This window comes from Triticum urartu, chromosome 7A (genome assembly GCF_056163025.1).
Source record: "Triticum urartu cultivar PI428250 chromosome 7A, HENAU_Tu73, whole genome shotgun sequence".
Lineage (NCBI taxonomy): Eukaryota > Viridiplantae > Streptophyta > Magnoliopsida > Poales > Poaceae > Triticum > Triticum urartu.
Window position 1 is genome coordinate 709,353,595 of NC_141879.1, and position 72,089 is coordinate 709,425,683.

The window sequence follows — 72,089 nt, forward strand, 5'->3', positions numbered from 1 at the left end:
TTTAAAGGGTCCAACCATATCTAGCCCCCAAGTCGCAAATGGCCAAGTTATTGGAATCATCCTCAACTCTTGAGCCGGACTATGAGTGCGGCGCGCAAATTTTTGACAACCATCGCACCTCTTGACTAAATCCTCAACATCAGCATGGGTTGTTAACCAATAGAAACCGTGACGAAAAGATTTAGCCACCAAAGATTTTCAACTGGCATGGTGACCACAATCCCCTTCATGGATTTCTCGCAAAATCTCACAACCCTCTTGAGGTGAGACACAACGCTGAATTGCCCCTGTGACGCTGTAATGATGTAACTCCCCATTGATTATGGTCATTGACTTGGAACGCCGGATTATCTGCCGGGCCAAGGTTTCATCCTCCGGTAACTCGCCCCGGTTCATGTAAACCAGGTACGGGTTTGTCCAATTCGGTATAACATGCAAAGCTGCCACCAATTGGGCCTCCGGGTCAGGAATAGCCAACTCCTCCTCTGTTGGTATTTTAACCGACAGATTGTGTAGGACGTCGAGGAAGACATTTGGCAGGACCGGTTTACGCTGAGAGCCAAGGCGACTTAAAGCGTCCGCCGCTTCATTCTTTCACCGATCTATATGGTCAACTTGATAACCCTTGAAATGACCAGCCACTATGTCCATGTCTCGTCGATATGCAGCCATGAGTGGGTCCTTAGAATCCCAAGTGCGAGATAAATGTTGAGCCACCAGGTGTGATTCGCCGAAGCACTTAACCCGGCTTAAGTTCATCTCTCCTTAGCCATCCGAAGAATGTGGAGTAAGGCCTCGTACTCAGCTGCATTGTTAGTACAAGGGAACATTAAACGGAGGACATAACAAAACTTGTCACCTCGTGGGGAAGTTAATATTACTCCAGCCCCCGAGCCCTCCAACTGTCTGGATCCATCAAAGTTAATAGTCCAATACGTGTTATCTGGCTTTTCCTCTGGTGCCTGCAACTCTGTCCAATCATTGATGAAGTCCACGAGTGCTTGGGATTTAATCGTTGTGCGAGGTGTGTATTTGAGCCCGTGAGGCCCAAGCTCAATAGCCCACTTGGCAATCCGGCCAATTGCTTCTCTGTTTTGAATGATATCTCCCATAGGGGCTCAACTGACCACTGTGATAGGATGACCCTGAAAATAATGTTTGAGCTTCCGGCTTGCCATAAACACTCCATACACCAGCTTCTACCAATGTGGATACCTCTGCTTTGATTCAATAAGCACCTCACTGATATAATAAACCGGTCGTTGAACCGGATTTTCCTTTCCAGCCTCCTTGTGCTCCCAAAATAGCCATGCTAACAACTCTGGCATTAGTAGCCACATACAGCAGTAAAGGCTCTTTATCGATCGGAGCTGCAAGCACAGGCAGTTCAGCTAACTGCCTCTTCAGATCCTCCAACGCTTTATCAGCCGCATCGCTCCAGACAAAGTCATCCGGTTTCTTTAGCATCTGATATAAAGGGATATCTTTCTCCCCGAGATGACTGATAAACCAGATCAAAGCCGCAATCCGGCCGGCCAAACGTTGAACGTCATTGATACATGCCGGTTTAGCCAAAGATGTGATTGCTGAATTTTTTTCCGGATTAGCCTCAATGCCCCTGTTTGACACCAGAAAGCCCAAGAGTTTGCCTGCCGGGACACCAAAGACACATTTGTCTGGATTGAGCATCATCTTGTAAACCCGGAGGTTGTCAAATGTTTCTCTCAGGTCATCTATCAATGTTTCCTCTTTTCTAGACTTTATCACGATATCATCCACATATGCATGAACATTGCGCCCAATCTGCCTATGAAGACAATTCTGAACACAAGTTGATAAGTCGCCTGGGCACTCTTGAGCCCAAAGGGCACGGGGACATAGCAGAAGGCTCCAAAGGGAGTTATAAAAGCTGTCTTCTCCTGGTCCTTAATTGCCATTTTGATTTGATGATAACCAGAATAAGCGTCCAAAAAACACAAGCGGTCACAACCCACCGTAGCATCAATAATATGATCAATATGAGGGAGGGCAAAGGGATCTGCTGGGCAAGCCTTGTTCAAGTCTGTGTAGTCCACACACATACGCCAACTGTCGTTTTTCTTGAGAACCATCACCGGATTAGCCAACCACTCCGGGTGAAAGACCTCCACGATAAATCCTGCGGCCAACAACCGAGCTACCTCTTCACCAATAGCCTTGCGCCTTTCTTCATTGAAGCGGCGGAGAAACTGTCCGATTGGTTTAAAATTAGGATCAATGTTAAGTGTGTGCTCAGCGAGTTCCCTCGGTACACCTGGCATGTCAGAAGGCTTCCATGCAAAGATGTCCCGGTTCTCACGGATGAACTCGATGAGCGCACTTTCCTATTTGGGATCCAGGTTAGCACTGATGCTGAACTGCTTGGATGAATCGCCAGGAACAAAATCAACCATCTTAGTATCTGTGGCCGATTTAAACTTCAACGCCGGTTCATGTTCCGTAGTTGGCTTTTTCAAAGAAGTCATATCTTCTGGATCAACCTTGTCTTTGTAAAACTTCAGCTCTTCCGTGGCACAAACCGACACAGCATAAGATACATCACCTTCCTCACATTCCAAAGCGATCTTCCTGCTCCCATGTACTGTGATGGTCCCCTTATGACCTGGCATCTTAAGATGCAAATAAACATAACACGACCTCGCCATGAACTTGGCATAAGCCGGTCGCCCAAACAGAGCGTGATATGGACTCTTGATTTTCACCACCTCAAAAGTCAATGTTTCTGACCTTGAATCATGGTCATCTCCAAAGGCCACCTCTAGGGCTATCTTTCCCACTCGATATGCAGATTTACTGGGGACCACACCATGAAAAACGGTGTTTGAAGGTTTAAGATTCTTCAATTCCATCCGGGATCTAGTCCAGGTGGGAGACATAGAGATTTGCAAGATACATACGGATCTGAATGTTGCAGACCCGTTGACTAAGCCTCTTCCACGAGCAAAACATGATCAGCACCAAGGCTCCATGGGTGTTAGAATCATTACTGTGTAATCTAGATTATTGACTCTAGTGCAAGTGGGAGACTGAAGGAAATATGCCCGAGAGGCAATAATAAAGTGATTATTTATTTCCTTATATCATGATAAATGTTTATTATTCATGCTAGAATTGTATTAACCGGAAACATAATACGTGTGTGAATACATAGACAAACAGAGTGTCACTAGTATGCCTCTACTTGACTAGCTCGTTAATCAAAGATGGTTATGTTTCCTAACCATAAACTAAAGAGTTGTTATTTGATTAACGAGATCACATCATTAGATGAATGATCTGATTGACATGACCCATTTCATTAGCTTAGCACCCGATCGTTTAGTATGTTGCTATTGCTTTCTTCATGACTTATACATGTTCCTATGACTATGAGATTATGCAACTCCCGTTTGCCGGAGGAACACTTTGTGTGCTACCAAACGTCACAACATAAATGGGTGATTATAAAGGTGCTCTACAGGTGTCTCCAAAGGTAGATGTTGGGTTGGCGTATTTCGAGATTAGGATTTGTCACTCCGATTGTCGGAGAGGTATCTCTGGGCCCTCTCGATAATGCACATCACATAAGCCTTGCAAGCATTGCAACTAATAAGTTAGTTGCGAGATGATGTATTATGGAACGAGTAAAGAGACTTGCCAGTAACGAGATTGAACTAGGTATTGGATACCGACAATCGAATCTCGGGAAAGTAACATACCGATGACAAAGGGAACAACGTATGTTGTTATGCGGTCTGACCGATAAAGATCTTCATAGAATATGTAGGAGCCAATATGGGCATCCAGGTCCCGCTATTGGTTATTGACCGGAGATTTTTCTCAGTCATGTCTGCATTGTTCTCGAACCGTAGGGTCTGCACGCTTAACGTTACGATGACAGTTATTATGAGTTTATGCATTTTGATGTACCAAAGGTTGTTCGGAGTCCCGGATGTGATCACGGACATGACGAGGAGTCTTGAAATGGTCGAGACATAAAGATTGATATATTGGATGACTATATTCGGACACCGGAAGTGTTCCGGGGAAATTTCGGATAAAACCGGAGCACCGGGGGGTTACCGGAACCCCTCGGGGGGGGGGGTTAATGGGCCTTATGGGCCTAATGTGGAGAAGAGGAAGGGGCTGCCAGGGCAGGCCGCGCGCCCCCTCTCCCCCTAGTCCGAATTGGACAAGGAGGGAGGGGCGGCGCCCCCCCTTTCCTTCTCTCCCTCCACCTCTCCTAGTTGGACAAGGAACGGGAGGGGAGTCCTACTCCCGGTAGGAGTAGGACTCCTCCTGCGCGCCTCCTCTAGGCCGGCCGCACCCCCCCCTTTGGATCCTTTATATACGGAGGCAAGGGGGCACCCTAGAACACACAAGTTGATCCTCGTGATCGTTCCTTAGCCGTGTGCGGTGCCCCTTCCACCATATTACACCTCGGTCATATCGTTGCAGTGGTTAGGCGAAGCCCTGCGCCGGTAGAACATCTTCATCGTCACCACGCTGTCATGCTGACGGAATTCATCCCCGAAGCTTTGTTGGATCGGAGCCCGGGGAGCGTCATCGAGCTGTACGTGTGCTAAGAACTCGCAGGTACCGGAGTAACGGTGCTTGGATCGGTCGGATCGGGAAGACGTACGACTACTTCCTCTATGTTGTGTTAACGCTTCCGTTGTTGATCTACAAGGGTACGTAGATCACACTCTCCCCTCTCGTTGCTATGCATCACCATGATCTTGCGTGTGCTTAGGAATTTTTTTGAAATTACTACGTTCCCCAACAGTGGCATCCGAGCCTAGGTTTTATGTGTTGATGTTATATGCACGAGTAGAACACAAGTGAGTTGTGGGCGATATAAGTCATACTGCTTACCAGCATGTCATACTTTGGTTCGGCGGTATTGTTGGACGAAGCGGCCCGAACCAACATTACGCGTACGCTTATGCGAGACCGGTTCTCCCGACGTGCTTTGCACAGAGGTGGATTACGGGTGACAGTTTCTCCAACTTTAGTTGAACCGAGTGTGGCTACGCCCGGTCCTTGCGAAGGTTAAAACAGCACCAACTTGACAAACTATCGTTGTGGTTTTGATGCGTAGGTAAGATTGGTTCTTGCTTAAGCCCGTAGCAGCCACGTAAAACTTGCAACAACAAAGTAAAGGACGTCTAACTTGTTTTTGCAGGGCATGTTGTGATGTGATATGGTCAAGACATGATGCTAAATTTTATTGTATGAGATGATCATGTTTTGTAACCAAGTTATCGGCAACTGGCAGGAGCCATATGGTTGTTGCTTTATTGTATGCAATGCAATCGCGCTGTAATGCTTTACTTTATCACTAAGTGGTAGCGATAGTCGTGGAAGCAAAAGATTGGCGAGACGACAACGATGCTACGATGGAGATCAAGGTGTCGCGCCGGTGACGATGGTGATCATGACGGTGCTTCGGAGATGGAGATCACAGGCACAAGATGATGATGGCCATATCATATCACTTATATTGATTGCATGTGATGTTTATCTTTTATGCATCTTATCTTGCTTTGTTTGATGGTAGCATTATAAGATGATCTCTCACTAAATTATCAAGAAGTGTTCTCCCTGAGTATGTACCGTTGCCAAAGTTCGTCGTGCCCAGACACCACGTGATGATCGGGTGTGATAAGCTCTACGTCCATCTACAACGGGTGCAAGCCAGTTTTTGCACACGCAGAATACTCAGGTTAAACTTGACGAGCCTAGGATATGCAGATATGGCCTCGGAACACGGAGACCGAAAGGTCGAGCGTGAATCATATAGTAGATATGATCAACATAATGATGTTCACCATTGAAAACTAATCCATTTCATGTGATGATCGGTTATGGTTTAGTTGATTTGGATCACGTAATCACTTAGAGGATTAGAGGGATGTCTATCTAAGTGGGAGTTCTTAAGTAATATGATTAATTGAACTTAAATTTATCATGAACTTAGTCCTGATAGTATCTTGCTTATGTATGTTTGATTGTAGATAAATGGTCCGTGCTGTTGTTCCGTTGAATTTTAATGCGTTCCTTGAGAAAGCAAAGTTGAAAGATGATGGTAGCAATTACACGGACTGGGTCCGTAACTTGAGGATTATCCTCATAGCTGCACAGAAGAATTACGTCCTGGAAGCACCGCTGGGTGCCAGGCCTGCTGCTGGAGCAACACCAGAGGTTATGAACGTCTGGCAGAGCAAAGCTGATGACTACTCGATAGTTCAGTGTGCCATGCTTTACGGCTTAGAATCGGGACTTCAACGACGTTTTGAACGTCATGGAGCATATGAGATGTTCTAGGAGTTGAAGCTAATATTTCAAGCAAATGCCTGGATTGAGAGATATGAAGTCTCCAATAAGTTCTATAGCTGCAAGATGGAGGAGAACAGTTCTGTCAGTGAGCATATACTGAAAATGTCTGGGTATAATAATCACTTGATTCAATTGGGAGTTAATCTTCCAGATGATTGCGTCACTGACAGAATTCTCCAATCACTGCCACCAACCTACAAGAGCTTCGTGATGAACTATAATATGCAAGGGATGAATAAGACTATTCCCGAGCTCTTCGCAATGCTGAAAGCTACGGAGGTAGAAATCAAGAAGGAGCATCAAGTATTGATGGTCAACAAGACCAGTAGTTTCAAGAAAAGGGGCAAAGGGAAGAAGAAGGGGAACTTCAAGAAGAACAGCAAGCAAGTTGCTGCTCAAGAGAAGAAACCCAAGTCTGGACCTAAGCCTAAAACTGAGTGCTTCTACTGCAAGCAGACTGGTCACTGGAAGCGGAACTGCCCGAAGTATTTGGCGGATAAGAAGGATGGCAAGGTGAACAAAGGTATATGTGATATACATGTTATTGATGTGTACCTTACTAGAGCTCGCAATAGCACCTGGGTATTTGATACTGGTTCTGTTGCTAATATCTGCAACTCGAAACAGGGACTACGGATTAAGCGAACACTGGCAAAGGACGAGGTGACGATGCGCGTGGGAAACAGTTCCAAAGTCGATGTGATCGCGGTCGGCACGCTACCTCTACATCTACCTTCGGGATTAGTATTAGACCTAAATAATTGTTATTTGGTGCTAGCGTTGAGCATGAACATTATATCTGGATCTTGTTTGATGCGAGACGGTTATTCATTTAAATCAAAAAATAATGGTTGTTCTATTTATATGAGTAATATCTTTTATGGTCATGCACCTTTGAAGAGTGGTCTATTTTTGATGAATCTCGATAGTAGTAAAACACATATTCATAATGTTGAAGCCAAAAGATGCAGAGTTGATAATGATAGTGCAACTTATTTGTGGCACTGCCGTTTAGTTCATATCGGTGTAAAACGCATGAAGAAACTCCATACTGATGGACTTTTGGAACCACTTGATTATGAATCACTTGGTACTTGCGAACCGTGCCTCATAGGCAAGATGACTAAAACACCGTTCTCCGGTACTATGGAGAGAGCAACAGATTTGTTGGAAATCATACATACAGATGTATGTGGTCCGATGAATATTGAGGCTCGTGGCGGATATCGTTATTTTCTCACCTTCACAGATGACTTAAGCAGATATGGGTATATCTACTTAATGAAACACAAGTCTGAAACATTTGAAAAGTTCAAAGAATTTCAGAGTGAAGTTGAAAATCATCGTAACAAGAAAATAAAGTTTCTAAGATCTGATCGTGGAGGTGAATATTTGAGTTACGAGTTTGGTGTACATTTGAAACAATGCGGAATAGTTTCGCAACTCACGCCACCCGGAACACCATAGCGTAATGGTGTGTCTGAACGTCGTAATCGTAATTTACTAGATATGGTGCGATCTATGATGTCTCTTACTGATTTACCGCTATCGTTTTGGGGTTATGCTTTAGAGACGGCCGCATTCACGTTAAATTGGGCACCATCAAAATCCGTTGAGACGACGCCTTATGAACTATGGTTTGGTAAGAAACCAAAGTTGTCGTTTCTTAAAGTTTGGGGCTGCGATGCTTATGTGAAAAAGCTTCAACCTGATAAGCTCGAACCCAAATCAGAGAAATGTGTCTTCATAGGATACCCAAATGAGACTGTTGGGTACACCTTCTATCACAGATCCGAAGGCAAGACATTCATTGCTAAGAATGGATCCTTTCTAGAGAAGGAGTTTCTCTCGAAAGAAGTGAGTGGGAGGAAAGTAGAACTTGACGAGGTAACTGTACCTGCTCCCTTATTGGAAACTAGTACATCACAGAAACCTGTTTCTGCGACACCTAAACCAATTAGTGAGGAAGCTAATGATAATGATCATGAAACTTCAGGACAAGATACTACTGAACCTCGTAGATCAACCAGAGCAAGATCCGCGCCAGAGTGGTACGGTAATCCTGTTCTGGAAATCATGCTACCAGATCATGATGAACCTACGAACTATGAAGAAGCGATGGTGAGCCCAGATTCCGCAAAATGGCTTGAAGCCATGAAATCTGAGATGGGATCCATGTATGAGAACAAAGTATGGACCTTGGTTGACTTGCCCGATGATCGGCAAGCAATTGAGAATAAATGGATCTTCAAGAAGAAGACTGACGCTGACGGTAATATTACTATCTACAAATCTCGACTTGTCACAAAAGGTTTTCGACAAGTTCAAGGGGTTGACTACGATGAGACCTTCTCACCCGTAGCGATGCTTAAGTCTGTCCGAATCATGTTAGCAATTTCCGCATTTTATGATTATGAAATTTGGCAGATGGATGTCAAAACTGCATTCCTGAATGGATTTCTGGAAGAAGAGTTGTATATGATGCAACCGGAAGGTTTTGTCGATCCAAAGGGAGCTAACAAAGTGTGCAAGCTCCAGTGATCCATTTATGGACTGGTGCAAGCCTCTCGGAGTTGGAATAAACACTTTGATAGTGTGATCAAAGCATTTGGTTTTATACAGACTTTTGGAGAAGCCTGTATTTACAAGAAAGTGAGTGGGAGCTCTGTAGCATTTCTGATATTATATGTAGATGACATATTACTGATTGGAAATGATATAGAATTTCTGGAGAGCATAAAGGGATACTTGAATAAGAGTTTTTCAATGAAAAACCTCGGTGAAGCTGCTTACATATTAGGAATAAAGATCTATAGAGATAGATCAAGACGCTTAATTGGACTTTCACAAAGCACATACCTTGACAAGATTTTGAAAAAGTTCAAAATGGATCAAGCAAAGAAAGGGTTCTTGCCTGTGTTACAAGGTGTGAAGTTGAGTCAGACTCAATGCCCGACCACTGCAGAAGATAGAGAGAAAATGAAAGATGTTCCCTATGCTTCAGCCATAGGCTCTATTATGTATGCAATGCTGTGTACCAGACCTGATGTGTGCCTTGCTATAAGTTTAGCAGGGAGGTACCAAAGTAATCTGGGAGTGGATCACTGGATAACGGTCAAGAACATCCTGAAGTACCTAAAAAGGACTAAGGATATGTTTCTCGTGTATGGAGGTGACAAAGAGCTCATTGTAAACGGTTATGTTGATGCAAGCTTTGCCACTGATCCGGACGATTCTAAATCGCAAACCGGATACGTGTTTACATTAAACGGTGGAGCTGTTAGTTGGTGCAGTTCTAAACAAAGTGTTGTGGCGGGATCTACACGTGAAGCGGAGTACATAGCTGCTTCGGAAGCAGCAAACGAAGGAGTCTGGATGAAGGAGTTCATATCCGATCTAGGTGTCATACCTAGTGCATCGGGTCCAATGAAAATCTTTTGTGACAATACTAGTGCAATTGCCTTGGCAAAGGAATCCAGATTTCACAAGAGAACCAAGCACATCGAGAGACGCTTCAATTCCATCCGGGATCTAGTCCAGGTGGGAGACATAGAGATTTGCAAGACACATACGGATCTGAATGTTGCAGACCCGTTGACTAAGCCTCTTCCACGAGCAAAATATGATCAGCACCAAGGCTCCATGGGTGTTAGAATCATTACTGTGTAATCTAGATTATTGACTCTAGTGCAAGTGGGAGACTGAAGGAAATATGCCCGAGAGGCAATAATAAAGTGATTATTTATTTCCTTATATCATGATAAATGTTTATTATTCATGCTAGAATTGTATTAACCGGAAACATAATACGTGTGTGAATACATAGACAAACAGAGTGTCACTAGTATGCCTCTACTTGACTAGCTCGTTAATCAAAGATGGTTATGTTTCCTAACCATAAACAAAAGAGTTGTTATTTGATTAACGAGATCACATCATTAGATGAATGATCTGATTGACATGACCCATTTCATTAGCTTAGCACCCGATCGTTTAGTATGTTGCTATTGCTTTCTTCATGACTTATACATGTTCCTATGACTATGAGATTATGCAACTCCCGTTTGCCGGAGGAACACTTTGTGTGCTACCAAACGTCACAACGTAAATGGGTGATTATAAAGGTGCTCTACAGGTGTCTCCAAAGGTAGATGTTGGGTTGGCGTATTTCGAGATTAGGATTTGTCACTCCGATTGTCGGAGAGGTATCTCTGGGCCCTCTCGATAATGCACATCACATAAGCCTTGCAAGCATTGCAACTAATAAGTTAGTTGCGAGATGATGTATTATGGAACGAGTAAAGAGACTTGCCAGTAACGAGATTGAACTAGGTATTGGATACCGACAATCGAATCTCGGGCAAGTAACATACCGATGACAAAGGGAACAACGTATGTTGTTATGCGGTCTGACCGATAAAGATCTTCATAGAATATGTAGGAGCCAATATGGGCATCCAGGTCCCGCTATTGGTTATTGACCGGAGATTTTTCTCAGTCATGTCTGCATTGTTCTCGAACCGTAGGGTCTGCACGCTTAACGTTACGATGACAGTTATTATGAGTTTATGCATTTTGATGTACCGAAGGTTGTTCGGAGTCCCGGATGTGATCACGGACATGACGAGGAGTCTTGAAATGGTCGAGACATAAAGATTGATATATTGGATGACTATATTCGGACACCGGAAGTGTTCCGGGGAAATTTCGGATAAAACCGGAGCACCGGGGGGTTACCGGAACCCCTCGGGGGGGGGGGGGGGGTTAATGGGCCTTATGGGCCTAATGTGGAGAAGAGGAAGGGGCTGCCAGGGCAGGCCGCGCGCCCCCTCTCCCCCTAGTCCGAATTGGACAAGGAGGGAGGGGCGGCGCCCCCCCTTTCCTTCTCTCCCTCCACCTCTCCTAGTTGGACAAGGAACGGGAGGGGAGTCCTACTCCCGGTAGGAGTAGGACTCCTCCTGCGCGCCTCCTCTAGGCCGGCCGCACCCCCCCCCTTTGGATCCTTTATATACGGAGGCAAGGGGGCACCCTAGAACACACAAGTTGATCCTCGTGATCGTCCTTAGCCGTGCGCGGTGCCCCCTTCCACCATATTACACCTCGGTCATATCGTTGCAGTGCTTAGGCGAAGCCCTGCATCGGTAGAACATCTTCATCGTCACCACGCCGTCCTGCTTACGGAATTCATCCCCGAAGCTTTGCTGGATCGGAGCCCGGGGAGCGTCATCCAGCTGTACGTGTGCTAAGAACTCGCAGGTACCGGAGTAATGGTGCTTGGATCGGTCGGGTCGGGAAGACGTACGACTACTTCCTCTATGTTGTGTTAACGCTTCCGTTGTTGATCTACAAGGGTACGTAGATCACACTCTCCCCTCTCGTTGCTATGCATCACCATGATCTTGCGTGTGCGTAGGAATTTTTTTGAAATTACTACGTTCCCCAACATCTTATCTGTCAACCCCATACGACGGAAGGTATCATAATATAGAATGTTGATACTGCTTCCCCCATCCATGAGCACCTTGGTGAACTTATACGCCCCAACCTGAGGTGCCACCACTAAGGCTAGATGACCCGGATTGTCAACCCGGGGTGGGTGATCCTCTCTACTCCATAAAATGGGTTGCTCAGACCAGCGCAAATACTGAGGCACAACCGGTTCAACAGAGTTCACGGCCCTCTTGTGATGCTTCTGATCACGCTTGCACAAGATAGTGGTGAAGACATGATACTGCCCACTATTTAATTGTTTCGGATTGCTCCGGTAACCCGACTGCTACTGCTGCTGGCTCCCCTGATGGTTATAACCTCCCTGGTTGCACTGGTTCCCTTGATTGCTATGTCTGGTCTGACTGCCCTGAAATCCTAAATCGGAGCTGCCGCCTCCATATCCCAGCCCATGAAAACCACCTCCTGAACCGCCGGGCGGGCCATTGTCGTACTGAAACATATTGGAGTTCTTGAATCCTCGCATGATATAACAATCCTTTCAAAGATGTGACGCTGGCTTCTCCTTTGATCCATGCTTTGACAAGGTTGATTTAACAGGCGCTCCAAATTGGGGCCTGAACCTCCGCCCCTCTGGGGCTGGTTGCCCTTACGACGCTGACCGTTCCCCTGAGCATTGGTGTGTTGGGGAACGTAGAAGAAATTCAAAATTTTCTACGCATCACCAAGATCAATCTATGGAGTAATCTAGCAACGAGGGAAGGAGAGTACATCTACATACCCTTGTAGATCGCTAAGCGGAAGCGTTCAAGTGAACGGGGTTGATGGAGTCGTACTCGTCGTGATCCAAATCACCAATGATCCTAGTGCCGAACGGACGGCACCTCCGTGTTCAACACACGTACAGCCCGGTGACGTATCCTACGCCTTGATCCAGCAAGGGGAGAAGGAGAGGTTGGGGAAGACTCCATCCAGCAGCAGCACGACGGCGTGGTGGTGGTGGAGGAGCGCGGGACTCCAGCAGGGCTTCGCCAAGCACTACGAGAGACGAGGAGGGAGAGGGGTAGGGCTGCGCCAGGGAGAGGTCAAAACTCCTGTGTTGGCAGCCCCAAAGACCTCAACTATATATAGGGGAGAGGCAGGGGGCCACGCCCCCTCTAGGGTTCCCACCCCAAGGGGTGCGACAACCCCAAAAACCCATCTGGGCGGCGTCCAAGGGGGGGAGAGGGGGAAACTTGCCCCCAAAGTAAGGTGGGGGCGCCCCCTCCCTAAACCCTAGGCACCTTGGGCCCTGGTGGGGGGGCGCACCAGCCCACCTGGGGCTGGTCCCCTCCCACACTTGGCCCACGCTGCCCTCTGGGGCCGGTGGCCCCACTTGGTGGACCCCCGGACCCCTCCGGTGGTCCCGGTACACTACCGGTGATGCCCGGAACACTTCTGGTGGCCAAAACCATACTTCCTATATATCAATCTTTACCTCCAGACCATTCCGGAACTCCTCGTGACGTCCGTGATCTCATCCAGGACTCCGAACAACATTCGGTAACCGCGTACATACTTTCCCTATAACCCTAGCGTCATCGAACCTTAAGTGTGTAGACCCTACGGGTTCGGAAGTGATGCAGACATGGCCGAGACAACTCTCCGGTCAATAACCAACAGCGGGATCTGGATACCCATGTTGGCTCCCACATGCTCCACGATGATCTCATCGGATGAACCACGATGTTAAGGACTTAATCAATCCCGTATACAATTCCCTTTGTCTAGCGGTACAATACTTGCCCGAAATTCGATCGTCGGTATCCCGATACCTTGTTCAATCTCGTTACCGGCAAGTCCCTTTACTCGTTCTGTGACACATCATCCTGTGATCAACTCCTTGATCACATTGTGCACATTATGATGATGTCCTACCGAGTGGGCCCAGAGATACCTCTCCGTTTACACGGAGTGACAAATCCCAGTCTCGATTCGTGCCAACCCAACAGACACTTTCGGAGATACCTGTAGTGTACCTTTATAGCCACCCAGTTACATTGTGACGTTTGGCACACCCAAAGCACTCCTATGGTATCCGGGAGTTGCACAGTCTCATGGTCTAAGGAAATGATACTTAACATTAGAAAAGCTTTAGCATACAAACTACATGATCTTGTGCTAGGCTTAGGATTTGGTCTTGTCCATCACATCATTCTCCTAATGATGTGATCCCATTATCAACGACATCCAATGTCCATGGTCAGGAAACCATAACCATCTATTGATCAATGAGCTAGTCAACTATAGGTTTACTAGGGACATGGTGTTGTCTATGTATCGACACATGTATCTGAGTTTCCTATCAATACAATTCTAGCATGGATAATAAACGATTATCATGAACAAGGAAATATAATAATAACCAATTTATTATTGCCTCTAGGGCATATTTCCAACAGTCTCCCACTTGCACTAGAGTCAATAATCTAGTTCACATCGATATGTGATTAACACTCAAGGTCACATCCCCATGTGACTAACACCCAAAGAGTTCTGGGTTTGATCATGTTATGCTTGTGAGGGAGGTTTCAGTCAATGGGTCTGCAACATTCAGATCCGTATGTACTTCGCAAATTTCTATGTCATCTTGTAGATGCAACTACTACGCTACATTTGGAGCCATTTCAAATAACTATTCTACTTGGAGCTATTCTAAATTGTTGCTCCATTATACGTATCCGGTATCTATACTCAGAGCTTTCCGGATAGGTGTTAAGCTTTCATCGACGTAACTCTTTACGTCGAACTCTTTATCACCTCCATAACCGAGAAACATATCCTTATTCCTCTAAGGATAATTTAGACCCTATCTGGTGATCTACTCCTAGATTACCTTTGTACCTTCTTGCCAGATATGTGGCAAGGCACACATCAGGTGCGGTACTCAGCATGGCACACCGTATAGAGCCTATGACAAAAGCATAGGGGACGACCTTCGTCCTTCCTCTTTCTTCTGCCGTGGTCTTGCTTTAAGTCTTAACTTCATACCTTACAACTCAGGCAAGAACTCCTTCTTTGACTGATCCATCTTGAACACCTTCAAGATCATGTCAAGGTATGTGCTCATTTTAAAGTACCATTAAGTGTTTTGATGTATCCTTATAGATCTTGATGCTTAATGTTCAAGTAGCTTAATCCAGGCTTTCCATTGAAAAACACTTTCCAAATAACCCTACATGCTTTCCAGAAATTCTACGTCATTTCTGATCAACAATATGTCAACAACATATTTTCATCAGAAATTCTATAGTGCTCCCACTCACTTCTTTGGAAATAGAAAGTTTCTCATAAACTTTGTATACACCCAAAATCTTTGATCATCTCATAAAAGCATACATTCCAACTCCGAGATGCTTACTCTAGTCCTTAGAAGGATTGCTGGAGCTTTGCATACTTGTTAGCATCTTTCAGGATTGACAAAACCTTCCGGTTGTATCACATACAACCTTTCCTCAAGAAAATCGTCGAGGAAACAATGTTTTGACATCCTATCTGCAAGATTTCATAAATAATGCAGTAATCGCTAATATAGTTCCAACAGACTCGTAGCATCGCTATGAGTGAGAAAGTCTCATCGTAGTCAACTCCTTGAACTTGTCGGAAAACATCTTAACGACAAGTCGAGCTTTCTTAATGGTGATACTTACCATCATTGTCCGTGTTCCTTTTTAAAAATCCATATGTACCTAACAGCCTTACGACCATCAAGTAGTTCTTCCAAAGTCTACACTTTGTTTTCATATATGGATCCTCTCTCGGATTATATGGCCTCGAGCCATTTTGGAATCCAGGCCCACCATCGCTTCTCCATAGCTCGTAGGTTCATTGTTGTCTAGCAACATGACTTCCAAGACAGGATTATGTACCACTCTCAAGTAGTACGCATCCTTGTCATCCTGCGAGGTTTGGTAGTGACATGATCTGAAGTTTCATGATCACTATCATAAGCTTCCACTTCAATTGGTGTAGGTGCCACAGGAACAACTCCCTGTGCCCTGCCACACACTAGTTGAAGAGACGGTTCAATAACCTCATCAAGTCTCCACCATCCTCCCAATCAATTCTTTCGAGAGAAAATTTTCCCTCGAGAAAGGACCCGATTTTAGAAACAATCCCTTATTGCTTTCGGATCTGAGACAGGAGGTATACCCAACTGTTTTGGGTGTCTTATGAAGATGCATTTATCCTCTTTGGGTTCGAGCTTATCAGCCTGAAACTTTTTCACATAAGCGTTGCAGCCCCAAACTTTTAAGAAATGACAGCTTAGATTTCTCTAAACCATAGTTCATATGGTGTCATCTCATCGGAATTACGTGGTGCCCTATTTAAAGTGAATGTGGTTATCTCTAATGCCTAACCCATAAACTATCGTGGTAATTCGATAAGAGACATCATGGTATGCATCATATCCAATAGGGTGCAGTTATGATGTTCGGACACACCATCATACTATGGTGTTTTAGGCTGTATTAGTTGTGAAATAATTTCCACAATGTCTTAATTCTGTGCCAAACTCGTAATTCAGATATTCATCTCTATGATCATATCATAGATATTTTATCCTCTTGTCACGACGATCTTTCAACTTCACCCTGAAATTACATGAACCTTTCAATAATTCAGACTCGTGATTCATCAAGTAAATATACTCAACATCTACTCAAATCATCTGTGAAGTAAGAACATAATGATATCCACTACACGCCTCAGCACTCATTGGACTGCACACATCAAAATGTATTACTTCCAACAAGTTGCTTTCTAGTTCCATTTTACTGAAAACGAGGCTTTCAGTCATCTTGCCCATGTGGTATGATTTGCATGTCTCAAGTGATTCAAAATCAAGTGAGTCCAAACGGTCCATTTGCATGGAGTTTCTTCATGCATATACACCAATAGACATGGTTCGCATGTCTCAAACTTTTCAAAACGAGTGAGCCCAAAGATCCATCAACATGGCGCTTCTTCATGCGTTTTATACCGATATGACTTATGTGGCAGTGCCACAAGTAGGTGGTACTATCATTACTATCTTATATCTTTTGGCATGAACATGTGTATCACTACGATCGAGATTCAATAAACCATTCATTTTAGGTGCAAGACCATTGAAGGTATTATTCAAATAAACAGAGTAACCATTATTCTCCTTAAATGAATAACCGTATGCAATAGACATAATCCAATCATGTCTATGCTCAACGCAAACACCAATCTCGATGGTAGAGGGAGCGTGCGATGCTTGATCACATCAAGCTTGGAAAAACTTCCAACACATATTCCCAGCTCACCTTTAGCTAGTCTCCGTTTACTCCGCAGCCTTTTATTTCGAGTTTACTAACATTTAGCAACCGAACCGGTATCTAATACCATGGTGCTACTAGGATTACTAGTAAAGTACACATTAACACAATGTATATCCAATATACTTCTATCGACCTTGCCATCCTTCTCATCTACCAAGTATCTAGGGTAATTCTGCTCCAGTGGCTGTTCCCCTTATTACAGAAGCACTTAGTCTCGGGTTTGGGTTCAACCTTGGGTTTCTTCACTAGAGCAGCAGCTGATTTGCCGTTTCATGAAGTATCCCTTTTTTCCCTTGCCCTTCTTGAAACTAGTGGTTTCACCAACCATCAACAATTGATGCTCCTTATTGGTTTCTACTTTTGTGGTGTCAAACATCGCGAATATCTCAAGGATCATCATATATGTCCCTGATATATTATAGTTCATCACGAAGCTCTAGCAGCTTGGTGGTAATGACTTCGGAGAAACATCACTATCTCATCTGGAAGATCAACTCCCACTTGATTCAAATGATTGTTGTACTCAGACAATCTGAGCACAAACTCAACAATTGAGCTTTTCTCCCTTAGTTTGCAGGCTAAGAAAATCGTCGGAGGTCTTATACCTCTTGACGTGGGAACGAGCCTGAAATCCCAATTTCAGCCCTCGAAACATCTCATATGTTTCGCGACGTTTCAAAACGTCTTCAGTACCTCAACTCTAAACCGTTTAACTGAACTATCACGTAGTTATCAAAATGTGTATGTCAGATGTTCGCAACATCCACAGACGACATTCGAGGCTCAGCACACTGAGCGGTGCATTAAGGACATAAGCCTTCTATGAAGCAATGAGGACAATCCTCAGTTTACGGACCTAGTCCGCATAATTGCTATTATCATCTTTCAACTAAATTTTCTCTAGGAACATATCTAAACAGTAGAACTGAAGCGCGAGCTACGACATAATTTGCGAAGAACTTTTGACTATGTTCAGGATAATTAAGTTCATCTTATGAACTCCCACTCAGATAGACATCCCTCTAGTCATCTAAGAGATTACATGATCCGAGTCAACTAGGCCATGTCCGATCATCACGTGAGACGGACTAGTCATCATCGGTGAACATCTTCATGTTGATCGTATCTACCATACGACTCATGCTCGACCTTTCGGTCCTCCGTGTTCCGAGGCCATGTCTGTAAATGCTAGGCTCGTCAAGTCAACCTAAGTGTTTCGCATGTGTCCCGAGGCCATGTCTGTACATGCTAGGCTCGTCAACACCCGTTGTATTCGAACGTTAGAATCTATCACACCCGATCAACATGTGGTGCTTCGAAACAACGAACCTTCGCAACGGTGCACAGTTAGGGGGAACACTTTCTTGAAATTATTATGAGGGATCATCTTATTTACTACCGTCGTTCTAAGTAAACAAGATGCAAAAACATGATAAACATCACATGCAATCAAATAATAGTGACATGATATGGCCAATATCATATAGCTCCTTTGATCTCCATCTTGGGGCTCCATGATCATCTTGTCACCAGCATGACACCATGATCTCCATCATCATGATCTCCATCATCGTGTCTCCATGAAGTTGCTCGCCAACTATTACTTCTACTACTATGGCTAACACGTTTAGCAATAAAGTAAAGTAATTTACATGATGTTTATATTGACACGCAGGTCGTAAATAAATTAAGACAACTCCTATGGCTCCTGCCGGTTGACATACTCATCGACATGCAAGTCGTGATTCCTATTACAAGAACATGATCATCTCATACATCACATATATCATTCATCACATCCTTTGGCCATATCACATCACAAAACACTTGCTGCAAAAACAAGTATGACGTCCTCTAATTGTTGTTGCAAGTTTTTACGTGGCTGCTATAGGTTTCTAGCAAGAATGTTTCTTACCTACGCCAAAACCACAATGTGAATTGCCAATTTCTATTTACCCTTCATAAGGACCCTGTTCATCGAATCCGATCTGACTAAAGTGGGAGAGACAGACACCCGGCAGCCACCTTATGCAACTAGTGCATGTCAGTCGGTGGAACCAGTCTCACGTAAGCGTACGTGTAAGGTTGGTCCGGGCCGCTTCATCCCACGATGCCGCCGAATCAAGATAAGACTAGTAACGGCAAGATAATTGACAATATCGACGCCCACAACTACTTTGTGTTCTACTCGTGCATAGTAACTATGCATAGACCTAGCTCATGATGCCACTGTTGGGGAACGTGGCAGAAATTCAAAATTTTCTACGCATCACCAAGATCAATCTATGGAGTAATCTAGCAACGAGGGAAGGAGAGTGCATCTACATACCATTGTAGATTTCTAAGCGGAAGCGTTCAAGTGAACGGGGTTGATGGAGTCGTACTCGTCGCGATCCAAATCACCGATGATCCTAGTGCCGAACGGACGACACCTCCGTGTTCAACACACGTACAGCCCGGTGATGTCTCGTATGCCTTGATCCAGCAAGGGGAGAAGGAGAGGTTGGGGAAGACTCCATCCAGCAGCAGCACGATGGCGTGGTGGTGGTGGAGGAGCGCGGGACTCCAGTAGGGCTTCGCCAAGCACTACGAGAGACGAGGAGGGGGAGGGGTAGGGCTGCGCCAGGGAGAGGTCAAAACTCCTGTGTTGGCAGCCCCAAAGACCTCAACTATATATAGGGGAGAGGCAGGGGGCTGCGCCCCCTCTAGGGTTCCCACCCCAAGGGGTGCGGCAGCCCCAAAAACCCATCTGGGCGGCGGCCAAGGGGGGGAGAGGGGGAAACTTGCCCCCCAAGTAAGGTGGGGGCGCCCCCTCCCTAAACCCTAGGCGCCTTGGGCCCTGGTGGGGGGGGGCGCACCAGCCCACCTGGGGCTGGTCCCCTCCCACACTGGGCCCATGCTGCCCTCTGGGGCCGGTGGCCCCACTTGGTGGACCCCCGGACCCCTCCGGTGGTCCCGGTACACTACCGGTGATGCCCGGAACACTTCCGGTGGCCGAAACTATACTTCCTATATATCAATCTTTACCTCCGGACCATTCCGGAACTCCTCGTGATGTCCGGGATCTCATCCAGGACTCCGAACAACAGTCAGTAACTGCGTACATACTTTCCCTATAACCCTAGCGTCATCGAACCTTAAGTGTGTAGACCCTACGGGTTCGGAAGTCATGCAGACATGGCCGAGACAACTCTCCGGTCAATAACCAACAGCGGGATCTGGATATCCATGTTGGCTCCCACATGCTCCACGATGATCTCATCGGATGAACCACGATGTCAAGGACTTAATCAATCCCGTATACAATTCCCTTTGTCTAGTGGTACGATACTTGCCTGATATTCGATCGTCGGTATCCCGATACCTTGTTCAATCTCGTTACCGGCAAGTCTCTTTACTCGTTCCGTAACACATCATCCCGTGATCAACTCCTTGGTCACATTGTGCACATTATGATGATGTCCTACCGAGTGGGCCCAGAGATACCTCTCCATTTACACGGAGTGACAAATCCTAGTCTCGATTCGTGCCAACCCAACAGACACTTTCGGATATACCTGTAGTGTACCTTTATAGCCATCCAGTTACGTTGTGACGTTTGGCACACCCAAAGCACTCCAACGGTATCCGGGAGTTGCACAATCTCATGGTCTAAGGAAATGATACTTGACATTAGAAAAGCTTTAGCATACGAACTACATGATCTTGTGCTAGGCTTAGGATTGTGTCTTGTCCATCACATCATTCTCCTAATGTCCATGGTTAGGAAACCGTAACCATATATTGATCAACGAGCTAGTCGACTAGAGGCTTACTAGGGACATGGTGTTGTCTATGTATCCACACATGTATCTGAGTTTCCTATCAATACAATTCTAGCATGGATAATAAACGATTATCATGAACAAGGAAATATAATAATAACCAATTTATTATTGCCTCTAGGGCATATTTCCAACATGGTGTTAGCCATAAAGTCCAAACTGCTGTCGGCCTTGCGCTTACCATTGTTCCCATGACCTGCCGGATTATGCTGCTATCCCTTGGTGTTGCCGTTCTTTTTCCCTTTCCCCGGTTTGTCCTCCTCTGAGTCGGGGTCTTTGGTATTATCTGAATCGGCATATTTAACCAAAGAGGCCATAAGCATTGACATATCATTGCAGTGACATTTGAGCCTTCCTAACTTTTGTTTGAGCGGCAGAAACCGCCAATTGCCCTCCAACGTTAACACTGCGGTATCTGCATTGATGTGATCCGACGAATGCAGAATAGCTGAGACCCGCTTCACCCAATGGGTTGTAGACTCCCCATCCTCTTGGACACAAGCGGCCAAGTCCACAATTGACATCGGCTGCTTACAAGTATCCTTAAAATTCTGGATAAACCAGTGCTTCAATTCGTCCCATGATCCGATAGAGTTAGCTGTCAGGCTCTTTAACCAAGTACGAGCTGCCCCCTCCAACATCATGGTGAAGTATTTAGAACACACCACTTCATCCACATCTAACATCTCCATTGCCATCTCGTAGCTTTCAACCCATGCCTCTGGTTGCAAATCGGCGATGTAATTGGGTACTTTACGAGGTCCCTTGAAATCCTTGGGCAGTCGTACATTACGTAAAGCGAGGGTGAGGCACGGCACCCCTAAGGAACTGAAGACCACACCTGGCTCCACTGAAGTGGTAGGGTGAACTGGAGTAGGTTGACGAACTCCATGTAGAGCTGCTAACTCGGCCTCTCGACGTGCCCGACCATAATGCACCACATCCTGCGCATTAGCACCTCCACCTGTCGGGTTGTGTCCTCGCGGCTAGTTACAGCGACGTGCACTGCTTAACACGGACGGTTCATCCTCAACGTGCCTACTGTAGCTTCGGCTTGGGTGGGGGTGGAATGAATCCTCTGGCGACTATGCGAATAAGCCTGCTGCTGGTTCAAAGCTGTTTGAAGGAACTCTTTGGCCCGTCGTGCCTCAATCGCAACTGGTGACTCGCCGCCGGTTGGGAGGGCTGCCAATCATGAAGCGGCGCCCACAAAGTTGTCCAACGGGTTGGAGTAATGCCCCGGGGGCATCGGAACATATTGTGGCACAATGTTGTTCTGGCGAGGCGGGTCCATCGTGCGCGGTTGAACCGGTGCTCCTGTTCCCGGTGCCTCAGCCCGGTTTAACACCGGCTAGTTACTAGTTCCTTCTCCTGGCGTGTTGAAGAGATTTCCTGGCTCATAACCCGATGGGAGATGTGATCGGTATCTTCTTCTCATGACTTCCTCTGCGGCATTCTGATCCAGCCTAAGCCGGTAGGCCTGAGCCTCCAGCTCGGCCCGTTCTGTAGCCATCCTAGCATTCTCTGCCGCTAGGTCTGCTTTAGCCTGAGTTATATGATCTTTTACCTTTGCAATCTCCGCATTGTGCTGATCCCGGGCTGCTGCGTCCACCTCTGCGGCCATCAATGTTGCCAAAGCGTTGAACAAATCAGACAAAACCTGAGCCGGAGGCGGTGCAGAGCCCCCTGCTCCCGCTGGCGTTGCTAGCGCTGAACCGGAGAGCATTGCCGTAGCAGTTGATGAGTGGTGTGCTGATTGCGTATCGGCCATGAAGATAGCAACCCGGTTTGGCAGATCGAGGGGGTCCGGAATACTATTTCCATCGGAACCTCCGCTAATCCGGCTGTCCTGCAGCTGATATAACGATTCGGTCTCTCCAGCTGAAGACTCATCGTCAGAGCAGACAACAGTTTCTCCATCAGATGCCGCTCCATCCTCATATTCCGCTCCATCGATGACACCTACAAAAACATGCCTGGCTGCGGGCTGAACCGGGGAAGGGCTTGCACACTGAGCCGTCTCAATGATGTCGGTGCAGGTGTCCGGCTCAGGGCCCGGTTCGCCGATCTTGCCGATGAAGACGTGAATCCCACCAAAGGGGACTCGGTACCCGTATTCAATTGAACCGGCCTCGGGGCCCCATCCTGCATCGTCGATGTAGAGCTTGTCGCGATGACTCTTCGTCATCCGGCCCACAGTGTGTCCCTTGAGTCCATCAAAGCTTCCCTTCAAGAACTCGAAACCATCGTGTGATAGCCCCACGGTGGGCGCCAACTGTCTTGGGTTTGTCACGGAAGATGTCCTCGTGGAAGGACTTAGTCATGGAGCCATCGCTACGGGTTAGCTTAAAGGGGTTAAAGCGGACAAGGGGACACAAGGGGTTTTATACTAGTTCGGCCCCTTCAATGAAGGTAAAAGCCTACGTCTAGTTGTGATTTGTATTACTGTGGTTTCGATGACCAGGGAGCGAATCCACTTGCCTGGCTCTCGAATTGTTGTCTATTGTCCCTAAACTGCTGCCGGGTCGTCCCTTTTTATACATAGGTTGACACCCGCCGGTCTACAGAGTCCCGAGGCCGGATCATAGATGTGTCCGGGTCGGTCTCTATTCCTCTAACTTACAATACAAGTTACATGACAGTCGGTTTACATCTACAGGCTTTAACCCGCCTTTGGGCCTTGGTCTTTCGTAAAGCGCCGCCACCTTCATGTCTTCATGGGCATCTATCCTCATGGAGCTAGCCCGGCCACTCCTAGCCAGTTTACCTCCAGTAATCATATCCCCAACACTATGCATCTTGTTCATCGTGATCTTAGTTATATATACAATTTTTGGCCTCGCGAAGGAGAAACATCGCTCAAGCTTGGGGGAGGCTTAAGTCAATGTTATATTCATGCCCCAATCATGAGCTCTCAAAAGAAATGATTATTCAAAAAAATTATGCTTGGCTTTCTCTCAGTAATTGCTCCATGCTCGATACTGCTTGTACTGGATCTTTTATGATGAAGACTATTGAATTCAAATGGGATTTATTGGAAATAATTAAATGCAACTCTGAAGATTGGGACCTCGACGAAGGTAAGGAGTCAGGTATAACACCTAAGTTTGATTGTGTTAAATCTTTTATGGATTCCGATGCTTTTCGTGAATTTAGCACTAAACATGGACTCTGAGATAGTAGCTTCTTTCTGTGAATCCTTTGCTACTCATGTTGATCTCCCTAAGGAGAAGTGGTTTAAATATAATCCTCCCATTAAAGTAAAAGTAGTTGCACCTATTAAAGTTGAAGAAAAGACTATAACTTATAATGATCTTGTTGTTCCTACTGCTTATATTGAGAAACCACCTTTCCCTGTTACAATAAAGGGTCATGCTAAAGCTTCAATTGTAGTTCGTAAGAGTAATACTAGAACACCTACTCCCTCTGATCAAATTAAAGTCGAACCTAGTGTTGCTATGGTTAAAGATCTCTTGGACGATAATATTGATGGGCATGTTATTTACTTCTGCGATGAAGCTGCTAGAATTGCTAGACCCGATACTAAAAATAAACATAGGCCGGTTGTAGGCACGCCTGTTATTTCTGTTAAAATAGGAGATCATTGCTATCATGGCTTATGTGATATGGGTGCTAGTGCAAGTGCAATACCTCATTCCTTATACAAAGTAATTATGCATGATATTGCACCTGCTGAGTTAGAAGAAATTGATGTTACAATTAAGATTGCCAATAGAGACACTATTTCACCAGTTGGCGTTGTTAGAGATGTTAAAGTCTTGTGTGGGAAAGTTAAATATCCTGCTGATTTTCTTGTTCTTGGTTCCCCACAAGATGAATTTTGTCCCATTATATTTCGTAGACCCTTCTTGAATACTGTTAATGCCCATATAGACTACAAAAAGGATGTTGTTACTATTGGTCTAGGGGATATGTCTCATGATTTCAATTTTGCTAAATTTCGCAGACAACCCCATGATAAAGAATTGCCTAGTAAAGATGAAATTATTGGTCTTGCTTCTATGGCCGTGCCTCCTAATGATCCTTTAGAACAATATTTGCTCGACCATGAAAATGATATGTTTATGTATGAAAGAAGGGATATAGATGAAGTATTCTTTAAACAGGGACCTATTTTGAAACACAACTTGCCTGTTGAAATCCTAGGGCATCCTCCTCCACCCAAGGGTGATCCCGTGTTTGAGCTTAAACCTTTACCTGATACTCTCAAATATGCTTATCTTGATGAGAAAGAGATATATCCAGTTATTATTAGTGCTAACCTTTCAGAGCATGAATAGAAGAAATTATTGAAAACTCTGAAGAAGCATCATGCTGCTATTGGATATACTCTTGATGATCTTAAGGGCATTAGTCCAACTCTCTACCAACACAAAATAAAATTGGAGAAAGACGTGAAATCGGTTGTTGATCACCAACGATGGTTAAATCCTAACATGAAAGAAGTGGTAAGAAAAGAAATATTAAAGCTTCTGGAGGCAGGTATAATTTATCCCGTTGCTAATAGTTAGTGGGCAAGTCCTGTACATTGTATCGCTAAGAAGGGAGGTATTACTGTTGTTCCTAATGATAAAGTTGAGTTGATCCCACAAAGAATTGTTACGGGTTATAGAATGGTAATTGATTTCCGCAAATTAAATAAAGCCACTAAAAAGGATCATTACCCTTTACCTTTTATTGATCAAATGCTAGAAAGATTATCCAAACATACACATTTTTTCTTTCTAGATTGTTATTCTGGTTTCTCTCAAATACCTATGTCAAAAGAGGATCAAGAAAAGACAACTTTCACTTGCCCTTTCGGTACCTTTGCTTATAGACATATGCCTTTTGGTTTATGCAATGCACCTGCTACCTTTCAAAGATGTATGACTACTATATTCTCTGACTTTTGTGAAAAGATTGTTGAGGTTAATTTTGATGGATAATTTCTCCGTTTGCGGAACTTCTTTTGATGATTGCTTAAGCAACCTTGATCGAGTTTTGCAGAGGTGTGAAGAAACTAATCTTGTCTTGAATTGGGAGAAGTGCCACTTTATGGTTAATGAAGGTATTGTCTTGGGGCATAAAATTTCTGAAAGAGGTATTGAAGTTGATAAAGCTAAAGTTGGTGCTATTGAAAAGATGTCGTTTCCTAAGGACATTAAAGGTATAAGAAGCTTCCTTGGTCATGCCGGTTTTTATAGGAGGTTAATTAAGGACTTCTCTGAAATTTCTAGGCCTATGACTAATCTCTTAAAAAAGATGTTCCTTTTGTCTTTGATGATGATTGTGTAGATGCATTGGAAATACTTAAGAAAGCTTTGATTTCCGCACCTATTGTTCAACCTCCTGATTGGAATTTACCATTTGAAATCATGTGTGGTGCTAATGATTATGCTGTAGGGGCTGTTCTAGGACAAAGAGTTGATAAGAAATTAAATGTTATTCAATATGCTAGTAAAACTCTAGACAGTGCTCAAAGAAATTATGCTACTACTGAAAAAGAATTTTTAGCAGTTATATTTGCTTGTGATAAGTTCAGACCTTATATTGTTGATTCTAAAGTAACTATCCACACTGATCATGCTGCTATTAAATATCTCATGGAAAAGAAATTTGCTAAACCTAGACTTATTAGATGGGTTCTCCTACTACAAGAATTTGATTTGCATATTATTGATAGAAAGGGAGCTGAGAACCCCGTCGCAGACAACTTTTCTAGGTTAGATAATGTTCTTGATGACCCACTACCTATTGATGATATCTTTCCTGATGAACAATTAGCTGTGATAAATGCTTCTCATACTGCTCCGTGGTATGCTAATTATGCTAATTGTGTTGTTGCTAAGTTTATACCACCTAGTTTCACATACCAGCAAAAGAAAAAGTTCTTCTATGATTTAAGACATTACTTCTGGGATGACCCACATCTTTATAGAGAAGGAGTAGATGGTTTTATTAGACACAAGTGTCACTCTGGAGTAGTACAATCCGGTTTATGGATGACCCATGGGGCTTATGGAGGACACCATGCTGGAGATAGAACTACACATAAGGTATTGCAATCCGGTTTTTATTGGCCTACTCTCTTCAAGGATGCCCGTAAGTTTTTTTGTCTTGTGATGAATGTCAAAGAATTCGTAATATTAGTAGACCTCAAGAAATGCCTATGAATTCTTCACTTGTTATTGAACCATTTGTTGTTTGGGGCTTTGATTATATGGGACTGTTTCCTTCCTCTAATGGGTACACACATATTTTAGTTGATGTTGATTACGTTACTAAGTGCGTGGAAGCTATTCCAACTAGTAGTGGTGATCATAACACCTCTATTAAGATGCTTAAAGAAGTTATTTTTTCGAGATTTGGAGTCCCTAGATACTTAATGACTGATGGTGGTTCATATTTTATTCATGGTGCCTTTCGTTAAATGCTTGCTAAGTATGATGTTAATCATAGAATCGCATCTCCTTATCACCCACAGTCTAGTGGTCAAGTAGAACTGAGAAATAGAGAGCTTAAATTAGTTTTGCAAAAGACTGTTAATAGATCTAGGAAGAATTGGTCCAAGAAACATGATGATGCATTATGGGCCTGTAGAACTGCATACAATAATCCTATGGGTATGTCTCTATATAAAATGGTTTATGGAAAAGCGTGTCATTTACCCCTCGAACTAGAACATAAGGCATATTGGGCCATTAAATAGCTCAATTATGATTTCAAACTTGCCGATGAGAAGAGGCTTTTTGACATTAGCTCACTTGATGAATGAAGGACCCAGGCATATGAGAATGCCAAACTGTCGGGGATATACCCCGCTGTGTAAACCGGCCGGAATTATACCCGGCTGGACTTGGCGGTTTACTTGAGACCCAGTTTACACTTGGCGATTCACTGGCGACCTGCCCTGACCTGGCGGTTTACAAGCAACCCGCCGGGACATTATGACACACTTGTGACCCGGCGGACGGGTCAGATGAATGACAAGGCGCAAGGCCTAGAAGGCCGGTTTATGTTAATGGTGGGCCGGTTTAAGAGGAAAGGCATGAGGAATATTTATCTTACAAGGAGTTAAGACCTGAACTTGTATCCAGTTTGTATTAGAGATAGACTAGTCCTAATCTTAATAGGACTCTACATGTAACCCGCCCCTCCAATATATATAAGGAGGGGCAGGGCTCCCCAAAAGGGACAAGTTTCACAAGTTGGACAAGTTAGGTTTAGACAATAGCTCTCGAGATAGAGCACACTTGTAACCGTGATCATCATCATCAATGAAGCAGGATGTAGGCTTTTACCTCCACCATGAGGGGCCGAACCTGGGTAAAAACATCATGTCTCTCGTCCCGCTCAATCCCTCTCAAGCTACCACATAGATGCGTTGGCCTCGCGACTAAGTCTCACACTAAGACATCTGCCGTGACAAATCCACGATAGTTGGCGCCCACCGTGGGGCCTGCGCACGGTGGTGTTGAGTTCTTGGAGGGATCTCTTACAGGGATTGAATAGTTCATAATTTCCGGATGAAGAAGAGTCGGCTGGAAAAGATCTGCATCAACTTCAAGTTCATCAATCTAGATTTAAATCCGTGAGGTTTGAGGTCAAAAGAAATTTAGGGTTATGTGTGGATGAACATGACCCGGCGATCCGTCGATTCCAGAGGCGAACCAATATCTGTTACAGTGGCTACTATGCGAGCCAAGACCAACATCTATTCTGGCGGAAACACCATTATCCTGGTAACACCAGAAGTATCAAATATGAGTTTTTTGTTTCAGGAGAAGACCACCATGACCCAGGCGTAGATTGCCCAAGATCACTACAACCTGGAGGTTAATTTATTTTTCGCGTGTCACTTCGCCGATCTGTTGCCTGCACGGCTCGCCTTGGCCCCCGCTTCAAGTCGCCGGGGCCCTGCTGCTGCGGCATCCAAACCGGTGTTCCACCTTGGTCAGAACCTGCCTGCGAGCTGCCACTTGAGATTTGATCAAAGCAAGCGTTTAGAATCAATCGCTACTGAATAGTACTACTATTAGTACTCCGAGTCAAAGTCAAAGCCATCCAAAGGAAGCCTTCTGGAATAGTAAATTGTAGGCTACCACTTGGACTTGTGAACATATCCAAGACAGTACGAGCTGTCATGGCCGGTTCTCCACCGCTGTCGCCCCGAGAGCTGCTGCTACCTGGCCGCGGCCCACTTTGCCGACGCTCCTCTCGAGTCGCCGCGTTATGCCTCTGTTGCTACTTTTTCTAGTGACAGGGCCGAGTCGAATCCAAAGTACGTGATGAAGGGAATACTACTCGGTTGCTACTATTTACATAAAGTGATCCATCTTGTATTTGAATACTACCCATGTTAAAAAGCTCAGACTTTGAGGAGGCAATCTGTACAAGGAAGAAATAATGCTTGTTGGAACCGCTTCACGTGAGTATGCATGTTTGGGCAAAGGACTACCATGCCGGATCGGACTGACGGATCAACAGTGCCTCCGAGATGCCATTTCCGCGTACACCGCTTCACCTCTTTGACCCGCCCCGGTCGCAACCAGCACGCGTATGCTGGTCTCTACTTCTCTGCTTCTCAGCAGATGCGACAAGACGCCTGAAGAAAATCAGATGAAAAAAAACTGGTTGTATAATGAGCATCCACGCTGCTTCTAGTGGGCCTTCATCTGTTCCAGTTAAATTATGGTCCGCACAAGGATCATCTGTCATCCGGACAAATCAGGTGATATCCATCCGACTTACTTTTTATCAGTACTTGTTAATTTGTTGTGAAAAACAACTACTATGCCCTATAGTGTTTTTATATACAGGTAAATTATTCATTACAAAAGTGGTGTTACACCGCAGATGCATGTTCGGCTGTGCCGCGCAGCTTCACGGACACGCGTATCGCGGTCCGGTTAAGATCAACGCGCCGACCGACTCGCCCGTCCGCACCACCTTACAACGCCACGGGCGACTCGCCCGTCCGCCCTCGCCGCCGGTTCATGCATCCGCACCGGATTACAACGCGGAGGGCAACTTGCTCGTCCGCACCGGTTTACAACGCCGACTCGTCTGTGATTGATTTCAGTTTCACCATGGTGATCATCAATTCTGCGGTGGATGTTTCTTGGCTAACATATCAGGTGAAATCCATCCATTATATTTTCATATTATATATTGCTTTCTTTAAAAAGAGCAATTACTCTGGCTTGCAAGTTTTCCAATGCAGGACAAATGGTCTATTGCAAAAAGGGATTACTATATCGCTGAGCTATTGGATAACCCATGCCGGTCTATATCACGATCCAGTCCGCATCAGTTCGTCAGGACCGTGCGAATTACCCAATAAAGCATGCACAAAGCTGCCGCCTCTACGGACCCGGTCTACATTAATTCGTCTGTCCGTGCCAGTTTACAACACCGGTACCGATTTTCCCCGTCCGCACCGGCTTGCAATGCCGTGACATGCGGATGACTCATCTATCCGCGCTGCCTCTGATACTGTGGTCGTCTTTGCTGTCCATCTCTCGCGGCCTGGTCTACATCAACATACCGGGCCGCACCTGTCTGCATGAGCTGTTTATTGGGTATGAGCAAGTCATAGCTTGGGTAGCCCGGTTTTCTTTCAAATTGGAGACAAATTATCGTCAACCGCCGTTTGCACTGGATGGTTCAATGGGAAGGCGCACAAGTCGCCGCCACTACAGTTTTGATTAACTTCAAATCACCAGTTGGAAGGAACCATTGGCCGAGTTGCTGACACGGCTCATATGGGATCATTTACAACCCGCCGAAGTCACATCAACCTTCTATGGATTCACATCGTGCTATCAACGCCAATGATATACAAGTTATGCCGGTTTATATCACGGTCAAATATGGAGAGTGTCAAACCAACTCCTCGAGTCACCTTTGAGACTCGGGGGCTATGATGACATGACTCAACGAATCTTGCCAGTTTCAGCAAATTTAAGAACCCCAGGACGATGGAGGGAAGGATAACCCGGTCCCGGAGGCTACTGTTATATTGATGAAAGTTTAAAGGCCATCAGAAAATTTCCGGCTTAGAAAGTATATGACAGTTATAAAATCCTGGCTCGATGAAGAAGTTCCAGGTCATCAGAAATGACTCCGGTTTAGAATCCGACTAAAGAAACATCTTTCTCCCACAAAGCTTTGAAGCACTCAAATCCGGTTTAACAATGTCCGGTTCAAAAAGGAATTAACTTCTCGCAAGTTCGAGTTTAAAGGCCGTCAGAAAATTTCCGGCTGAAAATGAAGATTCCGGTTTAAAATCCAGTCCAAGGGAAAGATATCTCCCACAAAGCTTTAAAGCTCTCAATATCCGGTTCAAGATCCCGGTTCAAGATCCCGGTTCAAGAAGAATTTATCTCTTGCGAAAAGTTAAAAATTGCCAAGGAGGACCTGCTGCCATGATGCGCGGTTCAAACATGGGTATCCCGCCTTACTGGCCTGACATATTATTGATCACATGGGGGCTTCTGCTTCATAAAGCGGGGTCTCTGTTCTTTTACATCATGCGTGGTTACACGGAGCTGTTCTGTCTTCAAGCGGCCTTCGGTTTACCCCTTGAAAATTTTATAAACATCACTTGGGGGCTTGGTCATGTCCGAACCAATGCAACACCTTTTGATAGGCGAAAGCCACCAGATCACTTGGGGACATGGTCAAGTCTGAACCAGTCACGCCTCTTGATTGGCCTAAGGCCATAGAATCACTTGGGGGCTTGGTCGAACCCGAACCATTGCCACGCCTCTTGATCGGCATAATGCCACGGTTTCATTTGGGGACCTGGCTGACTTGAACCATAGCTACACCATTGGGGAGCTTGGTCGTGTCCGACCATGGTAACACCATCTGATCGGCTCAATAAGCCTCTTTTTGCAAATGGTTTTATCATTGCCTTTGCTTCAATATTATCCTTGATAACTGTTTCTTTTATTTTTGTTGCATTTTTAAACTGACAAAGTTTTAAACCGGTTCAAACTGTCAATTACAAATTGACGGAACACGGTCAAATCTTAATCCGAAGACTATCTGCCCGGTTTGATTTTCTGTTACCATCCTATTATGGAGTAAACCGGTGTTTATCACAACCCGGCACGGTTTTATCATAAACCGGCACAATATGGAAGGATTTATCAGTACTCAAGATTGGGGTTATCACCTTTACTACAAAAAGTTGGTAAAACCAACAATGTGATTCAATGTCACAGGTATGATATATTTCATATTTGATTATTCTTGAGTGCAGCCTTGGTTATAAACCTGGGTTATATGTTGGGCATTATGACCCGTCCGGCGGTAAACCGCCAGGACACTTTAAACTTGTTGTATGCAGAAACAGGTTGAATAAAGCATGATTATAAGTCACCGGTGTTTATTAAACCGGCCTAGCTTTCGACTATATGTTGCCAGTATGATGATAAATTATCCGGTGTTTATTAAACCGGCCTGGCTTTAAGACGATAAATCGCCAGTATGTGATGAGAAATTATCCGGTGTTTATTAAACCGGCCTGGCTTTGGACTATAAGTCGCCAGTATATATTTGGATTGCACCATTGGAATCATGCGCTTATAAATCATTGGGTTATATTATTCAAATAGCCAAACTTGGCTGAATTTTCATTATGATATTGAATGAATAAGGTTTTCATACCGGATTATATTATCTTGAATACCAACATGGCTGGATTTTATTATGGTTATTAATAACCGGTATTATGGAGGATTTGAAAGTCGCTTTAGCGCAATGGCTATTATTTTATCAAAGGATATGATTTATTCTACAATGGAAGGAATAGTCCCGAGTCGTTGCAGGCTTACGACCCAGCCCTTGGGGGCTATATTATTCAAAGTTGAGATTATATCAAATATGCAAGTCTCATGTCGCTGCAAGCATGCACCATGACACTTGGGGGCTAATGCAAAGTCATTTTTATTAGTCTTATTGAAGACCCGACTCATCACATCATACTGAGTCGGCCCTTGGAGGCTACCAATTGCTCCTGTCAACAATTCAAGGTACACAAATTTTCATCTATTATTGAAGGATCCACTGCTCAGTTGGTAAAGCACAAAGCTCTCAACCTTGTGGACGTGGGTTCACGCCCCATGACGGGAGTTACATAATATAATGTTATTCTCAATGGAGTATATATAAAGTCCTAGCTCAATATTATCTTACTGAGCCGGCCCTTGGGGGCTACACATTGCTGTTCAAATTTACATGGTTATATCTACAAAGTCCCTGTTCATTATTGTATAATGACCCGACCCTTGGGGGCTACACTGGTTGAAGTTTTCATGAGCAAAAGCAATTACAAGTCCCAGGTTGCTGCAAGCATGACAACCCGGCACTTGGGGGCTACATGTGTGGAATATTCAGTTTATATGATTGAGATGACTAAACCGGATTTCTTCAAAGTTGCAACATTTATTGGAGAAAGTCTTAAACCTTCACCTTGTTCTGCTCAAGACTTGGGGGCTACAGGTAATATGGATATAAGGGGGAAAAATCTTCAAATTATCAGTTTTGAGCAAATTAGGAGGATCAATTACATAACCCGGCGTCGGCAACAATTACGACCCGGTGCCATCAATATTTATAAACCGGCCAGTTTGGTAATATTAAACCGGCAAGTTTTACATCTTCAAACCGGTTGAATATCAGATAAGTATTTCAAGACCCATATTTCTTAAACCGGCGCTTTGGAAGCCGACTCAAGTGGATTATTCTTCACAATGTTTCTCGGTGAGAAACCAATGTCAACAAATTGAGTATGAAGCTGGCTTGTTAATCCGGATTTTCTAGAAGGAGGAAATGACAAGGACTTAAGGATCATCAGGTACCAGTTTACAAGAATTCTTAACCCGGAGCATAATCTGTCAGATTTGTTCTTGTGTTTATTTTGCAGCATAAGTTTACCATGGATGAATCCAAGCTAAACTTGGGGGCTAATGTCGGGGATATACCCCGCGGTGTAAACCGGCCGGAAGTATACCTGGCTGGACTTGGCGGTTTACTTGAGACCCAGTTTACACTTGGCGATTCACTGGCGACCTGCCCTGACCTCGCGGTTTACAAGCAACCCGCCGGAACATTATGACACACTTGTGACCCGGCGGACGGGTCAGATGAATGACAAGGCCCAAGGCCCAGAAGGCCGGTTTATGTTAATGGTGGGCTGGTTTAAGAGGAAAGGCATGAGGAACATTTATCTTACAAGGAGTTAAGACCTGGACTTGTATCCGGTTTGTATTAGAGATAGACTAGTCCTAATCCTATTAGGACTCTACATGTAACCCGCCCCTCCAATATATATAAGGAGGGGCAGGGCTCCCCAAAAGGGACAAGAGGGACAAGTTCCACAAGTTGGACAAGTTAGGTTTAGACAATAGCTCTCGAGATAGAGCACACTTGTAACCGTGATCATCATCATCAATGAAGCAGGATGTAGGCTTTTACCTCCACCGTGAGGGGCCGAACCTGGGTAAAAACATCGCGTCTCTCATCCCGCTCAACGCCTCTCAAGCTACCACATAGATGCGTTGGCCTCGCGACTAAGTCTCACACTAAGACATCTGCCGTGACAAATCCACGACACGAACTGTTTACAGAAAAAAGTTAAAAGATGGCATGACAAAAGGATACAAAAACGTGAGTTTAATGTAGGTGATTATCTATTGTTATACAGCTCTTGTTTAAGATTTTTTGTAGGAAAACTCCTCTCTAAATGGGAAAGTCCTTACGTCATCGAGGAGGTCTATCGTTCCAGTGCCATAAAAATCAACAACTTCGAAGGCACAAATCTGAGGGTGGTGAATGGTCAAAGAATCAAACATTATATCTCAGGTAACCCTATCAATGTTGAAACTAATGTTATTGAAACCATAACCCCGCAGGAATACATAAGGGATACTTTCCAGAATGTTTCAGACTCTGAAAAGGAATGGGTACGTGGTACGGTAAGTAAAGCGACTCCAAAATAGTTCTAATGGTAATTTTTCTCCATTTTGGAATATTTAAGAAAATAGGAAAATAAGAAGCAGTCCGGAAAGGACACGAGGCTTCCACGAGGGTGGAGGGCGCACCCTACCCCCCTGGGCGCGCCCCCTGGCTCGTGGGCACCTCGTGTGCCCTTCGGACTCTGTTTTCTTGCACGATACTTCTTTTGGTTGGTAAAAATTCATTATATAATCTCGCGAAGGTTTTGACCACCGTATCACGCAAATATCTTTTGTCTTTGTTTCGAGTTGTTTTTCTAACAGATCTAGATCACCATGGCATCTTCAAGTGCCCCAAGGACAAGTTATTCGAGAAGGTCATCAACCCCTACATCGCGGAGGTGCTGCAACACCCTCAAACCATTGAGATGCGTGAGGGGTTGCTGCACATCGGCGATGTTGAGGGACCAAGGAGGACCGGAAGCGTAGAGACAAGGCTCGAGGCAATGGAGCAACAAGTTTTCAAGTGCCAGGAGATGGTGGAACATGGACTCGACTCCAATCATATAATGATCACGGAGTTCACCAAAAACCACAAGCTGGATGATAACAACATTAGGGAGGCCATCTTCAAGCTTCACGAGAAAATCGAGCACCTCCAAGCCCAGATCTATGACCTGCAAAACCAAAACTATGAGTATGAATATAGATTCAAGAGGATGAGTTTGGCTGCAGATTTGAGGATCCCGGAGACTCGATCATCCCTCTATGATGGTGAGCTGCTACCGCAGAACTTGATCCACCATGGCCTTCTTGATCCCATCATCCTTGTTGATCTGTCCAGGTTCTTCTCTCTTCAGCTCTATCTTTATTAGCCAAGCATCGTTGCCCTCATTGTTGGAGGAGGAGGGAGACGACATGATGCTTGGCCTTGACAACCCTGGCAGGAAACAGCTCGAAACAAGAACAGGATATTTTTGCGTGATACAGTGGTCAAAACCTTCGGGAGATTATATAGTGAATTTTTATTGACCAAAAGAAGTACCATGCAAGAAAACGGGGTCCGGAGAGTGCACGAGGTGCCCACGAGGCAGGGGGGCGTGCCCGGGGGGTAGGGTGTGCCTCCCACCCTCGTGGAAGCCTCGTGTCCTTCCCGGACTGCTTCTTATTTTCCTATTTTTCTAAATGTTCCAAAACGGAGAAAAATTGCCATTAGAACTGTTTTGGAGTTGGTTTACTTACCGTACCACGTACCTATTCCTTTTCGGACTCTGAAACGTTCTGGAAAGTGTCCCTTATGTATTCCTCTGGGGTTACGGTTTCAATAATATTAGTTTCAACATTTATAGAATTACCTGAAATATAATGTTTGATTCTTTGACCGTTCACTACCCTTGGATTTGTGCCTTCAAAGTTGTTGATTTTTATGGCACCGGAATGATAGACCTCCTCGATGACGTAAGGGCCTTCCCATTTAGAGAGAAGTTTTCTTGCAAAAAATCTTAAATGAGAGTTGTATAGAAATACATAATCACCTAAACTCACGCTTTTGTATCCTTTTGTCATGCCATCTTTTAACTTTTTCTTTGAACAGTTTGGCATTTTCATAGGCCTGGGTTCTCCATTCATCAAGTGAGCTAATGTCAAAAAGCCTGTTCTCACCAGCAAGTTTGAAGTCATAGTTGAGCTCTTTAATAGCCCAATATGCCTTATGTTCTAATTCAAGAGGTAAGTGACATGCTTTACCATAAACCATTTTATACGGAGAATACCCATAGGGTTTTTATATGCAGTTCTATAGGCCCATAATGCATTCAAGTTTCTTGGACCAATTCTTCCTAGATCTATTAATAGTCTTTTGCAAAATTAATTTGAGCTCTCTATTGCTAAGTTCTACTTCACCACTAGACTGTGGATGATATGGACATGCAATTCTATGATTAACATCATACTTAGCAAGCATTTTACGACAGGCACCATGAATAAAATGTGAACCACCATCAGTCATTAAATATCTAGGGACTCCAAACCTCAGAAAAATAACTTCTTTAAGCATCTTAATAGAGGTGTTATGATCAGCACCACTAGTTGGAATAGCTTCTACCCACTTAGTAACGTAATCAAGAGCAACTAAAATATGTGTATACCCATTAGAGGAAGGAAAAGGTCCTGTATAATCAAATCCCCAAACATCAAATGGTTCAATAACAAGTGAATAATTCATAGGCATTTCTTGACGTCTACTAATATTACCAATTCTTTGACATTCATCACAAGATAAGAAAAACTTATGGGCATCCTTGAAGCGAGTAGGCCAATAAAAACCGGATTGCAATACCTTGTGTGCAGTTCTATCTCCAGCATGGTGTCCTCCATAGGCTTCGGAGTGACACCTGCATAGGATCTGTTCCTGTTCATGCTCAGGTACACAACGTCTAATAACACCATATACTCCTTCTTTATAAAGATGTGGGTCATCCCAAAAGTAATGTCTCAAATCATAGAAGAGCTTTTTATTTTGTTGGTATGTGAAACTAGGTGGTATAAATTTAGCAACAATATAATTAGCATAATCAGCATACCATGGGGCAGTTCGAGAAGCATTTATGACATTTAATTGCTCATCAGGAAAGCTATCATCAATAGGTAGTGGGTCGTCAAGAACATTGTCTAACCTAGACAAGTTGTCTGCAACAGGGTTCTCAGCTCCCTTTCTATCAATGATATGCAAATCAAATTCTTGTAGCAAGAGAACCCATCTAGTAAGTCTAGGTTTAGCATCTTTCTTTTCCATAAGATATTTAATAGCAGCATGATCAGTGTGAATAGTTACTTTAGAATCAACAATATAACGTCTGAACTTATCACAAGCAAATACGACTGCTAAAAATTCTTTTTCATTAGTAGTATAATTTCTCTGGGCATTGTCTAGAGTTTTACTAGCATATTGAATAACATTTAATTTTTTATCAACTCTTTGCCCTATAACAGCACCTACAGCATAATCACTACCATCACACATAATTTTAAATGGTAAATTCCAATCAAGTCGCTGAACAATAGGTGCAGAAATCAAAGCTTTCTTAAGTACTTCGAATGCTTCTACACAATCATCATCAAAGACAAAAGGAATAACTTTTTGTAATAGGTTAGTCACAGGCCGAGAAATTTTTGAAAAGTCCTTAATGAACCTCCTATAAAAACCGGCATGACCAAGGAAACTTCTTATACCTTTGATGTCCTTGGGACACGGCATCTTTTCAATAGCATCAACTTTAGCTTTATCAACTTCAATACCTCTTTCAGAAATTTTATGCCCCAAGACAATACCTTCATTAACCATAAAGTGGCACTTCTCCCAATTCAAGACAAGATTAGTTTGTTCACATCTCTGCAAACCTCGATCAAGGTTGCTCAAGCAATCATCAAAAGAGGATCCATAAACGGAGAAATCATCCATGAAAACCTCACAAATCTTCTCACAAAAGTCAAAGAATATAGCCATCATGCATCTTTGAAAGGTACAAGGTGCGTTACATAAACCAATAGGCATACATCTATAAGCAAGAGTACCGAAAGGGCAAGTAAAAGTGCTATTTTCTTGATCCTCAACTGACACGGGTATTTGAGAGAAACTAGAGTAACCATCTAGAAAGAAAAAGTGTGTATGTTTGGATAATCTTTCTAGCATTTGATCAATAAAAGGCAAAGGTAATGATCTTTTTGAGTAGCTTTATTTAATTTTTGGAAATCAATTACCATCCTATGACCTGTAATTATTCTTTGTGGAATCAATTCATCTTTATCATTAGGAACGACAGTAATACCTCCCTTCTTAGGGACATAATGGACTGGACATACCCACTGACTATCAGCAACGGGATAAATTATACCTGCCTCAAGGAGCTTTAATATTTCCTTTCTTACCACTTCTTTCATCTTAGGATTCAGCCATCCTTGGTGATCAATAACTGGTTTGGCATCTTTCTCCAAATTTATTTTGTGTTGACATAGAGTGGGACTAATGCCCTTAAGATCATCAAGAGTATATCCAATAGTAGCACGGTGCTTCTTTAGAGTTTTCAATAATTTCTCTTTCTCCTTCTCTGAAAGGTTAGCACTAATAATAACAACATATTTAAGAGTATCGGGTAATGGTTTAAGCTCAAACACGGGATCACCCTTGGGTGGAGGAGGATCCCCTAAGATTTCAATAGGCAAGTTGTGTTTCAGAATAGGTCCCTGTTTAAAGAATACTTCATCTATTTCCCTTCTTTCATTCATAAACATATCATTTTCATGGTCTAGTAAATATTGTTCTAAAGGATCAGTAGGATGCACGGCAATAGAAGCAAGACCAATAATTTCATCTTTACTAGGCAATTCCTCATCACGGGGTTGTCTATGAAAATTAGCAAAATTAAACTCATGAGACATATCCCCTAAACCAACAGAAACAATATCCTTATTGCAATCTATCTTACCATTAACAGTATTCAAGAAGGGTCTACCAAATAGAATGGGACAAAAGCTATCTTGTGGGGAACCAGAAACAAGAAAATCAGCAAGATATTTAACCTTCCCACACAAGACTTCAACAACTCTAACAATCCCAATTTGTGAAATAGTATCTCTATTGGCAAGCTTAATGGTAACATCGATATCTTCTATCTCAGCAGGTGCAATATCATGCATAATTTCTTTGTATAAGGAATGAGGTATTGCACTTGCACTAACACCCATATCACATAAGCCATGATAACAATGATCTCCTATTTTAACAGAAATAATAGGCATGCCTACAACAGGTATATGTTTATTTTTAGTATCAGGTCTAGCAATTCTAGCAGTCTCATCACAGAAGTAAATAACATGCCCATCAATATTATCGGCCAAGAGATCTTTAACCATAGCAATATTAGGTTCAGCTTTAACTTGCTCAGGGGGTTTGTGTGTCCTAATATTACTTTTGTTGACTACAGTTGAAACTTTAGCATGATCCCTTATTCTAACAGGGAAAGGTGGTTTCTCAACATAAGCAGTAGGAACAACAGGATCATTATAAGTGATAGTCTTTTCTTCAACTTTAATAGGTGCAACTACTTTTATTTCAATGGGAGGATTATAATCAAACCACTTCTCCTTAGGGAGATCAACATGAGTAGCAAAGGATTCACAAAAGGAAGCTACTATCTCAGAGTCAAGTCCATATTTAGTGCGAAATTCATGGAAAGCATTGGTATCCATAAAAGATTTAACACAATCAAACTTAGGTGTTATACCTGACTCCTTACCTTCGTCGAGATCCCAATCTTCAGAGTTGCGTTTAATTCTTTCCAATAAATCCCATTTGAATTCAATAGTCTTTATCATAAAAGATCCAGTACAAGAAGTATCAAGCATGGAGCTATTACTGAGAGAAAGCCGAGCATAAAATTTTTGAATAATCATTTCTCTTCAGAGCTCATAATTGGGGCATGAATATAACATTGACTTAAGCCTCCCCCAAGCTTGAGCAATGCTTTCTCCTTCGCGAGGCCAAAAATTATATATATAATTATGATCACGGTGAACAAGATGCATAGGGTAAAACTTCTGATGGAATTCCAATTTCAATCGCTTGTAGTGCCATGATCCCATATCATCACATAGCCTATACCATGTCAATGCATCTCCCTTCAAAGATAAAGGGAAGACCTTCTTCTTGATAACATCATCGGGCATACCTGCAAGCTTAAATAATCAACAAACTTCATCCACATAGATTAAGTGTAAATCGGGATGCAATGTTCCATCTCCTGCAAAAGGATTAGCTAGCCGTTTCTCTATCATACCCGAAGGAATTTCAAAGTAAACATTTTCAGTAGGTTCAGTAGGTTGAGGAGAAACTCTTTGCTCTACTGGTCAGGGTGAAGATACCCCGAACAAGCCCCTCAAAGGATTATGTTCCATAGTAACAAGTGACAGTAAATTTCAGCACAGTATATAAATTTTTCCTTACCAAATTCCACCTACCAAAGGCGCTTCACTCCCCAGCAACGGCGCCAGAAAAGAGTCTTGATGACCCACAAGTGTAGGGGATCTATCGTAGCTTTTAGATAAGTAAGAGTGTAGAACCCAACGAGGAGCAGAAGGAAATGATAGGCAGTTTTCAGTAAGGTATTCTCTGCAAGCACTAAAATTATCGGTAACAGATAGTTTCGTGATAAGATAATTTGTAACGAGTAGCAAGTAATAAAAGTAAGTAAGGTGCAACAAGATGGCCCAATCCTTTTTATATGAAAGGACAAACCTGGACAAACTCTTATATGTTGTAAAGCACTCCTGTTGGGGACATGACTACCAGATATGACCCACCCAAGAGGGGCCGGGTCAGCCACAATGGCGGGTTACTTAAGTGAAGCCCGAAGAGTATACAGGGTGATGGTTTACGATAAGGCTTGTGATAGGCCCAAGCCCAGAGGTGGCTTAAGGCCCGTAAGTATAAACCGCCATGTATGAATAAGACTTGTAAAGTAAGGCATGTAAGAGATGTCACCGAGCCGGACACGTTGTATGAGCCGGCCAGGACTATGTAGGCCGCAGGGCGTCAACCCGTGTATATAAGGGGACGACCCGACGACGTCTTAGGGCAAGAAACAACAGATCAAGAGCCAAGCTAGCGTATTTGCTCCTTGGTCATCGAAACCTAGCAATACCACATCAATTGGATTAGGCTTTACCGTCACCACAAGGGGCCAAAATAGTATAAATGTCTCGTAACCTTTGTCCCGATTAACCCCTTTAAGCTTCCTAGTTGCGATGGCTCCACGACTAAGTCCTTTCACTAGGACATCTGCCGTGACAATTCCACGACAGTTGGCGCCCACCGTGGGGCCAGCGCACGACGGATTTGAGTTCCTTAAGGGCAGCTTCGAAGGGCTCAAGGGATACGTTGTGGGCCGGATGACCAAGAGTCGTCGCGGCAAGCTCTACATCGACGGCGCAGGCTGGGGCCCCGATGCCGGCTCAATTGAGTACGGGTACCGGTTCCCCTTCGGCGGGATCCACGTCTTCATCGACCGGATCGGCGAGCCGGGTCTTGAGCCGGACATCTGCACCGACATCATCGAGACGGCTCAGCGCGCGAGACTCGCTCGGGCTCAGCCGGCTATGAAGAGTTCCTTCGTGGGATGCATCCATGGAGGGGAATTTTCTGAAGGATCTATGTCTGGTGGCGAGACGACCATCCAATCTGATGGCGAGTCATCCATGGGTGAGACAGATTCATTGTATCAACTGCAAAATGGTGGGATTGGGGGCTGTTCTGATGGTAGCAGTATTCCGGACCCCTTCGAGCGACCGAGCAGAGTGGGGATCTTCATGACTGGCACACAGCCCGCTCAAAACTCTACGGCTGCGGCAGCAATAACCATCGGGTCAGCAGCGGCCGGGTCAGGAGGCCCCGCACGCGCACCTCCTCAGGTACTGATGGATCTCATGGATAGGATGACGTCGCTTTTGACTGTCGTGGTTGAACCGGCGGATCAGGCTCAACATGATGCAGAGGTGGCACGGTTACGTGAGGAGGTAGCACAGGCCAAGGAAAACTTGGCGACGGAGGACGTCAGGATGGCTGCAGAGCGGGCGGCTTTGGATGCTCGGGCTCAGCAGCTTCAATCAGAGGCCTTTCGGCTCATGATGGATCTGAACGCATCAAATGAGGTCATGAGGAGAAGGTATCAGAAGACTCAATCACGTCTGCCTCTGACTTACGATCCTAGGAACGTCTTCCACACACCCGGGGCAGGACCCAGCAACCCGCCATAGGTGAATCGGATTGCAACACCCGGGGCTGGGGGGCCGGTTCAGCCACAGACTATGGAACCGCCTTGTGTGAATACTGCTCTGCCTCGTTATACACCGACACCACCGGGTCATTTTTCTAACCCTTTGGAGAATCTGATCGCTGCATCGGCGCGTTTGGCGACTCTCCCAATGGAGGGAGACTCTCCGACGGTGATTGAAACACGAAGGGTCAGAGAACTTCTTCAGACGGCTCTGACACAGCAGGAGGCATACTCTTATAGTCGAGACATGATTCATTCAACCCCTTACCAAACCCGGAGCGCGAGCTATAGCAGGCATATGGATTCCGCAGCCATGTCAAGCAACACCCAGCGCTAAAACCAGCTGCGCAGTCATGACCCGGCGCGTGATGGAGCTCTTAACTTGGTTGACCAGGATATGATCTGCCAAGAGGCTGAGCGGGCGGTTCAACAGGCAGATGAGCTGGCGGCTCACCAAGTTTTTCCAGTTTATCCGACGACCTCTGTTGAAGCAGGTGTGGCCACAAGGACAGTGTTGGAAATATGCCCTAGAGGCAATAATAAAATGGTTATTATTATATTTCCTTGTTCATGATAATTGTTTATTGTTCATGCTATAATTGTGTTATCCGAAAATCGTAATACATGTGTGAATACATAGACCACAACATGTCCCTAGTGAGCCTCTAGTTGACTAGCTCGTTGATCAACAGATAGTCATGGTTTCCTGACTATGGACATTAGATGTCATTGATAACGGGATCACATGATTAGGAGAATGATGTGATGGACAAGACCCAATCTTAAGCATAGCACAAGATCGTGTAGTTCGTCTGCTAGAGCTTTTCTAATGTCAAGTATCTTTTCCCTAGACCATGAGATTGTGCAACTCCCGGATACTGTAGGAATACTTTGGGTGTGCCAAACGTCACAACGTAACTGGGTGACTATAAAGGTGCACTACGGGTATCTCTGAAAGTGTCTGTTGGGTTGGCACGAATCGAGACTGGGATTTGTCCCTCCGCATGACGGAGAGGTATCTCTGGGCCCACTCAGTAACACATCGTCGTAATGATCTCAATGTGACTAAGGGTTGGTCACGGGATGATGTGTTACGGAACGAGTAAAGTGACTTGCCGGTAACGAGATTGAACGAGGTATTGGGATACCGATGATCGAATCTCGGGCAAGTAACATACCGATTGACAAAGGGAATTGTATACGGGATTGCTTGAATCCTTGACATCGTGGTTCATCCGATGAGATCATCGTGGAACATGTGGGAGCCAACATGGGTATCCAGATCCCGCTGTTGGTTATTGACCGAAGAGTTGTCTCCGTCATGTCTGCATGGTTCCCGAACACGTAGGGTCTACACACTTAAGGTTCGATGACGCTAGGGTTATTAGGAAGACTTGTATGTGATTACCGAATGTTTTTCGGAGTCCCAGATGAGATCCCGGACGTCACGAGGAGTTCCGGAATGGTCCGGAGGTGAAGATTTATATGTGGGAAGTTGCCATACGGTCACCGGAAAGGTTCGGGGGCATATCGGTATTGTACCGGGGCCACCGGAGGGGGTCCGGGGGTCCACCGGGAGGGGCCACCTCTCCCGGAGGGCCTTATGGGCTGTAAGGGGAAGGGAACCAGCCCCAAGTGGGCTGGGGCACCAATCCCCCAAGGGCCCATGCGCCTAGGGTTGGGGGAACCCTAAAGGGCCCCCCCCCCTTGGCTTGGGGGGCAAGCCCCCTCCCCCTTGGCCACCGCCCCCCCTCTAGATCTCATCTAGAGGGGGCCGGCCCCCTTCTCCCTTCCACTATAAATAGAGGGGCAAGGGGAGGGCTGCACACCACGTCAAAGGCGCAGCCCCTCCCCTCCCCAACACATCTCCTCCTCTGTTAAAGCTTGGCGCAGCCCTGCCGGAGTACTGCTGCTCCACCACTACCACGCCGTCGTGCTGCTGTTGGAGCCCTCTTCCTCAAACCTCTCCCTCCTCCTTGCCGGATCAAGGCGCGGGAGACGTCCTCGCTCCGTACGTGTGTTGAACGCGGAGGTGCCGTCCGTTCGGCACTAGGATCTTTGGTGATTTGGATCACGACGAGTACGACTCCATCATCCCCATTCTCTTGAATGCTTCCGCTCGCGATCTACAAGGGTATGTAGATGCACTCCTCTCCCTCTCGTTGCTAGATGACTCCATAGATTGATCTTGGTGATGTGTAGAAAATTTTAAATTTCTGCTACGATCACCAACAGACAGGAGGTGTCCCTTGCTTGGTGCCGGCTCTACATAATGAGCGTTTGCCAAAGGATTTCAAGGGGCCTCGGAAGGTGCCTAATTACACAGCCGACTTACAGCCCGGGGCATGGATTGAAAGTTACAAGATGGCCATGGAATTGCTGGAGGTCGGTGACGCGGCAATGGCTAAATACTTCACTATGATGCTGGATGGAACGGCCCGCACTTCGTTAAAGGGACTGCCACCTAATTTCATTGGTTCCTAGGCCAAGTAAAAGGACCGGTTTATTCAAAATTTTAAAGATACATGCAAGCAGCCCATGTCGATTATGGACTTGACTAATTGCAAGCAAGAGGATGGTGAGTCCACGACCCATTGGGTGCGCCGGGTAAAGGAAATAATACATTCATCTGATAAAATGGATGCTGGCTCTACGGTCTTAATGTTGGAGAAAAATTGCCGTTCTAAACCTCTAAAACAGAAGCTAGGGTGGCTCAAGCGCGATTGTAATGACATGGGCCAGCTGATGGCAGCTCTCGTCAAATATGCCAATTCAGATAGTACCAAAGATCCTGCGTCTGATGAAGAGAGGAGAGGGAAGGGAAAGAGGAATGGCAACGCTAAGGGCCTTCAGCATAACCCGGCAAATCAAGGAGGTAATAACAAACGTAAGGCTGACGGTAGCTCGGAGTTTGTGGCGAATGCGCAAGGCAAAAATCAACGGCATAAGGGGAGGCCACCTCCTCGGTCAGGTGGGTCAGGTCCCACCCTCGAGCAGTTGCTAAATGAACCCTGTCCAAGACACGGCACCCGGGAGAAGCCGGCCACCCATCTATGGAAATAATGTACGATCATGAAGGCTTTCAAGAATTCTAACATGTTCGGGGGTAATCATGGACCTGGCGGCACAGGCGATGGCGGTTTTCATGGCCCGGGCGGTAATTCGGGTGGTGGCGGTTTTCATGGCCAGGGCCCTCAAGGTAATCAAGGTGGTTAAAATCAGCAATCTGGCCAAGGAGGTCAGCGGCAGCAGCAATCCAAGTTTTAGAGTAACCCAAAGCAGCTAAGTAGTGGGCAGTATCATGTGTTCACCACCAGTTTATGCAAAAGGGACCAGAAACTTCATAAGAGAGCGGTCAATGCTGTTGAGCCGGCGGTTCCTCGTTATTTGAGATGATCTGAGCAGCCTATTCTATGAAGTAGGGAGGATCACCCGCCCCGGCTTGACAATCCAGGTCATCTGGCTTTGGTGGTGGCGCCTTAGGTTGGTGGATATAAATTCACTAAAGTACTCATGGACGGAGGCAGTAGCATCAACATCCTCTATTATGAGACATTCCGTCGCATGGGGTATACTGACAAAAGTCTTAAGACATCCAACACTGTTTTTCATGGAGTGGTGCCTGGTAAGTCGGCATATCCAGTGGGTAAGATTGAGCTGGAGGTAGCTTTTGGAGATGAGCATGATTCCAGGGATGAGAAATTAACCTTTGAGGTGGTCAAAATCAAGAGCCCGTATCACGCCCTGTTTGGACGACCGGTTTATGCAAAATTCATGGCACAGCCGTGTCATGTTTATCTGCAGCTCAAGATGCCGGGTTATAAAGGTACTATCACAGTACATGGAAGTCGGAAGATAGCCTTAGAGTGTGAGGAAGGCGATGCTGCTTACGCAGAATCTGTTTGCGCAACGGAGGATTTAAAGTTCTACAAAGACAACGTTGACCCGGAAGACATGACATCTTTGAAGAAGCCAACTACGGAGCATGAGCCGGCGCTGAAGTTTAAGTCAACTGACGATACCAAGATGATTGATTTTGTGCCTGGCGACTCATCCAAACAATTTATTATCAGTGCTATTTTGGATCCCAAATAGGAAGACGCGCTCATCGAGTTCATCCGTGAGAACCGGGACATCTTTGCATGGAAGCCTTCTGACATGCCGGGTGTACCGAGAGAACTCGCTGAGAACACTCTCAATATTGATCCAAAGTTTAAGCCGGTCAGGCAGTTTCTTCGGCGGTTCAACGAGGAAAGGTGCAATGCTATCCGAGAAGAGGTGGCCCAGCTTTTGGCAGCCGGGTTCATTATTGAAGTCTTTCATCCAGAGTGGTTGGCTAACCCGGTGCTCGTGCTTAAAAAACGGCACCTAGCGTATGTGTGTGGATTACACGGACTTAAACAAAGCTTGTCCGACTGATCCTTTTGCTCTCCCTCGTATTGATCAAATCATTGATGCTACGGCAGGTTGTGAGTGTTTGAGCTTTTTGGCTACTTATTCTGGTTACCATCAGATCAAGATGGCGGTTAAGGACCAGGAGAAGACAGCTTTCATTACTCAATTTGGAGCCTTTTGCTATGTGTCCATGCACTTTGGGCTTAAGAGTGCCCAGGAGACTTATCAGCAGTGTGTGCAGAACTGTCTTGATAATCAGATTGGGCGTAATGTTCATGCTTATGTGGACGATATAGTGGTGAAATCCAGAGAGAAGGAAACCTTGGTAGATGATCTGAAGGAAACCTTTGATAACCTCCGGGTCTACAAGATGATGCTTAACCCGGCCAAGTGTGTTTTTGGAGTACCGGAGGGCAATCTTTGGGGTTTTTTGGTGTCTAACAGAGGCATTGAGGCTAACCCGGAGAAAATCAAGGCGATTACATCTTTGGCTAAGCCGGCGTGCATCAATGACGTTCAGCGGCTGGCGGGTCGTGTCGCAGCTTTAAGCCGGTTCATAAGCCGGTTAGGTGAGAAGGCTATGCCGTTATATCAAATGATGAAGAAGATAGATGATTTTGTCTAGAGTGATGCTGCTAACTCTGCCTTTGAAGATCTGAAAAGACAGCTCGCTGAGCCACCGGTTCCTGCTCCTCCCGTTTATAAGGAGCCGATGTTGTTATATGTGGCTGCTAACACACGTGCTGTCAGTGTGGCCATTGTTGTAGAGCGCAAAGAGGATGCCAAGGAATATCCGGTTCAACGGCCAGTTTACTACGCCAGTGAGGTGCTCATTGAGTCCAAACAGAGATATCCACATTGGAAGAAACTTGTTTACGGGGTATTCTTGGCGAGCCGAAAGCTTAAGCATTACTTTCAGGGTCATCCTATCACTATGGAGATATTATTCAAAATAGAGAATCCACGGGACGAGTCGCCAAGTGGGCCATTGAACTTGGGTCTCATGGTTTAAAGTATGTGCCACGTACTGCCATCAAATCTCAAGCATCGGTGGACTTCATTAACGATTGAACAGAGCTGCAAATACCTGAAGAGAAGCCAGACAACACATATTGGACGAGTCATTTTGATGGGTCTAGACAATTGGAAGGCTCTGGGGCTGGAGTTGTTTTAACTTCTCCTCGAGGTGACAAATTTTGTTATGTGTTGCGGTTGATGTTTCCTTGTACTAACAACGTAGCTGAGTATGAGGCCTTACTCCATGGTCTTCGAATGGCTAAATAAATGAGTTTAAGCCGGGTATGGTGCCTTAGCGACTCAGATTTGGTGGCTCAGCAAGTATCAGGCAAATGGGATTCCAAGGACCCTCTCATGGCAGCTTATCGCCGTGAGGTTGACGCTGTTGCTGGACACTTCAAGGGTTATCAAGTGGAGCACATTGACCGCAGAAATAACGAAGCAGCCAATGCTTTAAGCCGGTTGGGGTCTCAGCGTAAGCCAGTGTAGCCTAACACTTTTTTAGATGTTCTGCATAACCCTTCTGTCAAGTTGCCTACAGAGGAAGACTTGGTTGTTCTAGACCCGGAAGCACAATTGGTGGCGGCTCTTCATGTCATTCCAGATTGGACAGTGCCGTATTTGGCTTATATGACCCGGGGCGAGTTGCTGGAGGATGAGACCTTGGCTAGACAGATAACCCATCGATCTAAGCCAATGACAATTTCCAATGGTGAGTTGTATCATCGCAGTGTCACTGGAGCGTTTCAACTTTGTGTCTCTCCTGAAGAAGGTCAAGAAATTCTTCATGAGATCCATGAAGGAGATTGTGGCCATCATGCCGGTTCAAAGTCTCTTGTGGCCAAAGCTTTCTGTCATGGTTTTTACTGGCTAACGGCTCACGCCGATGCGGAGGATCTGGTTAGTAGGTGCGATCGGTGTCAAAAATTCGCACAATGGGTGCACGTGCCGGCTCAGGAATTGCGGATGATTCCAATTACTTGGCCGTTTGAATTCTGGGGGCTTGACATGGTTGGACCTTTCAAAAGATCCAAAGATAAAAGGACGCACCTTTTGGTGGCAGTGGACAAGTTTACAAAGTGGGTTGAGATAGAGCCGGTCAGTAAGTGTGATGCGTCCACGGCGGTTCAATTCATGAAGAAAGTGATCTTTCGTTTTGGTTTTCCACACAACATTATTACTGACAATGGCACCAACCTGTCCCAAGGAGCTATGGAAGAATTCTGTCAACGGGAACATATCCGGCTTGATGTTTCATCAGTAGCTCACCCCCAATCCAATGGTCAAGCTGAAAGAGCCAATCAGGATATCCTGAAAGGTCTAAAACCCCGTCTTATGGTCCCTTTACAACGGACGTCGGGTTCTTGGGTGGAAGAGTTACCCTCTGTGATATGGAGCATCAATACTACCCCTAACAGGTCTACGGGTTATATGCCTTTCTTCATGGTTTTAGGAGCAAAGGCAGTCCTGCCCAGTGACATCCGTCATGACTCGCCCCGAGTAGCGGCTTACGTTGAAGCTGATAACGAACAAGCTCGTCAGGATGCACTTGACCTATTAGATGGAGAGCGTGACTTAGCAGCAGCCCGCTCAGCGATTTACATCCAGGACCTGCGCCGTTATCATAGCCGCCGGGTTAAGTCAAGAACCTTTCAAGAAGGTGATTTGGTGCTCCGGCTCATCCAGGATCAGTCTGATGCGCACAAGCTATCCCCACCTTGGGAAGGACCCTTTGTGGTCAGCAAGAACTTGAATAACGGGTCATACTACCTTATCGATGTTCAAGAGCACAAAGACTTACGTAAGTTGGAGGAGGAGACCCGTCGGCCGTGGAATATTGCTCATCTTTGGCCTTACTACACTTGAGCCACCGGCTCTCATAATGTACATACTTTGACGTTGTATATATTATGATAAGTAATAAAGCAGGACCTCTGTCCTTTCTTCCTTAATGATCACATGTCTTTGTTATCTTCAGTATAAGACGACCAATTGGAGGCTGATCGTATTTGAATCTAGCTTAATCTTCTTGGTCTGGCTCATGATCGTATTTGAATCTAGCCGTTAAAGCGTCATGGTCACTAGGGGGCTTCCTGTTCAAACATAGGTCGTATTCGAACCAAAGAGAATATAGCTGCCATTACCCTCTTGATCGGCGCAAAGCCAAACTCACTAGGGGGCTTCTTGATCGTACATGAATCATATCTTAACCCCTTTTGAGTCCGACTTGGATCGTATTCGAATCAGGGTCGTTAAAAACCTCTCAAGGTCATTTGGGGGCTTCTTGTTCAAACATAGGTCGTATTCGAACCAAAGAGAACATAGCTGTCGGTACCCTCTTGATCGGTGCAATGCCAAAGCCACTAGGGGCTACATGATCGTATTCGAATCCTAGCTTAACCCCTTTGGTCCGATTTACTGATCGTATTCGAATCAGAAGCCTCCAAATTTTTCTTGATGCTTGATTTACATTGTCTGAAAGATATTCTTTTGTTTTACCAGTTTTTTGTTGTCTAGAATCTAACTGTAAGTATGGTTTCAATTTAAACCGGCTTGGTTCTTTGACAATGAGTTGCCAATGTATAACAGTCATCATGCATATGGAAGTATTGACTTCTAAAAAGATTGGGTTTTCACCCTTACTTTTCGGGTCACATAAGCCGGTAGTCCAGATTCAAAGAACACAGGTATGATATTGTTGTTTAAAATTCATAAACAGACTTATCTATGTTTTTCTTTAATCAAAGGCTTTCCAGCCTTATTACATCTAGTCTAGATTATTCCTTTATGGTAATTTCATAGTTATGTATTGGGTGTTTTGACCAATCCTGCGACAAACCGCCAGGACAGTTTCTCATCTTTTACATAGAGGAATAGATTTAAACGCTACAGATATGATAAAGGATATAAAGCATATATTGACATGACGGATAAAAATGTTGTACGCAGTATGATATGCACGATGGCATAGGCAGAATATGCAATTTTAAGCTAGCCTATTACAAGGCGTTGGGAGCCCAAAAGGTTAAAACTGTTTTTCTCCTAAGCAGATGTTAAGCTAAGGCCAGTTCATTAAATCTTAGCCGCATTATTTGGATGGTTATGACTCCTCCCTTTCCTGTTCATCTTCCTCCACTGTTTGGAAACTGGGCTTGGACCAATGAAAGCCATGAAGAGCAACGAACTCAGCTTCATTATCAATTAGACCAGACGGGACAATTTCTGGGGCAAAGGTGTGTTGGCGAACCGGCAGGATTAGATCTGTCACTTTATACGAAGGGTTCGCCATCTTTTTATTCTCATCGTCAAAACCCGGCTGATACTTATCAACATTGGTCTCGCCCCCAAGGATGGTAGCATGAGGACGAATTCCCCTCATACAAGCAGCAAAATCTTCTTGATCAAACGGAGTCCCGTCTTCCTTAAAGCTGGGATACCCCTTGGCTACATCCGCCGGGTCTAGCTCCAACACCCAGGCTTTGGAGCGGCTTAGAGCAGTTAGGGCTCCGGCTCTTGCACAAGACCGCTTGACTTCTTGGAATCTGGCGGGTAAGATAGATAACTTCTTAAAGACATCACTCAAGAGGTTTGGTCCTTGGTTGGCTGGGGAAATAATGGCAAGCGCCCGTTGAGCTCCAATGTACAGTTGCTCCACCAGGGTGTAAACCGCCTTGAGTTTTATCAAGTTGTTTTGGCTCAGATTGCTGCTCCATAGACCTATGAGTAATTTAAAAGGTTAAGAAAGTGGCTTATATTTATGGCAAAAATAGAGTTTAAGTAAATAATACAATGACTCGCCGAAGATCGTAGAGACCATCTGAGACACACGGTTCTTTAAACCGTTAAGTTTCGTGGTAACCTCCTTGAGAGTCGCCTCGGCTGTCTCAGCATGCTGTATTAGCAAGGTTTTTTCATCGGCCTAGGTTTTTTCCTCTACATCAAAACTGGTCTTCAGTTTCTCAGCTTCAGATAGGCCCAACTGGAGTTTGGAGTCATCATTCTTTATCTCAGTCTCTTGAGCCGCCAACCGGGTTTTCGCATCAGTCAGTTGAGAATCCAAGTCAGTTATGGCAGTCTACAGACATGCACAGGTGTGTCAAAATTTATTCCAATAAAGGTCATAATGATTGAAGTCCCAAGTGCTTTGCAACGCAAACACCACTCGGCACTTGGGGGCTAATGTCTGCCAAAGCAATTTTTAAATGAAAAAATGACTCTTCTATGATTTAATTCCAAAGTGTTTTACAAGTAACAACGCTTGGAACTTGGGGATTAATGCATGATATTCAGAAAGTTTTTCCTCTTGAGCCGGATAACAATATTAGTTTGGACTAATTCAAGACAGCTATGAAGTTAAGTACCGGCTCACTCATGATTAATTAAGCTGACCCTTGGGGACTACAGGTGAAATTATGCTAATCAGATAACTCCAGCTAAACATTTTAAACCAGACTTGGAAAAATCTAGGTGAGAACGTCAACATATATCACAAGTCTTCATATCTTTCAAGTTTATCATAACCAGGAGACTTGGGGGGCTGGCAGAGCATATAAGTTAATGAAAGCTGGACATCATACCTCATATTTCAATTGCAGCTGTTTGACCATCTCATTTTCAAAGGTAGCCAAATAACACATCACTAATGCTCAGCTGAGCATAGTGAGAGATGTCAAAGCGAACTTTCTTTTTTCCAAAGCCTCTTGCTTGGCAGAGTGTCTGTCCAGTACCATTGGATTGCCCGTTTCAACAAATCTACTACCAGTGATTAAAACGTCATTGTCGTAAGTTGCCGGCGGGTTAGCTGAGCTTGACGGTTCGACAGTAGATGGGTTGAGAACAGTTTCATCAACAGACGACTCAGGAGGATCTATTCAAACGTTGACATCAGGGTCTTCTAGTGCTTCAGGTTGTCCTGGGGCAGGAGTTGGCAGTGCCGGTTCAGCGGCGTTCGGGTTTTTAGTCGGCTTAATCACCCTAGCTTTCTTGGGTTTTGCTTGACCGCTTAGAGGAATTTGATGAGTCAGTATAATGATACGGACATAAAGATACAAAAGAAGGATAATTATCTTTACCCAGGGGCAGTCTTGAAAGCCGGAAGTTGGGTTTGTGAGGAATCGCCAGAAGAACGAGAGACCTCCTGCAAAAGTGAAATCACAATTTAAAAGAGGAAGGAAGTAGATTCATTGACAAAAGCAAAAGTCAAAGGTGAAAGAAACCTCATTCTGGCATTTCCGAGGAGTTTTCGGTAAGCCGGAGGGCAGTTCATTGTCGTCACTGGTCCGGGTCTGATGGCAGCTCTCATGTTGCTGTTTTTTGAAAAGAAAATGAGGATCCAAATAAGCCAAAGGTTTTGAAAACCTTACTTTCCGGGTTACCAGTCGAGGTTTCTGTCTTGGCAAAGGTTCTGAGTCAGAGGAAATAGTTAGCTCTTCTTCTACTGCCTGGCTGGCCCCCGTGTCATCCTAGCAATAGTCAGTGTCAATAAGGTTGTTAAAAATCAGGCCAAGAGAGTCAAGGGCTACCTCCGACTCAGAAACATCATACAGCTTAAACATATCAGAAGCAGTTCTTTTCTTCTTAGATTTTCGGGTTGTCTGCTTGGCGGCTATGGCGGCGGCTCTAGCCTTCTTGGCAGCTTTATGATCATATTCGGCCTTCCAAAAGTGAGATTTGGCATGTAGGTAAATAACAGGTTAAAACTCATGCAAGTACTTAACTACTGAAGGAAAAAGGGGGTCAAGGGGATTTACCTCTGGTGCCGGGTTAAGTTTGCAGAAAGGATTCAATCCAACTTTACTGTAGTCCTCGTATTTACTGTTTACAAGGGTGGTTCACATTTCAACAATGGCCTCTTCAGTCAGCTATAGAGAACTATGACGCAGAGGGTCATCTGGTCCTCCGGCGTAGTTATACATCAAGTCAGAGCGGCGGCTCAGAGGGATGACTGATACGTCTCCAATGTATCTACAATTTTTGATTGCTCCATGCTATATTATCTACTGTTTTGGACATTATTGGGCTTTATTATCCACTTTTATATTATTTTTGGGACTAACCTATTAACTGGAGGCCCAACCCAGAATTGCTGATTTTTGCCTGTTTTAGGGTTTCGAAGAAAAGGAATATCAAACGGAGTCCAAACGGAATGAAACCTTCTGGAAAGTGATTTTCTCAATGAACAAGACCCGGGAGACTTGGACCCTACATCAAGAAAGAAAAGAGGAGGCCATGAGGTAGGGGGGTGCGCCTACCCCCCCCCTCCCTAGGCGCGCCCTCCACCCTTGTGGGCCCCCTGTTGCTCCACCGACGTACTCCTTCCTCCTATATATATCCACATACCCCCAAACGATCAGATACGGAGCCAAAACCCTAATTCCAACGCCGTAACTTTCTATATCCACGAGATCCCATCTTGCGGCCTGTTCAGGAGCTCCGCCGGAGGGGGCATCGATCACGGAGGGCTTCTACATCAACACCATAGCCTCTCCGATGAAGTGTGAGTAGTTTACCTCAGACCTACGGGTCCATAGTTAGTAGCTAGATGGCTTCTTCTCTCTTTTTTGGATCTCAATACAATGTTCTCCCCCTCTCTTGTGGAGATCAATTCGATGTAATCTTCTTTTTGCGTTGTGTTTGTTGAGACCGATGAATTGTGGGTTTGTGATCAAGTCTATCAATCAATAATATTTGAATCATCTCTGAATTCTTTTATATATGATTGGTTATCTTTGCAAGTCTCTTCGAATTATCAGTTTGGTTTGGCCTACTAGATTGATCTTTCTTGCAATGGGAGAAGTGCTTAGCTTTGGGTTCAATCTTGCGGTGTCCTTTCCCAGTGACAGTAGGGGCAGCAAGGCACGTATTGTATTGTTGCCATCGAGGATAACAAGATGGGGTTTACATCATATTGCATGAGTTTATCCCTCTACATCATTTCATCTTGCTTAAGGCGTTACTCTGTTTTTAACTTAATACTCTAGATGCATGCTGGATAGCGGTCGATGAGTGGAGTAATAGTAGTAGATGCAGGCAGGAGTCGGTCTACTTGTCTCGGACGTGATGCCTATATACATGATCATACCTAGATATTCTTGTAACTATGCTCAATTTTGTCAATTGCTCAAAAGTAATTTGTTCACCCACCGTAGAATACTTATTCTCTCGAGAGAAGCCACTAGTGAAACCTATGGCTCCCGGGTCTATCTTTACCATATTGATCTCCTACTACTTACTTATTTCCTTTGCTATTTACTTTACCTTTATTTTACTTTGCATCTTTATCATAAAAATACCAAAAATATTATCTTAATCATATCTATCAGATCTCACTCTCGTAAGTGGCCTTATAGGGATTAACAACCCCTATTTGCGTTGGTTGCGAGGATTTATTTGTTTTGTGCAGGTATGAGGGGCTCGCGCGTACCCTCCTACTGGATTGATACCTTGGTTCTCAAAAACTGAGGGAAATACTGACGGTACTTTGTTGCATCATCCCTTCCTCTTCGGGGAAAACCAACACAGTGCTCAAGAGGTAGCAAGAAGGATTTCTAGCACCGTTGCCTGGGAGGTCTTCGCAAAAGTCAACATACCAAGTACCCATCACATACCCTTATCTCCCGCATTACATTATTTGCCATTTGCCTCTCGTTTTCCTCTCCTCACTTCACCCTTAATGTTTTATTCGCCCTCTCTCTCTATCCTTCCTCTCTTTCTCTATTTGCCTCTTTTTGCCCGCTTGCTTTTTGTTTGCTTGTGTGTTAGTTTTCTTGCTTGTCACGATGGCTCAAGATAATACTAAATTGTGTGACTTCACCAATACCAACAACAATGATTTTATTAGCACTCCGATTGCTCCTCTTACCGATGCTGAATCTTGTGAAATTCATACTGCTTTGCTGAATCTTGTCATGAAAGATCCGTTTTCCGGCCTTCCTAGTGAAGATGTCGCTACCCATCTAAATAGCTTCGTTGATTTGTGTGACATGCAAAAGAAGAAAGATGTGGATAATGATATTGTTAAATTGAAGCTATTTCCTTTTTCGCTTAGAGATCGTGCTAAACTTGGTTTTCGTCTTTGCCTAAAAATAGTATTGATTCATGGAATAAGTGCAAAGATGCTTTTATCTCTAAGTATTTTCCTCCTGCTAAGATCATCTCTCTTAGAAACGATATAATGAACTTTAATAAACTTGATCATGAACATGTTGCACAAGCTTGGGAGAGAATGAAATTAATGATACGTAATTGCCCTACTCATGGTTTAAATTTGTGGATGATTATACAAATTTTTTATGCCGGATTGAATTTTTCTTCTAGAAATCTTTTAGATTCGGCCGTAGGAGGCACTTTTATGGAAATCACTTTAGGAGAAGCTACTAAACTCCTAGATAATATTATGGTTAATTATTCTCAATGGCATACTGAAAGATCTACTAATAAAAAGTTGCATGCGATACAAGAAATTAATGTTTTGAGTGGAAAGATGGATGAACTTATGAAATTATTTACTAATAAGAGTGTTTCTTCTGATCCTAATGATATACCCTTGTCTACTTTGGTTGAGAATAATAATAAATCTATGGATGTGAATTTTGTTGGTAGGAACAATTTTGGTAACAACGCATATAGAGGAAATTTCAATCCTAGGCCTTATCCTAGTAATCCCTCTAATAATTATGGTAATTCCTACAACAATTCTTATGGAAATTATAATAATATGCCCTCTGATTTTGAATCTAATATTAAAGAACTTATTACTTTGCAAAAGAATTTTAATGCTATGATTGAAGAAAAATTGCTTAAGATTGCTGATTTGGCTAGGAACGTTGATAGAATTTCTCTTGATGTTGATTCTTTGAAACTTAGATCTATTCCACCTAAGCATGATATCAATGAGATTCTCAAAGCCATGAGAATTTCCATTGATGAATGCAAAGAAAGAACCGCTAGGATGCGTGCTAAGAAAGATGCCTTTATAAGAGCGTGTTCTTCTAGTTCCTATGAAAATAAAGATGAAGATCTAAAAGTTATTGATGTGTGCCCTATTAAATCATTGTTTTGAAATATGAATCTTGATAATGATGGGACTGAATATGATCCACCTTTACCTAGAAGGCGTTCTAAGAATTCGGAATTTGTTGATCTTGATGCTAAATTTGATAAAAGTGGGATTGAAGAAATTAGAACCCTAGATGTTGCTAAACCCACTATTATGGATTTCAAGTAATTTAATTAAGAAAATTTCTCTTTGATTGATTGTATTTCCTTGTTGCAATCCGTGCTAAATTCTCCTCACGCTTATAGTCAAAATAAACCGTTTACTAAACATATCGTTGATGCCTTGATGCAATCTTATGAATAAAAACTTGAATTGGAAGTTTCTATCCCTAGAAAAATTTATGATGAGTTTGAAACAACTATTAAAATTAAAATTAAATATCATGAATGCTATGCTTTATGTGATTTGGGTGCTAGTGTTTCCACGATTCCAAAGACTTTGTGTGATTTGTTAGGTTTCTGTGATTTTGATGATTGCTCTCTAAACTTGCACCTTGCGGATTCCACTATTAAGAAACCTATGGGAAGAATTAATGATGTTCTTATTGTTGCAAATAGGAATTATGTCCCCGTAGATTTTATTGTTCTTGACATAGATTGCAATCCTTCATGTCATATTATTCTTGGTAGACCTTTCCTTAGAACGATTGGTGCAATTATTGATATGAAGGAAGGAAATATTAGATTCCAATTTCCATTAAGGAAAGACATGGAACACTTTCCTAAAAGAAAATTAAATTACCTTATGAATCTATTATGAGATCCACTTATGTATTGCCTACCAAAGATGGCAATACCTCGATCTATTATTGCTTGTTATGCCTAGCTAGGGGCGTTAAACGATAGCGCTTGTTGGGAGGCAACCCAATTTTATTTTTATTCCTTGCTTGTTGATCCTGTTTAGTAATAAATAATTTATCTAGTCTCTGTTTTGTTTGTGTTTTTTGTGTTTAATTAGTGTTTGTGCCAAGTAGAACCATTGGGAAGACTTGGGGAAAGTCTTGTTGAACTTGCTGTAAAAAACAGAAACTTTAGCGCTCACGAGAAGTACTGAAATTTTTATTTGGAAAGTGCTATTTAGTTAATTAATTTTGAAGATTATTAATAGATAAATTCCTCACGTCCAGAAATTTATTTTAGAATTTTTGGGGTTCTAGATCTTGCGCTAGCTACAGATTACTACAGACTGTTCTGTTTTCGACAGATTCGGTTTTTCATGTGTTGTTTGCTTATTTTGATGAATATATGGCTAGTGAAATAGTTTATAAACCATATATAAGTTGGAATACAGTAGGTATAACACCAATATAAATAAATAAGGAGTTCATTACAGTACCTTGAAGTGGTCTTTTATTTTCTTTCGCTAACGGAGCTCACGAGATTTTCTACTTTAAGTTTTGTGTTGTGAAGTTTTCATGTTTTGGGTAAAGATTTGATCGATTATGGAATAAGGAGTGGCAAGAGCCTAATCTTGGGGATTCCCATGGCACCCCCAATATAATATAACGACACCTAAAAGCCAAAGCTTGGGGATGCCCCCGAAAGCATCCCCTCTTTGGTCTACTTCTATCGATAACTTTACTTGGAGCTATATTTTTATTCGCCACATGATATGTGTTTTGCTTGGCGAGTCTTGTATGATTTGAGTCTTTAATTTTCATTTTACCACAATCATCCTTGCTGTGCACACCTTTTGAGAGAGACATACATGATTCGGAATTTGTTAGAACACTCTATGTGCTTCGCTTATATCTTTTGAGTTATATAGTTTTGCTCTAGTGCTTCACTTACCTCTTTTAGAGGACAGTGGAGGATTTGTTTTATAGAAACTATTGATCTCTCATGCTTCACTTAGATTATTTTGATAGTCTTAATAGCATGGTAATTTTCTTAAAATCCTAATATGCTTGGTATACAAGATTAATAATAAAACTTTCTTATGGGTGTGTTGAATACTATGAGAAGTTTGATGCTTGATAATTGTTTTGAGATATGAAGATGGTAATATTAAAGTTGTGCTAGTTGAGTAGTTGTGAATTTAATAAATACTTGTGTTAAAGTTTGTGATTCTCGTAGCATGCACGTATGGTGAACCGTTATGTGATGAAGTCGGAGCATGATTTATTTATTGAGTGTCTTCCTTATGAGTGGCGGTCGGGGACGAGCGATGGTCTTTTCCTACCAATCTATCCCCCTAGGAGCATGCGCATAATACTTTTCTTTGATAACTTGTAGATTTTTGAAATAAGTATATGAGTTCTTTAGGACTAATGTTGAGTCCATGGATTATACGCACTCTCACCCTTCCATCTTTCCTAGCCTCTCTAATACCACGCACCTTTCGCCGGTATCATACACCCACCATATACCTTCCTCAAAACAGCCACCATACCTACCTATTATGGCATTTCCATAGCCATTCCGAGATATATGGCCATGCAACTTTCCGCCATTCCGTTTATTATGACACACTCCATCATTGTCATATTGCTTAGCATGATCATGTAGTTGACATCGTATTTGTGGCAAAGCCACCATTCATAATTCTTTCATATGTGTCACTATTGATTCATTGCATATCCCGGTACACCGCCGGAGGCATTCATATAGAGTCATATTTTGTTCTAAGTATTGAGTTGTAATTGTTGAGTTGTACGAAAAATAAAAGTGTGATGATCATCATTATTAGAGCATTGTCCCAGTGAGGAAAGGATGATGGAGACTATGATTCCCCCACAAGTCGGGATGAGACTCCGGATGAAAAATAAATAAATAAAAAGAGAAAGAAAAGAGGCCATAAAAAAGAGAAAAGGCCCAAATAAAAAAATGAGAGAAAAAGAGAGAAGGGACAATGCTACTATCCTTTTACCACACTTGTGCTTCAATGTAGCACCATGATCTTCATAGTAGAGAGTCTCTCATGTTATCACTTTCATATACTAGTAGGAATTTTTCACTATAGAACTTGGCTTGTATATTCCAATGATGGGCTTCCTTAAAATGCCCTAGGTCTTCATGAGCAAGCAAGTTGGATGCACACCCACTTAGTTTCTTTTTGAGCTTTCATATACTTATAGCTCTAGTGCATCTGTTGCATGGTAATCCCTACACACTCACATTGATATCTATTGATGGGCATCTCCATAGCCCGTTGATACGCCTAGCTGATGTGAGACTATCTTCTCCCTTTTTGTCTTCTCCACAACCACCATTCTATTCCACTTATAGTGCTATGTCCATGGCTCACGCTCATGTATTGCGTGAAAATTGAAGAAGTTTTGAGAATGTCAAAAGTATGGAACAATTGCTTGGCTTGTCATCGGGGTTGTGCATGATTTAAATTTTTTGTGTGGTGAAGATGGAGCATAGCCAGACTATATGATTTTGTTTGGATAACTTTCTTTGGCCATGTTATTTTGAGAAGACATAATTGCTTTGTTAGTATGCTTGAAGTATTATTATTTTTATGTCAATATGAACTTTAGTCTTGAATCTTTCGGATCTGAATATTCATACCACAATTAAGAAGAATTACATTAAAATTATGCCAAGTAGCACTCCGCATCAAAAATTCTGTTTTTATCATTTACCTACTCGAGGATGAGCAGGAATTAAGCTTGGGGATGCTTGATACGTCTCCAACGTATCTATAATTTTTGATTGCTCCATGCTATATTATCTACTGTTTTGGACATTATTGGGCTTTATTATCCACTTTTATATTATTTTTGGGACTAACCTATTAATCAGAGGCGCAGCCCAGAATTGCTGTTTTTTTGCCTATTTTAGGGTTTCGAAGAAAAGGAATATTAAACGGAATCCAAACGGAATGAAACCTTTGGGAACATGATTTTCTCAATGAACAAGACCCGGGAGACTTGGACCCTACGTCAAGAAAGAAAAGAGGAGGCCACGAGGTAGGGGGCGCGCCTACCCCCCCCCCAGGCACGCTCTCCACCCTCGTGGGCCCCCTGTTGCTCCACCGACGTACTCCTTCCTCCTATATATATCCACGTACCCCCAAACGATCAGACAGTACTAGGGAAAAGCCTATACACAGAATCTTATCAGCAGCGCTCTTTAAAATAAGGTGCTGCTGCTAATTAGTAGTAGCTAGCTCAAGAGTAACTCGCTGCAGAAATAAATATAGCAGTAGCGCGCCAGCTCAAAGACGCGCTACTGCTATAATTCCCACGAGGCCGTAGCGAGGCTAGCTATAGCAGCAACGTTTTATAAACGACAGGCTCTACTACTACGTAGCATAGTAGCATCGCATTTCGCCAATAAGCGCTACTGCTAAGTTTACTGCAAAAATTTAGTCCCACCTCGCTCTGTGAGGAGAGTTTCTACCACCTTAAATATGTTACTTCTCAAACTTTGGCAAGCACTTGGTCTTCATTGAACTCTATGTGTAGAATTTGTGGCTGCAATATGAGTCTTCACTTGTTCCTAAACCGGTGAGGACTCATATTGACAAATCAGATTGTACACAAAAAGATCGTTGATGATCAATGTATTTTTGATACATTGAACTATAAGTCTATTTTTACATGCTGACACATAGCAGTAGCGCTTCTTTGTGAAAGGCGTTGCTGCTATGTAGTTTAGCAGTAGCGTCTTTCTCTATAGCGCGCTACTGCTAAGCCATTCCATCTCCCACCCTATGTCCTCTATCCGATCCACTCACAGTCACACACTCACTGGATCCCTCTCAATCCCCCGCGTCAGTCCTCCTCCGTCGCCCCTCCTCCCTCTCCACTCGCCGTTGGCCGGCCCCTCCTCGCTCCGCCTTCCTCATCCGTCCTCCCTCCACTAGCCGCCGGCCGGCCCTTCCTCGCTCCTCCTTCCTCCTCCGTCCTCCCTCCACTGGCCGCCGGCCGGCCCCTCCTCCTTGCTGGACTCGGTACCGGCCTCCTCCTCCGTCCTCCCTACATTTTGATTTAGTTGATTTAGTAGGCTAGTTGATTTAGTTGATTTAGAACATTTTGATTTAGTTGATTTAGTAGGCTAGTTGATTCAGTTGATTTAGAACATTTTGATTTAGTTGATTTAGTAGGCTAGTTCATTTAGTTGATTTAGAACATTTTTATTTAGTTGATTTAGTAGGCTAGTTGATTTAGAACATTTTGATTTAGTTGATTTAGTAGGCTAGTTGATTTAGAACATTTTGATTTAGTTGATTTAGTAGGCTAGTTCATTTAGTTGATTTAGAACATTTTGATTTAGTATGCATCATTTTCATTTAGTTGATTTAGAACATTTTCATTTAGTTGATTTAGTTACTTTTTGGCAAAATGTAGGTGGTACCTTGTCATCTAATATGTTACTAGATCTTAGGGTTATAATTGTCCATCAAATTGCTTCTCGCGGAAGAACCAAAACTATCTCATGCTACTATTTTTCTTTCCTATCAAGTGGATTGTTAATCCTTTGCTCATATTGCTTTAGGAAAAATGGCGCCACCACCACCACCACTATGTCTACTGTGCAAGTCAAGGTGCGCCAGCAGCCTTGCAACTGGCACGCTACTCGGCATCTACTTCCAGACGGGTTTTCTTCATGTGGCGGTAAGAAATTAGATGAAATGTAATAACTATTTTATTTTTAGTGTTGGCATTACTGCATTGTGTCATTTTTCTTATTTTACATAGATCGTCCCATGCAATGTGAGGTTGAAATTCAACAAGCTGACAGGAGACACTGTGACATTTGAGGCTCCTGGGGGGCCATACACTATGGAGGTCGAGAAAGGACGCAATATGTCGCAAATTGGAGGAGATGGATGGGCCTATTTCGTCGCTCACATGCGTCTTACTGGTGGTGAGTTGATCAGCTTCTCCTTCAGAGCAGAAAGACCCAAGCTGGATGTCATTTATCTCAACCTGGTGGAAGATGATGAAGATGACGAAGATGATGAAGATGATGAAGATAATGAGGACCCACTCGATGAAGAAGATGAGGACCCACTTCATGAAGCCATCATAGCTCAAAGAACAAGGCTGAGCGAGGAGGAGGTGTTCAACCTGTGGGACATAATTCCGCCATGTGCTGACTTTGTCGGGGTGCCATTCGTGACCCGCCTGACAAATACCATGGTTGATCGACATGATATGGTATGTTATACTTACAAATGCAAATTATCCGATGAAATACTTAGTGTACAGTCCAATGATATGGTATGTTGTGTGGAATCTAGTCGATGATATGTTTTAGTGTAGAGTTCGATCACATGCTTATTAGTGTAGAATATAAGGAAACTATTAATAGTGTAGATAATCCATATGTACTTATTTGCGAGGCTATTTATTAGTTGAAATGTTCTTCTTATTCATAAATTGGCAAAGAGCATATCTGTGAGTTATGGTATCGAGCCTGATGAAGAAGGCTCAGCTGGACTATGCCTTATTGCAAGGGGCTTCGTCACAACCTGTACTTACCGCGTGGACACGGACGGTCGCACACACTTAAACTCGGTTGGGTGAAAGAAATTCCTCGATGGCAAGAATCTTCGTGTTGGACAGGTCATCCTAATTACTATCAGGAACACCAACCGCCCAGGCTTGAGGATGATGATTGTCTTCGATAGCATCTAGAACTACATATGTGTGTGTGGCTATATCATCTAGAACTACGTATGTGTGTGTGGCTATATCATCTAGAACTACATATGATGATCGTCGTCGATATCATCTAGAACTACATATGATGATCGCCGTTGATATGACCTTGTACTGCTTGAGGATGCATGTTGACTATGCATTAAATTGTTATCTAGTACTCCCTTCATTCCAAATTACTCCTCGTGGTTTGAACTAAAACCACGATGAGTAATTTGGAACGAAGGGAGTACTACCCAGTAATGGTTTATGAATTTGATATCTACTAGCAGTACCTAGTATCTAGTATCTGAAAGGGAAACTAAAAGGGAAAGGGGTACGGGGGAAAATGATGAAAGATATAGCAGTAGCGAGGGACTGCGAAATCGCTACAGCTAAGTAATAGTAGCGCGTTCATAAAAAGCGCTGCTGATATCGTCAACTGTAGTAGCGCGGATAAGGACTGTGCTACTACTATAAGTTAGCTGTAGCGCCTTATTAGTAGCACGGCCACCCGCGCTGCTGCTAGCCTCAAAACCCGCGCTACTACTAGGGTTTTCCCTAGTAGTGAGATACGGAGCCAAAACCCTAATTCCACCATCGTAACTTTCTGTATCCACGAGATCCCATCTTGCGGCCTGTTCAGGAGCTCCGCCGGAGGGGGCATCGATCACGGAGGGCTTCTACATCAACACCATAGCCTCTCCGATGAAGTGTGAGTAGTTTACCTCAGACCTACGGGTCCATAGTTAGTAGCTAGATGGCTTCTTCTCTCTTTTTTGGATCTCAATACAATGTTCTCCCCCTCTCTTGTGGAGATCAATTCGATGTAATCTTCTTTTTGCGTTGTGTTTGTTGAGACCGATGAATTGTGGGTTTGTGATCAAGTCTATCAATCAATAATATTTGAATCATCTCTGAATTCTTTTATATATGATTGGTTATCTTTGCAAGTCTCTTCGAATTATCAGTTTGGTTTGGCCTACTAGATTGATCTTTCTTGCAATGGGAGAAGTGCTTAGCTTTGGGTTCAATCTTGCGGTGTCCTTTCCCAGTGACAGTAGGGGTAGCAAGGCACATATTGTATTGTTGCCATCGAGGATAACAAGACACTACTAGGAAAACCCTTACCAGTAGTGCTGGTTTTTTGGCTATTAGTAGCGCGGGCAGGCACGCTACTGTTACGGCGCTACAGCTATTTTTGAGCATTAGCGCTTGTTTGAACCAGCGCTACTGCTATCCATATCTAGCAGTAGCGCGCCTCTGTCCATCGCTACTACTAATACTAGTAGCGTGTACCTTCAAAAAAACGCTACTGGTAAGCAGCGCTGCTACTACTCCAATACCCCACGCTAATGCTAGTATTTTTTTATGTTGTTGTATTCGTATTTTTTCATGTTTTATACAGTTACAACATACACATACACTGGAACTATATTAAAAAGGAATGTCTCATCACCATCATCGAAGTGGTACAAGATAGTCTCATCATATCAACATAGTCTCAACACAAATGATGTCGATCTCATCATCATCTCGAAATAGCGATACAAGTTAATGATCACATGTCTCTTACATTGTCACCGTAGAAACATGTTTCATCATCTACCTAAACTAAGACATACACGATAAGAGCGATCACGATGATCAAAAGCGGTATGATGTAGTAGTTTTTGCAGCGGTGCTGGTTCTGAATCCCCTGTTGTGCTATGAATCTCAAGTAACTAGCTTCGGCTTCCACTCTGCTATCAAACCCTTTCTGGCTTCTGCCGGAAAAGCCAGAGACTTGGGCCTGACACTCTGGCCACTCATCATACACACCCGGAACATGCCCTACATACACTATATACCACTTCCTCGCCATCGTTGATCTATATACCTGTCAGAGATGCACATATATATACCATGAAGCGAATTCAACAAAACAGTTATGAAATAGAAGCAACATATATAGTAAAAATAGTTAACAAATTTCATCGTACCAAAAGTAATTAACTAGAGCGCGGCACCATACATCTAATAGTTTCATCGTACTGAGAGATTCGAAGTTTCGTCGTACAGAAAGTAACAAGTAACTAAACAGACACATTGTTTTTAAGCAGTGCACGCTTCCCATCTGTCCATGTCCGGAAGGGTGCACCCAAGCTTAGTGAAAGGCATCATGTCCTGATGCTATAGGGAAATGCAGGTTCGGATGTTAGCTCGTTATATTGGGCCGCCGTAGAACATCCCATTCTCTTCGAGGACATCTTAGATGATGATGGACGCAATTTCCTGTTGGATCCGTTAGAAATTGTTTCGAAGTCGATTATCCGACACGGCTCCAAAGGCTTCGGCCCATCTCTGGATATGGGTATCAGATGAAGATTTCATGCAAAGTGATTGCACATCCCTTCTGTACTCCATCATTAGATGGATGATGTAGAATCCATCATTCTCACTTCTTGCCGGATGCTGGATGCAACAGAAGTCACTCTTGCGGCTGAAACAAAGCCCGACCTTATTTGTTTTTTTGCATTGGATGTAGCTACCCCGCATACTGAAGCCCAGCATCGCTCTGTCCAGAACATACTTTATGTGTGTGTAATCTTTCTTCTGTATTGTCTTCGACAGGTCCAAATATAGAGCGCGGGAGAAACGCGGGTAAAGAACAATGAGAACAGCACGACACCCCCTGCTGCGCAAAATACACGATCAAGTTTAGCCTCCATGCATGCAAAGTAACTATTGAAATGCACGAAAGGATGTATGTGTTATAGTGCTATCGGCGAATGACTTACCTGGGATGACAAGGTAGGAGAATCGTTTCTTGCTGAGCAAGAATTCTTCGATGTACTGACTCACATATTGACGGTTGGCGTCGTTGATCGACAAGAAGCCCTCATGCATGTAGTATGGGTCCGCGACCGCAAGACCGGTGACTTGCTCTCTCCTGACGATGTAGTTCATGTGCAGCGCATACAGGCGGACGAAGGTAAAATCGAGTGTCCTCATTTGAAACATCTTGAAGATGTAATCAAACCTCAGGAAGAAGAGGTTCGCGAGGCATGTGTGGACATACATCTTGCAACTGCTCGGCACATGAACCGTATAAAGTGGGTATCCTGGATCATCCGAGGCGAGGAGGCTTCTCTCTGTCGAAAGCACACGGTCATGGAGTCTCCTAAGATCCCCTTCTATGGCATCTAGTGCATTCGCCGGTGCCATTGGCTCTCCCGCGACATGGATTAATGGCGCATGTTTCATCGGTACACGGTCAACCTTGGTCGAAGGCGGCTGGCTGCTAGAACCAACGTTGCCAGCTTTATAGGATTTTCTCGCTGCCGGTCTCTTCCTCTATTTCTTCTTGGTGGGCTCAGGTGCTGGTGGGTCCGTCAGACCCTCCCTGAGCACCACGCCTACTGTTGTCGGGCTCAGCTTTGGACGACTCTGGCTAATCAGTTGAGCTTGGGTGGAGCCGGCATCTGGAGGCGTGTCCTGCGAGGATTGCATGAACAAAGACTTCTTGCACTCCCGAGGACGTTCCGGCTCTGGTACATGCATCTCATATTCATATGGTTGACTCATTGTTACTTCGTTGTCAAAGGCAGTATTGAAATACTGGTTAGGGTCATTGTCGGCCTCTTCCATGGGGCAGATGGCATCATCTGCCGGCGGAACGGTTGGCCCTCCTTCCTCATGTCTCTCGATCTCAGCAAGCAGCACAGACGATGGTTTTACTTGTGTAGGTGGTGTTGTGGTCATACCTTCCTGTGGTCCCGTTGGTGTGCTCCCGGCCACCTCGACACGAAGAAGATTTTTTGGCCATAGGATCGGCCAATTTTTGCATTGCCCAAGCTGCGTGGGGGTCTCGTCATCCTCTCCATCGGTTTGTATCGGACGAGGGAGACCCTCATAGCCCTCTTTCACACTCGCCACGGAGACCCTTAAGGCATTATTAGGCATCTGCCAGCGGTCAAACAATCTATCCTTAGGCTTCACTATAGTACCCTTCCCCACTTCCACCAACCCGCCCTTCATGTTGTAAAGGAGGGTGCACGGAGTGGAGTCGGCCTACAAAGACATATATGTGCGGCGTCAGAGATCCAAAAAGAACGACAACTGAAGATTAATTAATTAGTTGAGTTGATGAAGGTGCGATGACGCGTATTTACTGTGAGGGCGTCGAGCTCAGCCAATGTCGACGGCCCAACATTCAAGCCAGAGACAGAGCTAGGGCTGCTGTGAGAGCTGGGTGCAGGAGCAGGTGCTGGAGGAGGTGCGGGTGCGGTTTCCATACTAGGTATGGGTATGGGTGCGGTGTTCATTGACTTGCTCCCGGTGAAGCTGGCATGGGAAAATCACTTGGTGGCGCGTTTGGATTTTGTTGCACCCATGTGACCACTGTTGGAATCAAGCTTGTAAAGGCAGCCACCATATCATCTCTACAGGCAGCGATTATCTCAACTTTGGTCTCAGCTTTTGCTTTCTGCATCGCCCGCGCCACCTTCTCGTCGATAGTCACTTGACTGAACTTCTTTCTCTGTCTTTTGGCCTCGGGGTCCTCGTTATAATAGTACTTCCAAGTGGCCCCATCCCCGGCGCCATGCACACGCCATATTGCGGCCGCTGGCCGGGCGGGTGTCCCATCATTATGTTCATGGCCCGATTGAAAGGAGTGTCCCACTTGTACTTCGCCGACGACTGAGTCGACTGAGTCGACGAGTCGCTCTCGGCCACAAGCTTGTGTTTCTCTCTCTGCAAAATGGACTGTGAATCATTTACGAATGAGACTAGAATGTAGTAGACTTCGTTGATCAGAACCTAATATGTAAGGTGGTAAAAAGGATAATTAACAGTAATCTCATGAATTTCCTAGTCGGCCCGTCAGTGAAAAAAATCATTTTCTTGGGGTCCCATGAGAATCTGGCCCTGATGAAGTCGTGCTCCTGCTGGTCGGTGAACTCAGCCAATGGGTCTGGAATCCCCTGACGTTCACGTTTTGCGTCCTCCTTAGCCCACACGGGCCTCTTTCCCATGTAACCACGACTTCCAAGGCGGTGGTTCCCCATGTTCTTTGCCTGCAGCTGCTTGCCTCTCTTCGTCCTGGCCTTAGCAGCTTCTTCATTGCAAGTCTCCTTGAACCTTTCAAAGTCCTCTATCGTAATTTTCGGATTGTCTGCAACAATCTCGGCATAGGTTTTCATGGTCTACTTGAATCACCCTTTTCACCCTAGTTTTCCAAGCGCTCAATGCGTTGCTGAACTTCCCTAGGACTTTGTTGTTGTTTTTTTCATGCCCTCATCATCCCATGGGTCGACATCGTCATTCCGACCGGGGAACTGGAATCTTGCGTGCAACCTAGTTAGAAGCTGCTTCTTCAAATGTTCATCCTTCTATATTTTTGTGGTGTTGATGTTAGCGGTATCCCGTAGGATGCATCCTAGTTGGTTGTCGTAACACACTGCCACTTCTCGCGGCTCTATTGGCTCAACTCGCCAGGGTGCACCACCGTGACCACCATTCTTCTGGTGCCGAGCTCATTTGTGTGTTGTGTCCTCTTTTCCTTCTGTCCCTCACTGGCTTGGGAGGTCCCACCTTCCCTGCTGCAGTTAGGAACATCATCAGTGCCGGTGTCGTTGGTGGCATCAGTGTCGGCGCTGGCGCCACCACCGTCGTCATCCGCCATGACAAGGCGGTCCGGACACCCAGCTTCCTGTCTCTCCTGATCCGCCAGAAAGTCGAGGTAGGCGTGTGCTTGACCTAATTGGGACTGAGAACCTCCGGCCTCATCGGTGTCGGTCATGTTTCCTAGGGTTCAATGTCGTAGTTGTTTAATTATCGAGCTTTATATAATAAAGTGAATAATGACAAAAAAAGTGACCTTTGTTTTACCGGAAATGTCGTTTCATTCCCGGAGCGACAAATCTCGAGCACTCGGTACGTCAAACTTTCTAGCACAAGTCATGCCGAAATTCACGGAAAATTTCAGCATGACCTTTGCTAGAAAGTGCACATATAGAGCGCCTGAAATTTGCCGGAATGGAAATGAATCAACATTTCCGGCAAAACATAGGTCACTTTGTTGCTGCTGACATATACACAATCATGAACATTGCTGCCCAACTGATGCAAAAAAGATCAACTATACCAATCTAACAGCTCATTAACCAATCTAACAGCTCCACTCCCCATTGCATCATTATGAACACTTTAACAGCCACATTATGAACACTCCCACTTGCATCATTATGTGCTGACATATGAAGAGGGAGGGAACAGGGGGTGGCGCACCTCGGGGTCGGGGTCGCCGGGGTAGAGGGGGCTGGGGGGTTGAGGGCGTCCTTCTCCTCCTCGTCGATCTGCACCTAGCTTCGATCTGCAGAGAGAGAGTGACCAAATTTTCAAACACTTCCATTAAAAATTCTCATTTTCAAAATGGACAGCAACTACATAAGCTAATTTTCAAAAACTGTAATTTTCATTTCCATTTTCATTTAAAAACAAACACTAACAGCAAATTAAGCTAACTAACACTAACTAACTATCACTGGGCTAACACTAACACTAACTAACACTAACAACAATTAACTAACTAGCACTAACAGCAAATTAAGCTAACTAACACTAAGAGAAAATTAAGCAAATTAAGCTAACTAACACTAACTAGCACTAACCTGTCTAGTGCTCGCACGCATTGCTGGGCGTTGCCGGCTTATTCACGGAGGGAGGCGCTGAAGGGGGCAGGGTCCATGGCCGGTTTCAGGGTCGCCGGGTCGCTGATCTGCAGAGAGTGGGAGGGGGTCAGAGAGAGAGCCAGGGCTGAGGGGTCAGAGAGGAAGGAAGAGGGGGCGGGGGGGGCATACCGGAGCGGGATGGGGTCGAGGCGGGGCGGGGCGGGGCTGGCGTTGGCGGCGGCGTGGGCGGGGCGGGGCTGGCGTCGGCGGCGGCGTGGGCAGGGCAGGGAGGGGCCGGGCGGCGCTGGCGTAGGCGGTGGCGTCAGAGAGGGGATTGACAAGCGGCGCGAGTGAGAGAGACAGAAAGAGGGGGCTAGCGGACCGGTGCTATAGTTAAATTAGCTATAGCGCTTGTTGGCAAAACACGCTATAGCTAAGTTAGCTATAGCACTTGTCCAGAAAAAACATGCTACTGCTAGTTTTTTTAAAAAAAATCTTTTTCTTAGCTGTAGCGCTTCCCAGGATAAAATGCGCTACTGCTAACTTTTTTTCTTTTTTTATTTTTTTTTCTTGCATTTCATTTTCCAAAACTTATTAGTTCCTTTTTCTTTTTCTTTTCATTTCATTTTGTAAAACTTCCTTTCTTTTTCTTTTTCTTTCATTTGCACTTTTCTTTTTCTTATCTTTCTTTTGCACTTTCCTTCCTTTAATTTGGTCTGCCGTTAGAGCAATACCATTGTTACCCTCCAGATAATAATTAGTTTGTCAGCTTGGGCGACGACGACGCTTCGGACTGATCTTCTTCCATCTTTTGTTCGTTGTCGAATAATTGAGCCCATGGTCGTGACTTTTCCTTCTCCAGGGATTACGATCTTTCATAGGTAATGTAGTCTTCATTCTTCTTTTGACATATGTTTCATCGTCATCAGCATCATCTTCCCTCATCGGATCACCGTACTGGTCATAGTCTTCCTCGTTGGTGACTCCATCCATTCCGGCGATGCTCCTTTTGCTTCTCCTCACGACAACATGGCTGGGATTGATCGGATCAGTTATGAAGAAACATTGTGTCACGTGTTTAGCGTGTACCCATGGCTCATTGTTGGTGATGGCGTTGACGGTATCACTATCATCGGAGTCGGGTATACACATGGTAGTGAAATGTCGGATTTCTCTGTGTACATTTTTAGCCCATCTGACATGGAACATCGTCGTGCTATGCAATCCAGAGAAGTTAAGCTCCCATATCTCTTCGACCCTTCCGTAATATCTTTCAATTACATTCCCGGTCATGGCTTCCATCGTCACCCTTGAGTTTTGGTCATCACTATTTATATCTTTCTCCTCCGTGTAGAACGTGTATCCGTTGATATCGTATGCTTGATAAGTCACGAGGTTGGTCGAGGGGCCATGTGCTAAGGCGTATATGAGTGTTCCGTTCGGACAACCCTCTTCTGGTGGATTAGCCAGAACTCTCTCTTTGAACCAACACACGAAAGTGGAGTTGTGCTCTCTAATAACTTCAGCGTCCGTCCTGTGCACCCCATGGTCACGGTATTTCTTTGCGATGGTCTCTTTGTGCAGTGTCACGAAAT